The sequence below is a fragment of the Nothoprocta perdicaria genome, unplaced genomic scaffold (assembly GCF_003342845.1).
Source record: "Nothoprocta perdicaria isolate Ctin4 unplaced genomic scaffold, notPer1 scaffold_5, whole genome shotgun sequence".
NCBI lineage: Eukaryota > Metazoa > Chordata > Aves > Tinamiformes > Tinamidae > Nothoprocta > Nothoprocta perdicaria.
In genome coordinates, this window is record NW_020455754.1 from 10,320,631 (window position 1) to 10,392,719 (window position 72,089).

At 41.8% G+C, this 72,089-nt stretch overlaps 2 protein-coding genes across 6 annotated transcripts; one reads left to right on the forward strand and one right to left on the reverse strand.

Annotated features, from left to right (window-relative positions):
- The first annotated feature begins 13,749 nt into the window (after nucleotides 1-13,749).
- On the forward strand, nucleotides 13,750-14,839 carry SMIM32 (small integral membrane protein 32). The gene has a single exon (XM_026047624.1). The coding sequence runs from the start codon at nucleotides 13,827-13,829 to the stop codon at nucleotides 14,262-14,264; it is 438 nt and encodes a 145-aa protein (XP_025903409.1). The 5' UTR covers nucleotides 13,750-13,826; the 3' UTR covers nucleotides 14,265-14,839.
- Nucleotides 14,840-21,857: 7,018 nt separating this feature from the next.
- SMAD5 (SMAD family member 5) lies at nucleotides 21,858-48,908 on the reverse strand. 5 transcript variants are annotated; one of them, XM_026047409.1, is made up of 8 exons: nucleotides 40,802-40,900; nucleotides 38,291-38,484; nucleotides 32,107-32,680; nucleotides 30,680-30,931; nucleotides 30,411-30,530; nucleotides 29,587-29,808; nucleotides 26,742-26,998; nucleotides 21,858-25,752 (listed from the first exon to the last, which is right to left on the reverse strand). In XM_026047409.1, exons 3-8 carry the CDS (start codon nucleotides 32,507-32,509, stop codon nucleotides 25,609-25,611), a joined length of 1,398 nt encoding a protein of 465 aa, XP_025903194.1. In that variant the 5' UTR covers nucleotides 32,510-32,680; nucleotides 38,291-38,484; nucleotides 40,802-40,900; the 3' UTR covers nucleotides 21,858-25,608. The 5 variants fall into 5 exon arrangements, with proteins under 5 accessions (XP_025903194.1, XP_025903196.1, XP_025903192.1 ...); XM_026047407.1 differs by having other exon boundaries at nucleotides 25,601-25,752; nucleotides 38,291-38,487; nucleotides 40,802-40,901; XM_026047411.1 differs by lacking the exon at nucleotides 30,680-30,931 and having other exon boundaries at nucleotides 40,802-40,894.
- Nucleotides 48,909-72,089: the final 23,181 nt, after the last annotated feature.

Below are 72,089 nucleotides of genomic sequence, written 5' to 3' on the forward strand. Positions count from 1 at the left end.
TGTCCTCTTGGACAAACAGTCACGCTCCTTCTGATGAAATTACACACTGAATTTGTATATTCCTTATTTTTAACTATTCCATGAGAGAGGAGAAACAACAGCATGAGCCTTATCTGACCAATGACCCCAAAACATGAGAAACTTGCAACCTCTGCACAAACATACAATGAACCGAGGAAGGGTTCAGTTACTTGGCTAACAGAAATATTTACCCAGCCTCAGGGAAAATAGTCAGCTGAAGATCTGCAGATTTTTATCTAGGAGCTTCTCTGATGACAATTTAATATGGAATTTGGACTCAAAAGGGTAACTGAACTTCAGCAAGTTCTCCCTGAAAAGAACACTGAAAATTATGCTTCCTTCCGGCCTACAAATAATACTTATTTGTTATTTATGGTGTAACATATTCTCATCATATAGGAGATTATGCAGTTTATGCAATTATATACATAGGCCTAAAACAAATACAGACGTTGTATGAACTGCTGAGATAGTATAAGGAAAAGCTCTGAGGTTTTTGGTATCTTGGGAGAGGTTTTAACCTGCTCGCAAATGTCACATGGCAGTTAAAGTGGAACTATACTCATGCTTTTATTCAAATAGCTACTCTAAAGTTACAAAAGATAAGTACTACCTTTCAGCAGGAATAAACTTGAATACATACTAAAAATAATTCTGCATTAACTCCTGAAGCTACAGTCCTCTGGAAGGAGCAAATGGGTAYGGTGTGCCATTACATGCTTTACATAACTATAAGTCAAAAATTCAATAGAATGAAAATTGCATATCCAGAAAGTAAWTTTTCAGCATTCTGAAAGGTATTTATATGAAAACATTTTTTGAACTCTCAGATTTTTAGCTAAGCCCAAGCCCAAGCTCTTAGAGCTGAATCTGGGGAAAAAAAAGCTTTTTTCCACTCTGGTTAAATCACTGCATTATTTTAGGGGATGGACAAGTCCAAAATGCAGTTTAGGGATTAGAATATGATTCTCTCAGCCTTAGAATGCTTAGAACCAAACCCAATGAGTAGCCCTGCTGAAATCAATGAAATCAACTGCAGAACAAGAAAATATTTGGAATGAGGAAGGCAAACAGAAGCTGAACCAGTAATCTTTCCTGGTGCCAAGACCCTTTTTGAACCTTTCTGCCTGCCTTTGTTTTGTCATGTCTCACCTGCATATTTTTCCCAGCTGATTCCATGTCAAATGAACTATTTCCTTGAGCGTCTCTGTTTGGACCAAGCTGGCCCTTGATCACGCTAGGAAGAAGTTAGCAATATATCCTACTCCCTCCTGGGAATCATAGAAAAGTTGGAGCAGAAGGGGCTCTAGTTATCGTCCTTCCACTTCAGTATTTCAGTGTTACCTCATCGCCAACAGAGCAAATAGGAAGGCAAAGTTTTCAGGAGAGAACGGGTAAAAAATCCACTCCACATCTTACACTTTTTTTTTAAGGAAGGGAAGCACTGGGTTGCATTTCTTTCTCATAACTTGGAGGCAAATTTTCATTCTTGAATCCTGGATTTTCAAAAGGTGCTGTCGCTGAGATTCTTTGGACTAYTGGAATCTGCAGAGAGTAAAGTACTTGTTAAATTAAGTATAGCAGATATAGTCTTTTACTCTTCAATGATATAATGAAACTTTTTTATATAATATGCAAGAATGAGTGCTAGAAATCCAAATAAAGCAGTACTGTAAGCCAGCAAAGCATAATATGAAATGAAATCATAAGTCACAAGTAAAGAGTTTTAGATTACTGCAAAGGGTGATTCCAGATCATTAGAAACAGCAGTAAGATACGACTTTCAGTAACAGAACACTAAAACCTTGATCTTTAGGATTTTCATCGTTTTCGATTTTTTTTTAAAATAGTAGTATATATTAGAGTATTTTTACTTCCTATAAATATAGATAATAGCATCCAAACCCAGAACAGATAAATGTGGAAGAAGAACAGTTAATGTAACTCTAAGTTCTTGGGAGGATATTAAACACTGGAACAGCTCCCAGAGGGAGCTTGTAAATTAATTTGGAGTTCTCAAATCCCTATGGATGTAAGCTAGTTTTCCAACAAATTATTATGTTCAACAGCATTGCTCATAATTTGGGGAGGAATAATTTTCTGCAGAAATCACTGTGGTGGGTAGTCATTTCACCCGACCACAGGCTTTTCTAGGATAAGAACTGAAAAAATCCCCATAGAGCCAGGAAAGTAGATCCTAAAAGCTCTTCTGAGCTGTCTTCTCGAGAAGCCCATTTTCCTCACAGGTAATAGAGAAAGCATCAATAACTAATTCAGTCAGACCTTTAAAGTGAATAGAGCAAATGTCTCATTAMATGAAGTTCAGAAATATCAAGTAKGAGATGAGACTGGATGGTTCATAGACTTTTCTGGACAGAAGGAAACTGGCTTTGATCCAATCTCCTGTGTGTCACAGATGACTATACACAGCCTTGAGCAGAGCTCAAAAAGTTGTTTGTTTGATACAAATATACCATTCCTGAAAGGTCCCCATCTGTAACTAAAGTAAAACAAAACCTAAGACTTCAGCCATTTCCTTAGTATTTGTTCCATTTGTTAATTCACCAGCTCTTAAAATTTCCACCTATTTGAACAATCAGCTGTTGCTACCTTTTTTTTTTCTTTTTTAATTTTTGTTCATTTATTCTGTCAGATGAAGAAACCCTCCAGGGCACGTCATATATCCCTTGTAGGTATTGATAAGTTTAGTAGAGTCACTTCTCAAACTTCTTTTTAGTAATCTAACCAGTCAAACACTTAGACATTTTTCCAGCTTACAAAAAAATCTATAGCTTTTGATTATAATGGTCCTTGTAGCATTAAAAGGTAACCACATGTACCAAGCAATGAGCCTGACCCTTCTCACACTGGGTACTAATGGTATGGCTACATGCCATAATCAGGACCTTGAGCTGTGAGTCACACATACAGTAAGAGTTTTACATGTGAGCACTGTCACACTAAACTGGGATAAGAATTTGAATACGTGTTGGGGGGATCCAGAACAGGTTTTCCAAACAATTGAGCAATTCTCACTTTTTTTTTTAAAAAAAAGAAGAGAAATGTGGCCATAATTGTGACTTTGAAAACTGTTAGGTATTGGGGACTCCTGCAAATTAATTCTGTGGTGTAGCTCAGCAACTTCATATMGAGCTTCTATGAAAGAGCTGGAAAACATGCATGAAGAGGAGCATGCAATGAAGAACCTTTATTTTTGGGACAAGAGTCACTTGCCATCACCTTCTTTCTGTCTTCTGACATGTTTCCGCAGAGCAGCATAATTTTGTGTCTTACATAAGACAGCGCAGATAATTACCAAATGTCCCATATGTTGTAGGTCATTCCCACAGCTGTTGGTGTTTAAACTCAGCTACTGCTTCTCTAGGAGCAAGAAACCTACAAAGATTTGATGCATATAACATACTAAGCAGAGGAAAGGAGCTCCCTTTTAATAATAAAGAAAAAGAAAAGAATATAGAAAGCAGGAAGTGTTTTGAACTAGCAGAGCAAAACATTTTAATTGAGCCAAGTCAAAAATCAATCCAAACAAAAACAATATTAAAATCTCTCATGAGAGGGGAAAAAATTCCTCCAGCTCTGGCTCGGATGGGGGAACATTAAAAGAAATGCCAAAAGCAGCCCAATGCCTAGCAGAATGACTTGTCCTCTTTGCTGCCTTCCACCTTGCTGCTGCAGATCCCAAAGCAAAAGATTCCTGTGGCACCAGCAGCMTAGGATATGGGGGGAAGCAAGGAGAGGCTTTTGCAAGCAGGTCAGGGCTCAGCAGGAGAAGCACGTTGTCAAATTAAACCACGAAGCCGAGTAGCATCCAAGAGGGTGCCTTTTTTCCCTGGCAGTTATCAGTTCGCCAAGCAGAATCTGTATTTTAAGCAAAACAAGGTAATCRTAATTTATGGGTCAGCCCATTGCTCTGGCAGCAGCTTCGTGAGGGAGGAGAGCGGCTGCGCTTGCTCGTCACAAAAACATGGTGATTTGGGTAAGTAAGCTTGATTGTTCGAACAATGCTCTGCAAATGAGCACAAAAAAAAAAGATGATGTTGCAGAGCAAAGCATGAGTCATGGAGAATTACTTAATAAGAAACAGTAAGTCAACTTTGGTAGAATTTGGGTAATGTGGGTATCTCCTGGAGCTCTGCTTAGCTGTAGGAACAACGGCGATGGAAACAAGGCAGGGAACACAGCAAAGATACCCAGCAGGGAACTTTCCAAAGCAGTGAAGGTGACAACAGGTGACAAAAAACAAACCAAGCCTCGGGCACGTCTTTTTCTTATATCGCGAATAAGTCCTGAAAAAACAAGCACAGAAATGATCAAGAGGTCTGTTTTTATGATATTTTGCCCACTATTCTGTCAGAAAAGAGACGCTAATGACAGGAATGATTGAGGCTAGATTTTGACACTTTAAAGTACATAGAGTAGGTGTAGAGAAGATTACAATTATGCATACAGATGGAAAAAGTAGATCACTGGAGAACTCAACTGTGACAGTATTAAGACAGATAAAGTAATTCATCTTAGAGGAAATGATTATACATTTGAGAATTCCTCCCCCCTGCCCTCAACTGGAGTCAAAAARAGAGAATATCTGATTTTCTTGCATATGATCTACAAGATGTGTCATGTGCTTCTGATAGATTCAGAGAGGAAAAAAATAGTTTAGGGAGTGGGCGAACATTTGGATTTCTACCTGACTGACAATGTGCAAACCAGGGAATTAGCCCAGCRTCAACGAGTAGCTAATTAATTTCCACAGTAAATACCACCGACACTGTTGAAAAATGATAAGTTTCAGAAGTAATACCTTGTCCTGTATTTTAAGATATATTCAAATGAAAAATAATGTTCCTAATTCCCTATCCAAGGCTTCTACTTAGAGGATCTGGAGCTTCTGATCTTAGGAATGTTTTGGAAACAGTGTTTCTGGGGCATTGATCTAGTCTTGTTACCAAGATTCGAAAAGGATGAAAGGAAAAAAATGCATTTGGAAAGCAGCCTTCAGGAAGCTCAAAGTTATTTAAGATGCTGACTTTGAAACACAATTGGCAGTGCTATTTAGTCAGTGGGCAAGCAATTATTTATTCTATAAGGCAAAAATAGCTCAAAGACATTTCAGAAGGCAGAATACTTATGCAATATATATGTTTTGTTCTTACTGTTAATCTTTCATWATTTTATCTGAGAAAAACATGCAGATATTACAGAAACATCAGAGAACCTCACAGTCTTCTATACCATCTTCCTCGCTCTATCTCTATAAGCTCAAGAAATTAAGAGTTGATGAAATCACCAAAATAGGTGTATGTACCTAAAATCCTATTCATATCAGCAATGTACGTATTTTCTGAGAATCTGGACACGAGACACTAGATGGCTGGGCTTTTTACAGATATTTAGGCACCTACACACACAATAGRTACCCAGTTGTGTACAGCCATGTCCAAACACTTAAGATCTCTAAATAATCATTAAGAATCCCGATGCAACATCTTCATCCTACTAAAACATATTCCAGATCACTAAGGCCTCCTTCTAAAATCCTCCAGAACCCTCCAGGACCCCAGGGCTGGGTGTAGACCCAAAAACATGGCAAGGTAAAATTGAGGAAATCTGAAGGACTCAGCTGAAAAGGACACCATAGAGTTTCAGTGAAGAGCCACAAAAAATGGAAAAAAAAAAAAAAAAAAAAAAAANCTAAAGCAGAAATAAAGGCTAACAAAAGCAAAAGCATACTTTAGATTTATTCACCCTTTCTACGAGCTTAGATTTCATACACTTGTAACGCCAGTAAAAATTCCTATTAAACAAAAGTGGCATCAGGGCTTTTTTAAGCTGTATTTGCATTTTCTGACTCTGAGGTGTTCACAGAGCACTTCAGGAAAAGCATATCTCCACCTTGGAGCTACTATAAATGGTTAGATCCTGCATTTCTAGACACGGAGCTGGCACAAGCCCAGCCGCTGCCCGGGGTAGCAGCCAGCCGGGCACAGCCTCAAACAGCTTCCCAAGTGAGCGCATGATACTCTRAAATAAATCAGCCCTTCGCTTTTGGGAAGACCAGTGTGCAAAGCAGCTTCACATTCCTGAACACTCACATAAATATTGAGCATCTCAACTGAAGTCAGCCCTCGAGCCTGCCCAACAGCTTTAGGAAAGAGAGGAGAAAGTAAGAACTTTAGTTCTCCTAAATAATATGTGTTTTTAAAGCTGCTCTTGTAGGATTATAGGTTTATACTTGGTGATTTCTTTTTTCGCTTTAGATTCCTGGAAGTGCAGTGAATTAATTCACAGCAAAATATAAAGGGGGATTATCGGGTGGAACATTCAGAGAGTTTTAAAATTAAACAAAGAAGTCACAGGGGAAACTATATTAGCTCTAATTCATATTTTTGTCTCAAAGGCAATCAACAAAATTTTATAACTTGAATCATCTGAAGAATGAGTTCCAAAACTTCATTAGTCATTTTTACTCAGTTTTAAATATGCATTCCAGGAAAGATTAAAAAGCAAAACAAAACCCACATATTTTAAAGGGACAGTTCCTCCTACATCTGTCAAAGTTGCTCTAATGTAAAAAAGTTCAATTAAAGTGATTATATGGTAGAGGTAATCAGATAAATTTGATGAGTATTCATAATTAATGGCTGGCTTGATATAGCCTGAGGAAAAAACTTATTTGGGAATGATCACAACCTTCCTCTTTACACAACCTATTTACAGATTTAGCAATAGGTTAACTGATAGCAAGGACTGATAATTCCACTATTAACTGAGGTTAATACTCTGCAGGTTGCAGTTCACTGTTCTCTACCTGTACTAACTAATTATTATATAGCATGAATGTTATTAAAATTATTATTCAGTACTGTACTGCTTTTTTCAGAGTCATGAGTTCAAAACTAATTAAAACACAATTGAACTTTATTTCCCTATACTCCTTATACATAGGAAAATGTTCCTTATTACTAAGGAACATTACATACTGAATAATAACAAGTTATTGTATAGTCTCAAAAAGAAATATCATTGACAGCTCTGCTTTCATCTTCATGTTTAAATGTCAGGTGATGTTTTATTCTGCTAAGTGACAAGTACTTATTTATTATTCTACATTAGTGGCAAATATTTCAAAGAGCTGAGAGTTGAGGTATTTCTCCTAGCTTTATATTTCACGCAGCTTTCCTCTTTTTGGCCACTATTATGGATTTGAATAAGCTAATATTATTATCCTAACTAATACTAGCCATTGAGCTTTTGCAAACCATTTCCATGAAGTTACGACGATGAAATTGAACCCGATTTAATTTGCTCCGTGAAAGCGCAATTGTTCCAGATGCAATGAGACTTTAGGACTATTACAGTAATCCCTGTCACATGCCCACGGATTTTCTCTCTGCCCAAGCTCATTCAGTGAATATCATTTTGCACCATCTCCACTAAGGATATCTTGCACCTTCTTCTAGGCCACGGYGAGCAAATACCAAAATGCTGCAAAATCATGAGGGCTTCACCCAGGAGCCCCATCCTGGTGAGCACCATCCCTACACCAGCTCTCAGAGCTCTGCAACGACACCCAGCACGTAGTGCRTGGGATGGGGACCTGCCAAGCGAGCCCGTTTGCCAACTGCAGGCATCTCCCTTGACTCGTCGTGGCATCTCCGGCTGTGGGAGCTAGAGAGGCAAAGCCAGTGAGATATCAAAGCTAATCAAGACAGTGAAGCATCAGATCTTGCAATGGTTCACTTGGGCTAATGGGAAACTGGGAAAGCAAGAGGCGTTTCCTTTCYAGCAGGTCCCTTTTCCCATCTCCGCTTGGCCCCTGGGTTTTCCTCCCTCTTGTAGCTTTTAAATAATAATAACAGAAAGAATCTAAGCCAAAGTTTGCTTTGAAACATAGAAACAAGTGGACTGTTCTGCTTTTTTTTTAAATAAGGGACATTACACATCTGGAGCAGTATAAAAATTCTGATTCAAGCCTTGACCTCCTCCAGTCAGGGACATTGCCTAAATGTGGAGCATTGATATCACGTATCAAGTCCTCTCCAGAACTGAGAATCTGCCACAAAAGAGCGAGTAATCTGGCAGAAACACTTGACATACAGAGCCAGGAACCATTCCCCTCAACTCTGCGTCTGGTTGGAAGGGAAATAATCTTCTATGAACAGCTCAAATAAAACTCACCTCTCCTGTTGTTTGACTTTCAGAGACAACCCTACCCAAGTATCCCCAAATATTCRAAGTCTAGGAGAATGCAGGACACCCATCACCTCCTCCTAGCTGCTAGACAGGACAGCAGAGTCCACCCCAGCACAGGGACGAGGAGGCACAGCTCTTCTTTCCCAAACCAGGGAGATCAAAGCATTCCCATCATTGCCCCATCCCTGATCCCATTAAATCTGCCCCATAAGAGACTAGAACAGTGTTAAAAGTGACATATACAACACCATAATTTTGCAGTTTCCTTGCAGGACTCAGGTCATGTAGACATTCATTTGCCTAAGGGGAATTTCTTGTATTTCAGATCAGCTTTACTGCAGTAATTGAAACTACAGTCCTTTTCTTGTATTTCTGCAGGACTTTCTAGAGAGGGAAAAAGGAAAGGGTTGTTTTTCTTCAYGAAGAATATTGTTTAAAAAAAAATTAATGAAAAAAATCAATTTGTTCTGTCATCCTATGGGTGACTGACTTTAGTCTGGGAACTCAAGAGACAAGCTCAGCTCACCAAAGCCTCCTTAGAAGAGCCACATCCTCTGTCTTTAGCTGCCCGCCTTCTTTTACAGATGCTCTTTGAGTTTTACACAAGGCTTCTCTCTCTCCTTAACACTGACAAGAGTTAAGAAATAATCAGCAAATTTGATTACTTGAGTCATATTGTTATGAATAATGAATCAGATATTAGAAAAAAGGAATAGTTTTATCAAGCAGGGACAGCATACAAACAACTAAGCAAAAGAGCTCTTTCCTGGCCCGCTGAGAAACATTTTGTTCCTTTTCTTACACTTTTTTTTCAGTCATAGATGAAAATACTCCTTAAAGTGGCAGCTATCCACAGAGAGCACACGGCATCTTTCTGAAATAATATTTACCTAAAACGCTGACATTTATGCCCTCCCTGGAAAAGGCTGCGCGCTGCTCTCTGCTCAGGTCTGCTGCTAGATACACACGAGTTTCCAAGCCTGCCCTGTTTATGTGAACGCTCTTGCTCCGAGCTAGCTTTGCCAGCGGCCTCGGCTCGCACCGGGACTGCTAATAAATAACCGCCCCGGGGCAATAGATTTGCTCTGCTAGTGTGTGCAGGGAGGGAGGAATGCAGGCAGCAAACCTTCGTGCTTCCCAGTGGAAAGAATTCCCTGCTCRGCTTGCGTTACAGTAACGGTGACGTGGCAGCAGGCACCAAGGCTTAACTGCCCAGGAAGTTTTGGAATATATTAAGATTTTAGATCCATTGTTCAGGGTGAGGCTGCATTGCTTTCATGCTGTTTTAGATACTTCTTCATTCTATTTTTCTAGATACTGCTTCATTCTATTTTTAAGCTAACACCAGGCCACCGTGTAGCCTTCAGGTTCTGATCCTCCTGACACCATCCCTGCAGGGCAAGGAAGATCTAGTTCATATTCCAAATATATTAAGTTAACCTGTCTCACACAACGTTATCCAAAACCTGTCCAAAACCCTTCCATCTATGTCCATCAGATTATCTAGGTGCAATTACTCATCCTCCTCAGTTGGTACAGATTCTCCTCAAAATGCACATCCAAGACAGGTGTTAAAACACAGAGCAAAAAGCAATAACCGGAGGAGCTAGAGGAGCGTGAACCAGCCCTAGGGAAGAAAACGAGCATCGCACTGGAGAGAAAGGACCAATGCAGCCGCATGCTCCCACGTCCAAGGAGGCCAGGAGCAGCCTGTGTGCGTCTGAGCTGACAGAYACTGTGGGATGGGAGGCCGATGAAGGCTGGGATGCAGCGGGAAAACTGTTTGGGCCTTTTCCCCACATGTGCCTGAGTCAGGAGCAGCCCAGAAAGCTGACCTCGACCACAGGATGTTTATCAAGGGACCTTTTTTCCCAAAGGARCTTGAAGCAAGCTCATCCTGCTGAATCCCCTGGCTGCTCACAATCCAGAGGAATCAGAAACATTTGGACAGAGTAACTGTCCTGCCCAGGAGAAATTTCTGCCCCAGCAACACCCTCAGAACCTCCCTCACGCATGAGATGCCCAGATCACTTGGACACTTCTGTCCGCCTCTCCTTCAGCTGCTCAGGCCTCCCGAAAGTTAGTGCTAGAACCTGACTTTAAATATTGCATGCAAGCCCTCATAAACAAAAGATTTTCAGGCTTCTCTGTTCTCAGGTCACCTTCTTCAGGCATCCAGATCCCCCATCGAAGCCCCAAAACACCTGGCTCTCTGCTTAGGGATCCAGCACTTAGGTTTAAGGTTCGAGATTCAAACACCTGAATCTCAATATCTATCACGCACTTGGCAATGAGTGTTTTCTTTAGAGTGATTTAAAGAGAAATACTTCCTGCATTTTAATTTTCTTTCCTGTATAAAGTTTTTACACAGCGCTGGAAAAAATCAGAGCACGTGGGTTGCAGCATTTCAGTCCGCTAACAGCAAAAAACCCCCGTCTGCCTCTTACTCCTAAGAGCAGAAGACTCGTAACACAGATTGCAAATAGTTATGTTACTGGGAACGATAATGTTTCTTTCTGCTTTCGTTTCCCTTGGGTGATATTTATTGTGGTAGGGGTTGTGTAAGCACATAAAAGAGAGATCATGTATTATTTATCAGCTTGGAGATGGGAAAAGACCCCAGCCTTCCACGGGGGGACCAAATCCAAAGCAGTTCTTATCTGCTAAAAATCTCATCCTGTCTGTTTGTGGCTTGGGGGAAAGCTGGTTAAAGCAAATGAGAAGCAGCAGCAGGAGCCGGGCAGGGGCCAAGAACTTCCCCTTCCAGCCCATCACACCCTGGAGGGGACGGTCCTGATCCGGCCTCAATGCGCCCCCCAAACCTCAAACAGCAAAAMTTTACTCTTAAGAACCCCAGCAGTGTTAGAGGCTCCACAATTGTCCCTGCAACATCATTTCCAGGGCACATAGGAAAAACCTAGTAAAACACGTCATTAAAGGCTAAAAACCTCCAAAAAACAAAATCAACCCTAGGCTCTCATACACACACACACAAAAACAGCACAGCTACTGAGAAATAAATTAATGAGGAAAAATTACAAGCAACTTAGGACTTTAAATAATTTTCTAATTTAAGGAAAGCAACAAGAAAAGATCGGCTTTTATTTTTGTAATTAAGGTATTATTTATGGCAAATTAACCTTTTTGAGATTCAGCCKGCATCTCGTGCTGTGGAAAACTCATCTGCTTTACTCACAGGGCTTCTCATGAGGCTCCCCAGCAGATGCAGCCAGAGCTCCATGCRCTCCCGAGCCTCTGCAGGAAGCACCAAGGATTCACCCCATGGTGGCCAGACCATGGCAGTCAGCAGCGGTTCCCCGGCCAAACTGGGGTATCCACAAGGTGGAAAATAAACCTTCCTAGCAAATGAGACCCTGTTTGGTGGGAGAAAGGGGGAAAAGCCACTGGCTCTGGGTGTGCTGCAGCCCTGGTGCTGTGGAGTGGACAAGGGCCACCAAGGAGTCACCCGGCAAAGGCTTTTTCATGCTTGCTCCTGGGCACTAATGCAGCTTAGGGCAGAAACCATTGCTGTGCCAGGAGAAAAATAAATGCATCTCAGTTTTCCCTGCAAAGGACATTTATGCACATCCCGTGGGGTATTTTTCCATTTGCAGAGCAGTTAGTCATAACTTAGAAAGGCCGGGAAAGAGAAAGCTGAAGATGGGACAGTCTTGGGAAGACACCAGGGACCTGCAGGACTCACAAAACTCTCCCTCTGATTTTATGGAGATGTCATTGACAAATCACCTGCAGGCTGGGCAGCCTCCTCATGCCTCCAGTGCTCACCAGCCCCGTTGCCAGCTCCTCGTCCTGCTGGTCCCTGCCTCCCAGATAGCCCATCCCAAGCATTATACGTAGATCAAGAAGGAAACCCCGTCTCCAAGAGCAGCACAGGTGGAAGAATAACCGGAAAAGAGAGGAGGAAAATAAATAAAGATTAATAACAACAGCCAAAGCCTCCCTGTGAAAGGGAAGGGCTCATCTCAGGTTAGGATGTAACACACACACAATGGCTCTGCCAAAGACCCTCCAAAGCTGCCGAGTGAGGAGATTTAGGCACATGATAACTTTTAAGTGTCTTAATAGACTTACTGACGGCAAAAGGGGTTTAATTCAGGTACTTAAAGCTTAGCAGAAGATTAAGAACATGCTTGAACAGGGCCTCAGGGGAGGCTGAGATTTTCTATTTTATTTACAACTGATTTGACCCTATGATTTTTTTTTCTCCTTTTCATTTGATATCCCAGGGCTGAGACATTATGTTAATTGAAACGATGACCCATCCAGGACCGCTGGCTACAACATCTCGTCACAAGCAGCTTTGCTGCTCGCTTGGATCCCTGTGCAGGGAATGTGGAAAGCGTTTTGTGGGGAAAATGTGGAAAGCGCTCCGTGCTTCCTCCCATCAAGTTACCCCGTGATCATCGTCGCTTTCTTCCTCCTCCCCAGCCCTGTCCCTGCCCCCTTCCCCTTTTCAAGTGGCAATGTGTTAAACTAAAGTATAAGCCGCGCTTATCTGATGCGCGGGAGCTGGGGAGAGGGAGCTGGCTATCTGCCAGCAGCTAACAGCAGCATAAAAGCAATTTGATGAAGAAGAATTAACATGCTAATTATCAGACTGGAGAGGGTTCTGGGGACCATACAGAAGATAAAAAGAAGACGTTTTCTGTTTGTGCTGGGGCGACCTATTTCAATAGTAAAGATTTAAGGAAGAGAGGAAGCTTTCGATGCCATATTCTCCCACTCCGTCCCGTTCTCCGGCACCCTCCCGCTCTGCAGACCTCGAGCCGCAGCCCGCAGCACTCCCTGGGGCTTGGCAGAGCATCTTCTCCCTTCAGCATCCCGGCACTGCCGGGTCTCAGGGCTCGGGAAACGGGCAGCACCGGAGCACAACTCTGCCCTGCTCGGCGCGGGAGGAGAACGTCCCGTTGGACACAATGACGTGAATCCCGCGGGCAGGGGAGGCTGCACGGGAGAAAATCCCCCTCCAACTTCAGCTGCTTTTTCTCTTTTGATTTCCTACACAAAGTGACCTCGGGCACATTTTTTTTTTTTCTTTTTAATTATTTTTCCCCCCCCACAAGGAGCTTCTGAAAAGCCAGAGCAGAAGCCAAGGCTCTCGCTGCTGGGTGCACCGGGCRCTGCAAACCGGGAGTCAGCTCCGCTCCGCGCGGCGCCGGGATGACATCGGGAAGTGAGGAAACCTGACCAGAATTCAGCGGGATGCCAAAGCGGCAGCTTTTTCTTTCCACRGATCTCCTTTAACCCAGGATTTGGGTGCATCCCACTTTTGGAAAAAACCCTCTGGGAACCGGCGGTGCTTCCCCTGCATGGAGAGCGTGGCCGGAGCACTCGCTCCTCTCCGCTGATTTACAGCCCGGAGCAGCGCTGGGAGGAAGGCACCGGGAGGGCTCTTCATCCTCACCCTCCGCGACCGGCAYGGGAGCTGGAAGAACCAGTGCCAGAGCACCAGGTACCTGTACCGCTTTCTTTATGGYTCCTATTTGCAAAGGAATGCTGTAAATATGAGCCCAGAAGATTTAAGAGCAACTTACCGAGCCGGGCAAGGGAATTAATTGCCTTTTACTCCTATGCAAAACGCGGCCGGGTTCCAGCCTGTGGCAAGCAGGAATGTTCCCTCCCTGCACCGAAGGCTGACCGTGTTTGCTCCGCTCTACTTCTGCGGCGGAGGGCGTTTGAGCAGGATCATGTATAGTGGGCTGCTAAACTCCACCGGTGCCACCGAAGCGCATCTGCTCATGCAGACCGATAGCCCCTGCCTGGGCAGCACCCAGAGACCCGTGAGCTCCTCCGCTCTGTACATGTCCACGGCCAGGGCGCTGAAGGACGGGGAGATAAACAAGCCTGACCTGGTGACTTACATCGTCCTGTTCTTCTTTCTGCTCTTGACTGTGATCCTCATTGTGCTCTTCATAAACTGCCAGCTGAAAAACTCTTTTTTTGCCACTCTTCCTTACGACAGATCGCTCAGAGAGGCGCGGAGCCCCTGGAAGACACAGACTGTGTGACACTGGGGACAGAGACAGTGGCATAGGGGCTTTGCCCCGAAACACAACAGTAGCATGAACCAGAAACCCTGTGCAATAAGATGTTACTTCCCTATGTCAGTGAGTGGATTCGATCCTTTTTAATAACTCTTAGCCTAAAAAATACATATATATGAAAAAATACATATAACCTTAAAAAAAAAAAAAGCTGTATGCAAATCCAAATGGCTGTAAATAGAGAGCTCTATTATGAAGAGATCAAGCTCTATGAAATTCGTACATAGTTTCATGCCAAAAAAGCACCCCACGGTTGCAGATAGCAGCAAGCTCCGTTAACTCTATATGTATGCAAATGTCATCACCGAGCCATTCAGTGCCCGCGCACGCACATTTGCATCAGCAACAGCCTTTGATTTGTGCATCTGGTGGAACTTGTGCCCATGCTTATGAAACCATAACGTCTACCAGAGAAAACACGGTCTATTTACCCAACGGCTCCACACTGAGAATATTAGTTTACTTTCCAGGCCCATTTCTCTCCACTGCTGCTGAAAACGTGTGGTAATGTAACGGGAGCCGTGCCTGGTAGAGAGAGAGAAATAAAAATGTTTATTTAGACTCTTGACTGTTATTCTGTTAAGGGCATTTTTCATGTTTTATTGCATTTTTCAATCAGGTTTTAAGTTACCAGCTATGTGAATCATTAAATACTTAAGGAACTCGTTTTCTACTTTCTTAAGCTATAAAGGAAATTGTTCACCAAGGCGGCAAATCAAAACGAGCAGGATGCGGAGAAGGAAGGAGAAAAAWTAAACATCATTAGAAGTATGTAAACTAATGGAAGGGGAGCACAAAGTGCCCCAAGYTTAACACAAAACTAGGTTAAAAAAAAAAGCTACAAAAAAAGAAAAAAAAACTAGAGCTGCTTTAACCAAGAGTATTATTTCCATGCCTTGCTCTTCGTACAAACTTGGACCAATTAGACCAAGCTGCATGGATTGGACAGTACTTGGATTTTTTTCTCAGCTTTGATCATTGCTGACAAAACACAGTTTTAGATTAATTAGCAATAAGGTTTGGTTCCAAAAGCTATACTGAAAGGTCCTGCTTAGCCTTCAGAGCTGACCTGYTGTTTTGTAGTAGGCAGGCTTTTGAAAACCTGACTTTCCCATACCATAATTCCACATCAAACTGCCCAAATACCTGAAGCGTATCCRTGGTTCCCACCACGAGTGGGCAAAGGGTCACTTTTTCCACAGCTGCTCTCCACACAACTGTGATTTTCACACACGTATATTRGCATCCAGTCCAAAAAGCAATCCCTGCTCCAATGTATGAAGTCACAAATCTATGAACTTCATCCTAGTGAATGATGCATCAGAAGAATGGTGTTSAAGTCACAGCAGACACTGTGCACATTAATCCAGTCTTAATATGCAAAGTACGGCAGAAATGTTGCGTGTAAACATGCATATATTTGCTGGTTTTATTAATCCAGATGAAACACATTTACAGTTGAACCAGATGCATAGATGGGCTTGCACCCAAACACACACACACACACACACACAAAACCTGTACAATGGAACCCTCTTTGCAAGCTCTTTTACATGAAAAACTTGCATAATTGATACACTTTCATGTTATCATCTTGGTTACCATTATTTGTTATGCTCAAATATGTTAAGATACTATTATAGGTATCCTTAATAGGTAGTCCATTTTTAAAAATTCTCATCCAACCGCACTGCATCCAAAACTGCACCAAACTGCACTTAATTTGGTGCAGTTCCAAGGAATTACTGAAATGTAAAAACAGAAAATATTCAAGCTTTGTTTAGCTCAGCATATTTTGAATAAATCAGGCTTTATCAAATCAGGCAGTTTYTATTTATTTTCAAGTAATGACAGCTTGTTTTCAACTGTCAGCCGCAATGAGCTTGGTCTAAGAATTTCTACTGGCAAAAGCAGAACCTTATAAAACACATGCTGCTTTGTATTGTACTTTTACTAAAATGTTCCTTTAAGCAGTTCCGTTAGCTTTGGAACGATACTATTTTTCCCCACGTCCTATAGTTGAAGCAACAAATTACAGGAGCCTGTCATGCTTATTGTGCTAACCAATTTATTGGGAAGGCTTTTAAGCAAGTCTCATGTTGCTCACCTTGATAAAAAGATAAAAAGAAAACAAATAAAAACACTAAAATATTTCAGAAGAAAACCTTGCTGATGATGTTTTAATCAATGTATGAAACGTATGGAAAATATGAATTATACTCTATTTATCAGGCCCAAAATGTAGGCAGGGTGCTCACATTGATCAAAACATAAATAAAAAATAATCCTGACCATAAACACTGGTTCGTGCATTGCAGCTGGTCTGTTAGTGCATGATGCCGCCTGGAGGGTCCCAACTCAAACATTCCCCTTTCCCCTTGCACTCTGCAAGCTGGATACTTGCTCCCTCCAAAGCACCTGGAGCAAACCCCACTTTCCATCAGCCTTTCCCTCGGAGATATCCAGAGTCTTGCTGGAGCCCCTGGCTTCTCCTCGATGCAGACCCAAGGTCAGTTGGGTCAACCATGGACAGGTTGAAGACCAGAAACCCAGACATGGTGCTGGGAGCACCAACACGGCTGGGTTCAGAGGCTCTTTAGAAGGACGAGTAGCCTCCAAAAAAGCCTTTTTCCTCCAAAAGAAAAAAAAAAAAAATCCAATAAAAAATGATGTTTCCCACTACTAGGGTGAAAGGGCCATGGCCATTGCAACCAACACCTGTAAGGAGAGAAAGAGGCATCCTGGGGACCGTCAAGCCTGTCACAAACCACACAGCAAGACAAAACGGGAAAGAAAATGAAGAAAATAAGAAGTTAACCGTTTCATTCCTCTTTGGGATGCCCGCAGCTGGCAAGGGCACAGGGTCCACATGGAAGGGAGAAGGACCAAGCTGAGCTCTCCGGATTGTGCTCTCCACAYGGGCGTCAAGCCGCAGGGATGGATCTGCCTCTGAGGGATGCAGGAGCTCCCCGCTACCAGCATCTCACCAGAAATGAACATCTCTCACCCGTGCACCCTGCTTCCCAGCAGGAATGAGCCACACGAAGGCTCCTCTGCAGCGCGGGTTTCACTGGGGAAGAGGAGGGCGCGAAGGAGGGTCGCTCTGCAAACGTTTCCTCCTTCCTGATTTTTACCTTTCCGACAATACCACAATTTTCAGCATTTCCATGGGAAGTATCTTTTTATCCACGGAGATTATTCCCTGGGGAAAATAACTTGTGCATTCTTCAAAGCGGCACTTTTGGGCTCCTGGTAGCACATTTACCTCTACTCCGAATGGGAGATCTCCCAAGCAAGGTCCCAATCATCTCCCCACTTCAGTGCTTTAAAAGCCAAGTACACAGGACTGTAAAATTGCATCTATTAAGATCTTTGTTTTCTCCCATTCTCCGCACTTCTAAAAGCATCCTTTTCATTAAAGAAACTGAGGTTAYTAATGTTTTAGACAGGCAATGATATTAAGGACATTTTGCATGGAAAWCATGAAATATCTACAATGCACAAGGGACAAAAACACCCCCTGTACACACAAATGAGATACTAAATGGAAAAAAAAAAACCTCTCTCTGTATTTTTTTTCTTTAAAATTATACACTTTGATGAAGAAAAGAGTACATTGCTAACCAGTGTAATCAAATTACTTGTGAAGGTCAGCAAAATTTTGTTTGCAAAAAGCAGGTGTTTGGTTTTCACCCTAGAAATTTATAAGTTTCTCTGTAATCACTACAGGCAAGACAATTTTGCATAAGATAAGCAACTTCAGCACATTTTAAGTTGTTCAAAAGGACCTAAATAAAAAAATACCAAAAGTTTTTGCATCAGGAATCATCTTGAGTGTTTTTGTAACACCTACCTCTACTGAATCTTCACCCCGGGCTACGAATTCCAGGGAGCCCTGCAGGACAAGCACTATCAGCCACCCTGTTACTGGGGTTTTAACATCAACCTGCTCATGAGCATCGCCCAGCAGCAGCCCCATCAGTAACCACTGCACCTGGGTGCAAACGGGACATACACTGTGGCTGAGAGCTCCTTCTCAGCCAACTTTAGAGGAGCAGATAGTCAATTGAGGATGAATTAGGGTAGCACTGAAATAAAACTCTATAGCTTATCCAGCATATTCCATGCAGAACATCTCTTACCTCAAGTCTTGCTGCTGCTTTTCATGCGAGTGTTCCAGTAGAACTGAGATCAGCTAAAGGCTTCAGGATAACCAACACCTTGTGGGMTGGTCCTTCAGCACTGCTGGACACCAGAGTCCTCTCAGAGTGGTTTTAGAATATAGAATATATTCTGAATATAGAATATAGAGTTTCTGAATATAGAAGCACACGGTCAGTGTCCTGCCTGGGTAAGGGACAACACACATCAAGGCAGGCAAAGGGAGCTGCCGAATAAAGTTTCTCTTGAGTCTAAACAGGCCTTTCCTTGGGCTTGCAGGACTTAGAAGCTCTTAGAAAAGGACAAGTGACTGAAGATCTGGATGAAGCAATGAGATATGAGAGCTCTAAGGAATCAACCTTTCAGAGGATTTGGTGATGGTTTTACATTGTAGGCATTAATAATCCTCCAGAATTTAGTCTCTATTCTGACTTCAGCTGTTCTCGGAAGCGCGATAGGAAGCCTGCAGATAAATGCAAGGCAGATCTCGCAAACCTCTCGATCGAGTAGGGCACGTTTTCTAATTTAAGTGAGTTACTTGGCAGCACTTGGCAGCTTTCATCTGTTTTGCTAATAAATTCAGCAACGGTTGGAGTAGGAATTCAGAACACAGAGCTGCACTAAAGCACCTTGTCAGCTCGGTTACGCTTGCATCAAGAATGCACAGCGTGACACTTCTTTACTCAGGAGTCTTTACACGGATACCAAAACAAGAGGGAATGATTGTGTTGAATGTTACCCACTCAAAGCGCTGCTGCTGGATGACCAAAAAAAAAAAAAAAAAATCACCCGTTGGAATAAATCACTTCCTCACCAATATTAATCAAGCAGTAGGATGACATTGTAGCTAAATATGTGTAGTTATAGCTGAGGGGAAGATAAATTGCGGTGCCTCAGGGCTTTTTCGGAAATGCCTTTCATCAGACGGAAAAAGACGACAGCTTATTCTGCATCTCAAGTCGGATGATTAAGACTGCTTTAAGATTTCAAGTGAAATCAAAGTCTCCCCTGGGTGGGTTTGGGGTTGTTTTTGTTAGTTAAGCTTTAGAACATAGAAGTAAAACCACTGAATTTGGCAGGTTAAATGGAAACATTTTGGGTTAAATGGAAGCATTTCTGTGCCACAGAGCACTCACTTGATGAAAACCAGCCAGAAACGCCCAGTTATACCCACTGACTTGATATCCCAGACATCACCACCATCCTGCTGAATTCATCCACAAAGTGCATCGGATCCGAGTATTGATAGAAAAAGCATTTTTCCCAGTTTTCCTCAGATTCTTCAGAACAATAGAGGAGATAAGGAGGATTTCTAGGAATAAGGAGGATTTCTAGGAATGGTGTCAGGGAAGGCAATGTCCTCAGCTGGGTCAAGGCACCTTCCAGGTGACTGATTTCTCCAACCACAGGGTACAGGACACTCCATGTTAATCGTTTAAATGACTGTTAAATAAAATGTTAATTACTTATATGCCAATTAGATATTTTTCTCTCCAAATAGTCAAAAAGTCTAGTCAAAAACTAGTACAACTAACAAAAATCTCTTTGACCCTATACAAATATTTTGAAGTTTTAACAACTACAATTTCTTCTTTAAAACGCTAGTGAAGGCTGCTAATTAACACAAGGCCACCCAAAATTTCTGGGCCAAACCCCAAATCCCCACCCCTTCAGCTAAAATCCTGGTTAAACTGTTGCAAAAGAAATTCAAAGCAACCTAAAGAGCCCAATCCAAGGAAGACGGTTACCATATGAAGATTTCGCAGAGAACTTCTGATCTTCACYCCTCCAAAAACTTGCACTAAAAAGTTTCAGGCTCGTTGGTATTTCCAGGAGAAAACAAGCCAGCAATTGTACACTTTTTAAATGAAATATTCAGCTTTGTTGTACTTTCAAGTGATGACAAACAGATGGAGAGCCAACAAGCCACTGCAACGCTTAATTTGAGCTGCTGCTCACTTGCAAAGTCTGCAGGATCCAGGCAGTATTGTTATAGGAAATGCCTACATACTGCTAAAACATATAAGATCTAAAGGGAAAGAGTTTTAGAAAGGAGAGCAAAACATTTCCTGGTTCACGATGGAAAGAAATTGTGATTTTTTAACACATGACAATGCCCTAGGGCAGTACTTAACAGTCTGGAATGATTTATCACACTCCATGGATCCTGATCGGCCTCATCACAAAAACTTATTATACTAAGAACCATCACTTAGAAGACTGTAAGAGCTTCTTTAAATATATCTGTTCTTAAAATACTTCTGAATTGAAAACTGCTTGGAAATATATTAAGAGGACAGTAGGTGTTTGCTATATTATCCTTGAGCCACTTTCCAAAATAACACACTGAAAACAGCACAAAACAGCAGAGCTGCCTCTACCCAACTGATTAGACCCTCCTTAGTAAAGTAGTGTGGTCATATACAAAATTAAATTACATTCACAGGAGTGAAAAAAAACCTCTTTACAACATACTCCTTTTCAGATGTAATTTACTTTTGAATTCTAAATGAATTTCAGGAGATAACYGATTTCATAGTGCTCTTCCTTCGCTCGCGTTTGCTGGGAAGCGTTCACAGTGAATATACAAGATCTCTCTGGCACTACTAATCCTATCACGAGCATTAACGAAATGAAAATAACAAAATTCACTGAAATAGTCATTCTCAAAACGGAAAAAAAAAAGGAATTTTGGTAAATTCATGTGCTTCTACCATTACAAGTTTTTTAAAAGATATCTTCTTACTCCTAGGGTATCCTCTACCTATATCTTCCCCTCAAGCTTAAAACATTAGGATAACACACAGTAAGAGATGCACACCAAGAAGGTCCTAGATTTCCATTTTATCAGCGTTTTAGTTTCAATATAGCCTTCATTTCAAATAAAAAAGTAGTCAATTTTAAGTTCTATTCACAATTGCCTTAAAAAAAAAAAAAAAAAAAACACACATTAGTAAGACAGCTCCTGAAGTCCTATACACATTTTCTGTAATAGCGATTTAACCATTTGTGCCAAATTGATATTGTTAGTGGGAATCAATTTTTGCTTGGTTGTATTCTCCAAGGACAACTGAAACACACATTAATGTGTTAGTCTCTGTTCCTGTGAGCTCTGTGGATTTTGTGTGGCCAAAAAGGCTTCTTAAAAGGACTATATCACACGGATGCAGAGGAAYACGTACACAGCAAGACGTAAGCAGTGCCTTACAAGGAGAGTTCATGAGTCAGCCCTTGAACACAAGCCTGTTTGCGACACACACCGAGTTGCAGATAAAGAAAATCAGAAAATAGAATCTGTGGGTTTTCTTTTTGTTTATTGAAATATGAGCAGCAGTATGCAAAAAATATCTTTAAAAACATAACATAGCAAAACCTAGTAATTTTAAAATTAACAAAATAAAAAGATGTTTAGAGTTAAATGAAAAAAATTCATTGCTAGAGCTGTGTTTCCTACAATGTAAACAAAAGCATAAAGGTTATGCTTGCAACAAACACAGAAGCAGGTTTATGGAGCAGCACAATAAAGCAAAATTATGTTGTAATCTGATGGTTTGGTCTATTGATTTGAATTCTGAATGGGTTTCCCTCCTAAAGAAACTTCACCGCTCTAAGAAAGTGTTAGTCACAACTGTCTCTTGAAGCAAAACATTAACATTTTTTTCTTTTAAAAGCCTGTTACTAGCAACACTTTGGACAGCTAAAACAATATCTTGAAAAAGAAGAAAAAAAAAAGAAGTCAAAAAAGTCAAACTACAGAAAATCTTGACACATCTTAATGTTTCCCTAAGCTCGCCCAAGAGTAGAAAACGTTTACATGGTAATATTTGGGGGTGCTGGAGAAGAGAACTTCAGGCAAAAAAAATCCAAAAGAATTACAATAATTAAAGCCATAATGTATACTGAATTATGACCTGTGGGCYGTTTCATTGTTATTTTGATTAGTGGGATGTTCTGTTAGACATCTCTCATCTGTCATACTAGAAAGTTTTCTTTTGGTCCTGTAGATACTATAACCCAATGTCATCCCTTTACGTACAACTGCTTCACACCTAATACACTTAAATGAATGTAATATGCAAGGCGCTGGATTGGCTGCCAGGAAGACTGAAGTCCTCCAAAGAGGAAAATTCAAGCTACTATGTGACTATTTTAGTGACTTATAAAGCAAGCCCAGAGAGAAGTTYACTCAGCCCATGTCTGTCCTAGGCATTTTGCTGATACGGTCAGAGCTGTTAGTTTAAGAGCTGTGGTTGGTGCAAAATAGAGAAATGCCTCAATGGGAAAAATTCACCTACACTACAAAAGCCAAACAATTTTCACTGAAGGAGACTCACTCTGAGATGGGTTGAACTGGAAAGGCTCCATCTTCCACTAAAATCCTCCTGGCTGAGCCAGTTTCTCCATCCTTCCACTTAGATCCAGAAGCAACTTGAACACTAGAACAGTGTAACAGGAGCAGCAATCTCTTATCACTATATTTAGCACATAATTAGCGTCAAAGTTCTCCTCCAACCCAGCTGTGCTCCGATATCAGGATTTCTCTTTTATCAGTAGCACTGATAATCCAAGCATGATGAATAACACCACAAACCATCAGCACACAATCTGCTAACTAGAAAGCTCTCGAGTTCTACTTAAAAGAAAAGCAGCACGTAGACAAGTCTTACTGGGACTGCCCCTGCAAATCTATCCTGACAAAAGGATAGCAGTCACAAGGATATCCCCAGCACTGCATACRTCACACTTCCAAAATATGTACATGAGCAGAAAAATGCCAGTCAGTGTAATTTAGTACTTAATGACAGCACAGAAAGTAGGTTAACTGGATAGCACTGCAGAAAGTATGGTTCAGTGCATGGGCAGCCAAGCTAACCACAAAACTAGTGCAGAGCACCAGCTCTGGCTCATGACCATCCCACCGCAGCACCCATTTTCCAATCAGTTGGCCACATCTAAACACACAAGTGAGCAGAGATGAAGCCAGGTGAAATATATTTTGGCTGAAGTAAAACCTTGTACCTACAACTGGAATCTCTCTCCTTGATGCAATGTGCCATGATATTTATAATAAAAGCTAAACAAGAAAAAAATAAAATCCTGTAGTGTCAAAAATACATATGCATTAAGTTGACAAAAGTTGGGCCAGGAGAGAAGAAATAGAAGCTGGATCCAGCTGAGCTTGCACCTTTTTCAACCAAGAGAACCATTTGTGGATTGCGGTTCTGAAGAATGAAAGATCCAAAGAGTGAGTAGCAGGCAATATTATTCCCTTTTCCTGAATATACACTTTTGTTTTTAAACACACTGAAAAAACTGCTTTAAAAACATGATATAGTAATTCCTGTACAAGAGAGCATTAGGGTTCTGATAAAGCATTACAGGTTTTCTTTATTCCTTTAAGGCATTCCATAAGAAACATTTTCATGACACGTAAACAATTTTATTCCTTTAAGGTGATGTGGCATTTAGGTACCATATGATGCACGATTCCCATGTTTGAGCAGAAGCTCTGTCACTCCAAAGAAGACACAAGAACTTGTGTAAGCAAACGATGTCTCAGGATTGCTGTAGTTAACTGCAACACACCTTTTAATGAGGGTTTGCATTTTAGAGTTTTTGGCCTCTTTCCCCCAAACACTGAACCCTTTCTGAAAAGATGTTTGGAAAAGAGGTATGACAATAAGGAGTTAAAAAATACAACAGGCCTTTTTCTGCATGCAAAGAAGTTTTGTACATAATTCACTTTTAATGCTCTTAGAATATCTCTTTCAACCTATTTTTTTTTATTATTATKTAAAGGGCATTAACTGATTTATTTTAGTGTTGAAATCCTCTACCAAGTAGCAAAACAACACAGGCAGTAGGATTCCTTATAGGTGAGACAGTAATTTCATCATCATATTAACACACTCCTTCCAATTCCCTAAAGCTGCCAATTACAGTTACGACTCTTCTGATTGAACCCTTGCCATTAAGGGCAGGTCGAGACCACTGTTTCATGTAGACTACAAAAAAAGTGATTACTTTTGGTCATTACCAACACCTCTGTATTAAATTGCACAATCTAGAAGTAAAAGCTTCTGCATTCAGTTACTAATCTGTTAAGCCACTCGCAGTCTTCAAAGAGACTCAAACTCATACTGAAAGTGAATTAAATACAGTGTAATCACAAATACTGCATAATGTCTACTGAGAGATCAAAAGGACTAACAGATTAATTCCAGACAGGTAGAATAAACAGGCAAAACACCAAAAAGGAAGAAAAAAAAAATCCTTCCAAAAAGTAGCAAGAATTGTCATTTACAAATAGTAGTGTTTATGTTAAAATAGAGATGGGTACCTAAAAAGAAATAGGCCTTGGCAACCAGATCCAAAAGGCATGAGTGTAAATTAAAGCAAGAGAGTTACTAGTCCAGAAACGTGCATGTTTACCTTGTATCAATGGCTATTTAAAATGGTGGTTAAAAGCAGTATTACAAAACTGAAGTGGGAAAAGGCTAGGATTTGCTATTCTGCATTAATACACAGTGTGTTTATGACAGCATTTTCCAATAGACAATACACGTGTTTTTCAACCACTCCAATATTTGTAAAAAGTATATTTCATGTATACACTTAAAAAAAAAATCAYATTGTTCAATCTGAGGCAAATTAGCTGTGATAAAGTCTACTTTCGCTTATGACAGATGTCAATCTTAAGATGTTTAGCAACTACCCTAAAATACAGCTTGCTAGCTGCAGCTGCACATGTTCAGTTTTATAAACATTAAAAAAACCCAAAACTATGATATGTATTTATTTTCCAAAATCAGTCTTCATAATWCTTGTCCCTACAGTTCAAAAAGAAAAAATATTTCCAGTTAAGACATATGCCTCTAAGTTCTACTTGATAAAGGGGAAAAGTGTTCTGAATTTTTCAATAGACTGTTTTTTTTTCCCTTAGGGCTCCACTGTCACTTAAGCATCACAAGAACAAATTGAAATGTAAAATCGATCAGCTATACACAATGGAATTGGTCACAAAGGGATTAAAAAAAAGTTAAACTGTAAGATCCATTCTCCATATAGCTCACAGTATCCACACTGGAAGTTTCTCTAGAATTAGAATAAGTTCACTAAAAATAAGGTTGAAGATAGTATCTCAGCACTATGAAACAGATGAGATGGGGTTAAGAGGAGAACCCATTTGTGTAAGTACTTTATCCAGCCACTGCAGGGGCCCATGAAGATGAATTTCTATCCAGCACGGGGTGCTCGTGACATCTTGTCGGTGATACTCAGCTCCCCAACCCTACAGAGGAAAAAAAAAAAAATGAATAAAACATTACCAATCAAGTGCAGAACATACTGCCTTTCTAAAATAACTGTACAATTCAGAAGTTATATTCTAAGATCCTTGTTCAAAGATAATTCATGATCAACCAACAGTTCTCATGGGTAAAAAAAATACAGGGTTTGAGGCTGCATTCCAAAGTCTGGATCGAGATCCCTGTGCTACAGGTTTGGAAGGACTACACGTGATCCTATGGAATGGGCTGCTGTCTCTGGAGCGACTCCTGGCTACAGCTACATCACATCCTCCTCCTTGCTTCCCACTCTTCACAGACTGCACAGTATTTTTACCGTAAGTGCCAATATAAACCATTTTAAGCTCCTTGATAAACGTCTTATCCTGTGGTTGGACAGGATTTAACTAGTTGAGGCTTGGCTGAATGTGTAGGCACCACCACAGCATATACAAAAAAAGGCAGGGTGAGGAGAACAGCAAACAATGTATGTGTGTATAACATAATCCAGCCAACTTGAAGGAGGAACATGGAGCCCTACCATCTTATTTAACGCAGGGCAAATGACAATTACAGAAGTTTTTTCAGTACAGAATGATCTGCACAAATATCCATTAGATTACTGCAGTGGAACAAAGTTTTCCTAACCCATTTTATTTTATCCTTGAATATATCATCATCCAGATTTCACTAAAAAGCATAGTAATTAAGTATACATAATACATAAAAAACACTAAAGTGGCTACAATAATGAAGTCTCGGTCTTGAATATTGAAGCAATAAAACACGCAGCCACCTTTCAACACAGCAAGCCTGTGCTTCTCCYTCCCGTCAATTTATTTCTCCCCTCTCCAAATTAACCATTTTCCAACATATTTAAAAATTGATTGTACCACCTCAAAATAGCTTTGCTACAGTCACAGTTCTAGTGTAAATCCTGTTGAGCAGCTCAAAGCACACACTACATTTAAATAGCCCAAAATAATGTGTTTACCTTTACAAAACTCATTCGAATGGTGCACATCTTGGTGAGCTCATACACGGCTTCAAACCCATGGTTGACAGACTGAGCTAGCAGCTGAGCAAACTCCTGATTGTTAAAAATTTTTAGACTGCAGCCACTAGGAATCTTGCACACGGTTGTGGGATGAAAGCCATGGTGGTAGTTGCAGTTCCTGCTCTGTACAAATATGCTGCTGTCGCTTAAACACTCAGCATAGACTTCTCCACCAACGTAGTAGAGATGAACCCCTTAAAAACAAAGTTAACGTGGTTTCAAGTTACTTTTTGAGAAAAAAAACAGCACTTAATACAACCCCCTTTGAACTCAAGGGACAAGCAAGCAGATTTTCCATTTGAAAAACTGTTTAGGAAAAGGATTTTTTTGGCTCTCTAAGCCCACAGCATGAAATACTTCCTCATTTCAAAAGCTCGKAGGCTTCGTTACAAATCAGCCACTAGATGTCCTTCTCCCATTGACTACAGAAGAAAATGGGGAGAAAAAAAGGCTTTTCTTCTTCACCGTGTCAACAGCTATTTCAAGATACTTTCCTAAATAAGTTCTGGACATTTTATAACTTCCACTTTTATAAAACCAGGGGCTTCTGCTTACAGAAATTTGGATTAACAATAAGAAAATCTGGACTAGAGACAACTATAGATACAAATGAGAAAGTACATCTACTGTCCGCTTAGATTTTCATTATATCCTATCAAAAAAAGGGAGGAAAGAAAAAAAAGAGGAAAGTCTAATTATCTGTAGAATTTAAACACCCTCAGGCTTCACAAATCTTAAAATCAAGAGATTCCTTAGATTCATCAGATCCACAAAGTAAACAATTCCTCTATATATGATCTGAAATTTATAGCACTGCCTTTCACACTCTAATAGCTGAACAACTAACTGAAAAAAAAAAAATTCTAAGAGACACTGATATTTTTGGTGCCCCAAGCCAGATTTCCCTGCCACTTGGAGATTCCTGCCTTCCTTCTCCCCAGTCTTCCTTTTTCCCAACATCCACAGTTAAACAGGCTGTTATGGGCACATTGGCATGTTTGGAAAGTCTTCCTTGGAATAGCCTCAGCATCCACTATCCTGTGCCTTGCCAGGTGAGGCTGCAGCAAGTCAACAGATGAAAGTTACTCTTTCAGATAGCAAAAACGCTGAGACTTGGATCCAGGTGGGAGTATGGAAGGATGAGATTTACTCAGAGGAATCACTGCCTGGTCAACTACACACAATTCGAGATCTTGKGTGGGCAAGAATATTTCCACCACAAAAATCTTACTTATTTAAAAGGCCTGAGACCATCACTTACTGGCCAATAYTTCCTTTGCATAAAGACCAAGTGAGATCTTTGAAGAAGATGATGAACAGAACAGTGTACTGTTCTAGGAAAAGAACAGGATACTTAAAAAAATAATGCAAATACATCCACCAGAAATCACTTGCGGCTTAGTGCTTCTACACAAAAAGTTTAGCAAATACAACCAGGTCATTTTAAAGGAGAAAAAAAAAAAAAAAAAAAAAACAGGAACAGGTAAAAAAGCCATAAATTAATAGTATTTTATCCTTGGTTAATATCCTGCCTTGTATGTTCTCTGATCTGTGGCCATAAAGCAGATTTTAATTATAATGTCAAGTATTAGCGGTGCAGACATTGTCAAGCTGAAGATTTAGTTGCAATYGTTACCACCTACTCCATGATCTTAGATCTTTGTCATATTTCTGACCTTGGACAACTAAGATGCCTCTGCTCATGCCACTGCAAGTGGCACCAAAACACAAGACCCTTGTGATCCCTCTTTTCCTCTCACCCCTCAAAATCATTTTTTTTCTTAAATTAACTTTTCTCTGATAATAGAAATGGAGGGCCAGGCTTCTAACAGATAGTAAYAAATCAGTCATTTTCAAATTCTCTGCAAAATTCCTATGTTTATAGTGGCTTCTAGTTAGTAATTAGAAGATGGATAAGGGACAGGAAGGATCCCGAGATGTACTAAAAGCTGACAGTGGCTTGCAGAAAAAAAATCAAGACCAATTGAACTTAACTATTTCACATGCTAAAAAGGCCTCTGGACAACATATATAACAGAAAAGGGATTCTCTTCTCAAGACTTGACTGGATAAGCACATAAGAAAGGATAAAATCATAAAAAGAATAGTACATTTCAAGATAATCCAAGCCCATTCCGGGAGCAAAACTGAAAACTGTGCATCTGTACGTGCTATCAGCCAAGCAGYACGGGAAAACTTGTAGATCTTGCAAAACCTGCTGTCCTCAGGAATCCCTCCCACACACATACACACCCCAAGGATTCATCCAGACAAATGAGCCCTCACAGTTTTGCATTAGCACTTCAAAGTCCTGCTCCCAATACATGCAAGACTTTTGAACATGCTAGAGAACAGCAGTGTAATATCCTGCATGAATCAAAAAAAAAAAAGTGGTTATGAGGAATTTTCTTTAAGAAGTAGATCTAACACGAAACTTCAGAAGTCCTGTGATAACTTTCTTGGTGCTGAAGCAGAGTGTTCCATACACAGAGTATCATTACCCATAACAAACAAGTTCATATRATGGGATAACTCAGTAAGGAAAAGGCAATATTTAATCTTTTAAATTAGTGCCAAACAAAAACATATGCAATTCTTAAACTAATTTGAGAGTCAAACCATGCTCACGTAAGTCGTCTTCAGATAGTGGATAGGCGGGCAATTTAATGCAGATTACTTCAACTTGCTTGTTGCAACAATAACCATTCTCAGAAAAAAAATCCTTGTTTTTGCATCTACTACACTTAGCTTTGTAATTACACATAAAACAATTAAGTTTTACCTTTTCCAATATGTCGTCTAGTGTTTTCAATTGTYGAGTTGCGATTAACGTTTGAGAGCAAACCTAGGCAGAACCTGTTTTTATTATTAGAGGGATCTGTAAACCCATCTACTAAGACACTTGTAGAAGATGCATGAAAAGCCTCCCCAACACGGTTATTTAATTCGTAGTACACAATTGAACACCAGTGTTTGGGTTCTTCATAGGCAACAGGCTGGACATCTGAAAATAAGCAAAATGGAAATTTCAGTTTATATAAATGTTAAAAAAAATCAATCTAGAATTGTAAAGCAAGCCCTACAAAATATCAATGAATAATTAGTAGCTTAGTCAACATGTTATTTGATGGGCAAGAACAATCAGTACTGATTAAAATCTTGACAATTTTAACTTTCACGCATTTTAGCTGTTACCTTTTTATAGCCATTTTCCTATTTTAAACCTGATGTTAAATTAAAAAGTTATATAAACAAAAATAGATGAAAAAKGATGACTATAGGTTAATCCTTTTTTTCTGATTTCAATTCCAATATATAAAACAATTTCAAGAATATGAAAATGTAGCAGTAAAAGACTCAATAATTCTGAGAAATGAAAAAAAAAGTCAATTTGTCACAAGCAGTACTACGCAATACTTTCAAAGCTGAAATAACCAAAAGCCAAATAAATAAGCAAAGCAAGTTCGGTTTTTCAGTTTCTTTGGTTTGCTTCCACAGTTCAGCACATTTTGCACCATTTGAAGTTCAATTGATACACCATTCAATTGATGTTGCCATGAGCATTAATAACTCAAAACTAATTTTACACAGTTCTCTCCAACCTACCTCTGGTAGATATATTCGGCATGATTTGAGGGATCATGCTATTGCTTGTATCCATGGACTGAGAATTATCCTGCCCCATCTGATCATCAGGGGGCATATACGCAGGAGGTGGAGTATCAGCTACAAATGAGAAGAAAAAATTGTCACAAATTCATGAAGTCACAATAAATTTTAGTATTACAGTAAAATCCTTTTTTTTGTTGGTTTTTTTTTTGTTTTGTTTTGTTTTTTTTTTTTTTAAAACAACTCCATGCTTAGGCCGTACTTACCTGGTAGCTGAAATGGACTAGATGGTCCAGAACTAGCTGGGGAACTTGGATAAGTGCTGCTGGCTGGAGAAGGTGGATAGGGACTGTTTGGCGAAATGGAAAATGGAGTGTTGTTGGGTTGCTGGAAGGAATCTGGAAATGTCGCATTATGTGGCATATGTGGTTCGTTGTGGCTTAGGTTCCTGAACTGAACAAGTAGGCTGTGCTGTGGATTGAATTCACTATGTCTAGGCACTAACACTGGAGGTAGAACTAAAATAGGAAAAAAAAAAAAAAAAGGAAATTTAGATTAAATATAGAGATAGCAGAAACAGGATACAAATGTGTTACTTCCGCTCACCATAACAATTTCAATATTAATAGGAATTGGAATAGGAGGGAAGAGAGTAGGGGATCCGACTGTCTTCCCTCTCTCCTGTTTTATTTCTCCTTTATTCTTTTAAATTATACTTCATAGAAAACTAAAMCTGAACTCTTGCAAGAGCAGAAATAAACCCACATTTAACACAACTGGAAGCAATCCAGTGTTTAGCCTTTTTTTTTGTTTGTTTTCAAACACAGTGCACATGTAGAGTGCACACAAGTACTGATTCAGAAGCATAAAACCTGGTGTAAATTATCAAATCAATGCAAAGGAAAGCCAGAGTCAATATTGCTAAACATAACAGTCAAACTAGATCTTTATATAGTACTTCACTGTGCTGCTATATGAGATTTACACTGCAAATATACAGCTATTGCCAAGCTGAAGTTTTTATTTTTAAATTCAAATAATGTGAAATACAAAATTCAAGTCGAGCACATCCTATAGCCATTTTGGGGAACCACAGCAACAGCTTTTCRCTACACTTGCCAAGCAATAAAGTTCTCTCCCACCCATAACCACGATCCTCCTGGCCCCCCGTGGCAAGGCCGCCTGAGCAGCAGAGTCGCTCCCTGGCATTTTGGTACGTGATTTGCTGAGCACTCCTAGTTCTGCCCAACTCTGCTGGCCTCATTACGAGAAGTCAGGCAAGGAGCTTTCTTCCTTGATTCATGTCACTAACAAATTAAATAGCAAATCCTTGATGAACGCTAGCAACCTTCTCGGAAGGCCTGAGGTTGATGAACAAGTTTCTCAAAGAAACTGAAGTCTTCCGACTACTGCTTTCCTATTTTATGCTAAATGAGAATTTTGCCTCTAACTTAAGTGGGAAGTAGGCCTAAATGAACCGGTGGAAAAATACGATTTATCAGAAAAATAGCTGTATACAGAATGTATGACCTCCTCCCTAAACCCACAAGAAAACCACACTTTGACATTATTCCTCCAAACAGAGTCATACACTGAATTTAATTCACTACGTGGTACCGGGGGAGGAGGAAGTGAAGAAGACGTGGCTCCTGGAGAATCTGTTGAGCTTTTAGACAGTCGTATGCAAACATACCTGGGCTTTCCACCCTCTTATAGTGGTACGGATTGATGCAGACTTCCTTCTGCTTAGATCCAAAAGGAAATTCACAAATATCCAATGGCTTCAGCTCATGATGGCTTTGTAGATCAGGCCAACGCCAAACACGACAGTAAATTACATGGGGAAGGCCTTTTCGGTGAGAAACCTGAAGTCGCCCATCTAAAGAACGGGGGATAGTAACACACTTGCTGGGCTGTCCGGGGCTGCTCAAGGCTTTCTCCAATTCTTCCATAGCACCTTTTTTCTTTTTCAGTTTTTTTACCAAAGCGTCAACAGCTTTTTCTGCCCATTTTTCCTCTTCATCTCCCTGCTTCCAGCCCAACAGGCGCTTTACAGCTGGGCTAGTAAAGGAGAACAAACTGGCCATTGACGTCATTTGACACAAGTCTTCTAAAGGTTTGTTGGGCTTTTTTCTTTTTCTTTTTCCTTTTTTTGCAAATAAATGTCAGTGTATACAAAAGCAGTTATTGCAATCGTATTATTCCTTAGAGGCTAAGGGTCGCGATGAAGTCTTCACATCGAAAGAGATGATTCTTCCAATTTAGTTCTATTAAAAAAAGAGTTAGCATGTGATTAGCAAATAAGAACAATAAAAACAAAGAAAAAAATACTAAATTCTTCCTCCCAGGAGAAATGGAGATAACACAGAGCTCCCAGTTGTTCTATTATCGATTAGCAGGAAAAAGAGAGTGAAGGACCAAAGCAACAGCATTGTTCTGTTAAGAGTTATCAAAAAAAAATCATAAAATCACATGCATCATAATATAATTGACGGAGAATGAAGCCAGGTTTTAGATAAATGAAATACAAGTATGTTTCCAACAGGTAAACTATTGTTCACTGAAGATTTAAACTGGCCATCAAGAACTACAGAGAATACAAGGTGGAATCAGGACTTTCACAGGAAGCAGCCTACAGAAACATTCAACATCAAAAAGCATCTACATGTTTGAGGTCTAATCAAGTACCCTATTATTTTTAAAGAGTATACAAAAATAGGAAGAAACTGTAGATGGCTAAAAAGAAAGTCCAAAACACACCAACCTCCCCAGAGCAACCTCCCTCCAGCCATTCAGAAAGGGGGTCAATCTTTTCAGTCACCACTATTTTTATGTTGAACTTCCTTGTGTCTTCTAAGAGGACTATCTGAAGCACTGGATATTTTTAGCCTTTGGCAAAAAAAAAAAAAATTGTTTTCCTCTCCTCAGAAAAGAAGGGGGTGGGGGGAGGCATGGCAGAGTAAGTACTAGAAGTGAGACCTCTATTACAAACTGCATTAGAAATGACAGCCTGAACAAAACAATCCTGTGCAACTCATACCCTGCTCATGAATGGTGATTTTTTTTTAACTACTTACAAATCCTAGTGCAAACCTGTTGTTTTTTTTCCCCCTCAAATTAAAAGTAACGATGACAAGAGGAAATGATGTGCTGTGGCAACGAACTGATAAGAACTTATAAAATCCCTTGTGAATACTAAATAAGCAAGTATAGACAATGAGCAGCTGGCAAAATGCAAGAGCAGAGCTAGGAGAAAGGATGTCAACAACAAAAGATGCTTCCTTTCTTGCTACAGAGACTGCCAAATAACATTGTCTCTCAGCTTTTGATAAACGGTGGTGAATCAGCACACCTAACATACCTTAGGACGTTAACTCTGCACAAGGGAAAAAGAAAGAATTGAAGATTTCAGTCCCCCTGGTTCTCCTGCATCACTTTTCATCAAGGGGATCTTTTTTCCCCCCTCTTATCTCTGATTAACTAAAAGATATCACCCAATAAAGCATTTTTAAATCTTTAGACATGTTTAGAAAAACACATTTAGATCCATGGCTGAGTGCTTTCCTAACCAATTTAATATTTCCTAACCAATTTTTTTCATAATCAATTTAATATCCCCAAAATAGCTTTCAGGGTGCAAAAYGATTTCAGGACTCTTTTCTTTCATGAAAAGAAAAATGAACAGAAATACTGGTTAAACATCTTCTAAATTGTCATAAAAAAAATACAAAGAAGACATGGACAGAGATCTCTTAGTAAGCACTTATAAGACTATTGGAGATAAAAAATAAAACATTTGAGGGATATAACAATAAAAAAAAAAAAAAACCATCACCAGCTTTCTTAAGTAGAACATGCCTGCACCTTACGTGTAAATAGTTTCCTAAAACAATTATACATATGAAATCCTTTGCATCCTTCAAAGTAACAGGAAATACATAAAGRGCTGGCTAAGAATACAGGCTAATTTTCTTTTATTGAGGATAAAAGTTTAGTCTTCTGAAAAGTAAAAGCTGTTTATAGTCACAATTAACCTACTTTCAGGCCTTGGGACACTCAATAGCTACAGGATTTCAGTGGTTGCTCACACTCCTAAAAAAGGAAATGAACCCACCTAGAATCTCAGAACAGGGAGAAGACAATTAAATTTTCCACTTCTCACATTTGCTKTCACAAAATCTTAAGTAAGGGCAAAAACATTCTGCTAAATAATTTTCAAGAGAGAGTGTGTCTTTTTTAAACTAGAACAAAAAGAGGAGAAACGCACAAGAAATATTTACAATGGATAATGATAGCACATACATACACTAGAAATTCCCATAGTTATGTAAAGCTCAAGAGAGATGAAAATAGACCCTCATGAGGCTTCCATGACTTTTCCAGGGCGGTGTATTTTTCATGGTTATAGAGAGCAAGGGAAAGCAAATCTACTACAAACTACCAATAAGCTTTTAGCAGCACAAATGACACTGAACTTTTCATTACAGGCCTTTGACAAGGCAAWGTAGTGACAGTTTACTGTTTCTCTTAAGAAAAAAAAAAGGTATAATTTAAAAGGTTCGTGTACTATTTGCAGACCGACTATTTGCAGCTTTCTTTTGCAGCTGCAAATGGTCCTCAAGCACTACGTTTAGGCATTTACAGAAATTAAACATCTTCCACAGTTTTAAAATTTTTGAATGAAATGCATTGACCATCTTGTATATTTATATAAATATAAATAATACTATAAAAATAATATAAAAATATGCCATATGTATGTTTTACATAATTTCAGCATCTAAATATTGAAAGATTTGTATGTATCATGAAACATTCTGAATAGCTTCAACAGCCCTTCTAAATTTAGAGACATCTTCTGAGGCTTTAAGTGCACACCTGATGAGTTGAGACTGAAGCATAAGAATATGTCACAATAATGTACAAGAGTAGAAATAAATGTTTAAGAGCTGCTTTTCATTCAGATCATTGCACCTCTCTGGAAGCAGAAGGTAAGAACTTTCACGGGGCAAAAAGCTCGCCTGAATTTTCTTAAGAGACAGATGGTCTGATAGTCATCATGCTCTTTATTTCAATGACTTCTCATCAGAGCTACAAGAAAACATAAGCTGAAAAACATATTACACTTTTAAAAGAGATTAGTTACAAATGTTCTTTATAAAATGAGTGTAATTCATTGAATTACACTGGTTAACAGTATTTTGGAGGATGACCATAAGAGGAAGTAATCTCTGCATCTAAACTAGACTTTGGGGTTGACATAACTTGAAGTTCTTGCTAACGATTACAGCATGTGGAAGAAAGCAAGTTGTGTGAACAAGCCCATTTTGAACCCTTTCTYAATACCTCTTCAACCCAGCTACACATAACCAGCCTTGTTTAACAGCAAAACTCATAAATTAAAATTCATTTACTGGGAGAGTGGGTAGGGGGATAGAAATAGATGTTTTTCATCCAYCACTGTAAACATTAAACATTTCAATTCATTTTTGATTCTTGGGGTATATTAACCTACTGTATGCAATTGGCAAATCCAGCAGATTTAACTTGGTTCCATATCTAAAAGGGCCCGGAGGAACTCTGGCCAGAACAAATCAATATGAGATTACATAAGGTGGATTTATTTTGATAAGATATCCTTTTTATACAACATGTTCTACCACTGAAGCTCTGAGTTTCCTATCAGCAAAACTCCAAACCTAAAGTGCAGTTACCTCATGCAGCATGATAATGAACATTTTTCAGAAGCATAAGAACAAAAGTGGTAACAACTACCTGATCCTCCCCCTTTCCCACTGTCAACACTAAGCTTGTATTTCAAATGAACATGCACTACCCTTTTCCTGCTTAATTCACTGGCTTGCAAACGAAGAGAGCTTCCGGTAGCATCGTACCCAGTCTGAAGCAAGGAACAGCACTGCTCGTGATTAGAAGCTGCTTCGAGACTCAGTTTCATAACATAAACAAACCACCCTTATAACTATCTACACAATTGGGAGTTCATTAGAATTGCTTCAGACTTGCCAGTTGAGAACTGTGTGTTGCTGTCAGCACTTGTGCCTAGCTTTATTGCCCTTTAAAAAGTAGAAATGCTGAAGTATGCTCTATACGTACATTAACAGGTTATAGACTGAACACAGAAAGCTTAGAAATGCAGTTAGAGTGTACTATAGTATATTTTACAATATTTGATTATCAAAAGGTTTTTTTTTTTTTACTACAACTTCACTTTACCTGGTTTTATGAAACCTTTTCTTTATAAATCTCTTGATAGAAACTGTGCACAGTAGGTTTTTTCCTAATCATTGCCTCAATTCCATTAAAATATATATATATTCACTGAACACTACCTACATACACACTCTTTTCCATGTTATGCTGTAGTCTAGCACCTGTACCCATCCAATGGCATTTATTAGTCTTTTCTTCAAGACAAAAGTAGGAGATGCACTAGCAGCACAGCTTTTCCACGCACAAATAAATAAAAATACCATCCTTCTCACACCAGCATTGACAGCCTTGAGGGACATCCTACTCATGAAGGAACAATTATTTGCTTCCCACTTCCCCTTACAGTGGTATGAAAACAGATCTGCTGCTGGACACTAACTAGGAATTACGGGCAGTTTCATCAAAACAGGACTTGGATATGTAACTGTACATCCAGTTGATGGAAACCTGTAGTAACTGCTTTTATATTAGCACTGAATTTCTTTATATTGTCTTAGAAACATGCTTGAAGCAAAGTATTTTGTCACTGTGAGTCTATACATGCAAAGGATAACTGAAAAGATAGTACAACATCTTCAAAAATTTTACCATGACTGCTGTTCAAACAACAAAAAGTATGAAAAACTTCATACCCTGTTTTCCTTCAAAATGCTTGTTCTTTTTACTTCCATATCTGTACATCATCTAAAACAGTTAAAGAAAATTAAATACATAACTCTTATCTGAGAAGTATTTAACCAGCACTCTCTTGAAAGAAATATGACAATAACTCTGAGTCCACACATAACAAGCAAGTAAGGCATGGAAGAATTGTTATCACAAAAGCTCCAACTCAGTTGGCCACAGAAGTTTAATGATGCAAAAGCAATGCTGCTGTTTTTTCTTAAAGAGTCTTTGCATCAGTCAAGGAAAAACAAAACACCCACAAGTAGTAATTATTTCTGTCATGAAAGAAGTCCCAGACAGAAGTTCACTGATAGTGCTCCAGCGCATTTCATTTCAAGGGCATCCTCACCTCCAACTTCTGCCAAGAGAAGCTGAGCAAAAAATGCAACCAAAGAACAAATAGTTTTGAATTTGTTCTGCATCACGACAAAACTCATTTTCTCTGAGATGGGACACGGAAAGAGAGGGAAGAAAACAAAACAAAAAACAACCCTCCCAAACCCTAAAAAAAAAGCTCCCATCTATTTCTTCCACTTAAAACACAGAAATCCCATGTTCATAAGCCCCTGGTCTCTTCAGGCCTTCATTACTGAGTAATCAGCTTTTTAAGAAGCTCTCAAACCCTACAAATTCCATCCAAACACTAAAATGTCTCCTATAAATGTTCAGTTAGAACCGTGTGTTTTCCTCACACTTTCTAACTCTCTCTTGAAACCAAACTGGTAAGCATAACCTGAAAACAGAAACTGTACAGACTTTCATAAAGCTTTAAAGAAGAATAAAAAGAAAGTAAAAGAAAGTGAACTGCATTAAAACTGTGACAAGTCTATAAAAACTACAGGGTTTGGAGGGAACACTGACAATAGTAATTCACTAAGCTTTCCCCCTCCCTCCACCCCTTGCACAGAATGAATGAAAGGCAAAGTATTCTAAATTTGTCAGTTTGTGACATGCGCTGACCCAGAATTCAGAGACACTACCTCATAGTTGGAGGATCAGTAGCAGCTACTCTGACAAAGCTCCTCTGTCAAGGATGACAGTCCTGGCAGGCTCAACCTTGGTGGTAGGTCAGTGGGGATGCAGACTTGGCAGGCGACGTCCTGCACCTTGCCAAGCCACCCTGGTCAAGCGCTCCGAGGTGCCAGCCAAACTTTTCTACGTGGTCACAGGAAAGCTGCTGAGAAGGTTTCCAGAGAGCAACTTACATCGCAACTAATGATAACAGCAAAAGTCGTAAATTACTGTTCAACTGGCTTTTAAYGAGTTCTTCAACGCTAACCATGAAATGCCTCAAGTGGTCTCGGTTTGCCCAAGAAAACTTTGAATTCGGAAAACAAGCTGCTCTCCTCCTTTCAATAAACTGAACTTGATGCCATTAGAGTTATATAAAAGTATTTTGAAATGAAACATCAGCACATGAAGAATTATTTTGAKGAAGCTATCACAAACATGAAGAAAAACCTGCATTTCCATCAACATGAAACATCAAGCTGGTGGGCAAGGAAAAAAACGGGGACTTGCATAAAACTGCCACAGAAGCAGCCCTTCTGCTGTAATTCAGCCAAAGGAAACAAAACAAAAGACTTCTCGGATTTTCCTTCGGACAACTGTGAAGAAAATATGSAGAACATCCCCTTGCAATTAAAAAGAGTTCTCTGGAATATTTAAGATACCAACATAACTTGCAAACACAACTCAAGTAAGTGGTAATGCACACTACATTTAATAAAGTGTTTGCACTCTTTCACATGAGAGGGAATTCCATTCAACYCTGATTATACTCTATTATTATTATATGAAAATTTAAAAAGGACATCTACTCAAGTTGTAAGATTAAGAATCTGACTGACAGAAGTATGGGATTCACAGCAGTGACTCCTTCAGGTTTGATTACATATTAAAATCCTAAACAAACTAAAAATCTGCATAGCTGCATGGAGCATCATACCTCTTTGTTGGGATTTTGCCATCAGGAGAAGAAAAGCACAGGGGGAGTTTCTCTCTGCTTTCCCATCTCTCCCTTCCATCATAGTTTATCTCAGGGGCTTTCACCAAGAAAGAAAAAGGACAATTCCTCCCTTACCAGAGTGCCCTTATTTCAAGGAGAAATGTCTGTTTGACAAAGACAGGTATCTCAATAACCAAATGTGGTTTTGTTTTTCCTAAAGTAACTGGCTTGGAACACTTTGCAGCAATTTCCAGGCCAGGTGAACGCAATCCTACCATCAGAAGTAAGAGTAAGCCACTATCAAACGGGAAGGATTAAGACAKTCAATCCAGCAGCACCCTACGCAGACACGCTCTCAGAAATTACAACATGCCAATTATGAAACATCTTCAATTAAGTTATTTGCTGCTTCCACTAACTTTCACTGCCAGCAGATGCCAACTTTGTGAAGCTTTTGAAAAGCATGTGCACGTAACTGGGAAGTGTTTGCACCGTTTCCCTGCCCCATCTCTTCAATCAAATCACAGAATCCTTCAGAAAGTCAGAGGAATCTTCACTAAACGTAAACTGCGTAAGTTTTGTGCAGAACAATACTCACTTCAGTATTTCAAAGCCACGCTTTGAAGATAAGTTATCTGAAGTCCATAAAGGAATGAAAACCAGGAAGAGCCTTCACCTCTAAGCAGCACACATTACAAAGGTAATTTCCCCAGAGGAAAACACAACTTTTAGTCTAATGCAAAACTTGACAGTTATTCCTCACAGCCTTTTTTTGTTGAGGTAGACAGCCCAGGTTACTTGCTAAATAAGATCTCCATGTTTGTACAGATTCCACCTAAAGATCCAACAACTAATAAGCCTTGGGAAACCAGTCCTTCCCCACCTCATCTTACACAGAAACACATTCAGTGGATGAACTTAGCAATCCCACCAGGAACTGCTCCCCAGCTGGAGGAGCACATGGATCACTTGATTCCCAGTCTTGTGCTTTAACCGCAAGACCACATTTCCTCCCTTAAGCCGACAACCCAGAGCAAACCTAAAACCTGCCATTCTGAGCCGGCCTCGCGCCCCATCTGCTCCCAAGGTGCTGTCAAGGCCGGAGGAGGCCGGGGAGGCCCGGACAGACGGATAAGTGGGTGTCCCGACACCACATCCCCCCAAAACTGCCTCTTTCCCAGCGACGAGGGCCTCGGAACACGCGGATTTATTTATCCCGGCTCTTCCCCGCTCCCCTGGCGCTAGGCCACGGCGAGCAGAGTCCCTCCTCGCCGTAAATAAATAAATAAATGGAAATTAAGAAGGGGAAAAAAGAAAATCAACAAGGGAACTCTCATTAGCATTCTGGCGGCTCCCGTGCAGTTACGTGCACGGGCTTATTTTTCACCGGGACGCTGCGTGTTTTAACATTAGGCCAATTTTAATATGAACGTCCCGGCCCGTCTCCCGCCCCCCCCCGGCCCGCCCGCGCCGCCAGGCGGGCCCCGCTGCCCGCCGAGGCCCCGCGGCCCGGCCGCGCTGTCACCGCCGGGCCGTGACTCACCTCACGCGGCCCGTGCCAGCCCCCTCGGAAGGAGAAAAAAAAAATAATGCAAAAAGGTGAAAAAAAAATAAAAATACGAAAGTTTTCGAGAAGCGCGCGGGACTTTCCCCCGAGGGGGGAAACCCCAACGGCGGCCCCGGCCTCGCGGCCCCGCTTCCCCGTCTCGCCGACCCACCCGTGGCGGCGGCGGCCGCCGAGCACCGTGCGCGGGGCTCGAGGCGCCGGCCAGGCCGCAGCCGCCCGCGCTCAACAAAACTTTATTCGCAGCCCGCGCACGGCGACAACGGCGGCGGCGCCGGCGGGGGCCAGCGCGCCGGGACCCGGATGTGCGCGGCGGGGGGCGGGGGAGGGAGCGCGCATGCGCTCTGCGCGCGGGGAGGAAGCGGACGGGGCGGGAAGCGGCGCGCTGAGGGGAGCGGGGGAGGGGAGAGGAGGGGGCGGCCGCGCCGTTCCCCTCCCGCCCGCCACAGAGCGCCCGTGTGCGCCTCGCGATGGCGAGGGCGGCTCCAGGGCGGCTTTTATGAGGGAAAATGTACCCGTCTGAAGATGGAGGAGTTGAAAAGAGCCGCCCCTGCCTTGAGGGAGCGCTGCTCGTGGGCGCCCGTGCTGTAATGGCGCCTCGCTGGCAGCGCGCCCATTGCGCTCCGCGGCCAGGAGGGGCTTTGCGCGGTGCTGGCACCGTGGCTGCGGCCGCTGGCTTGGATGTGCAGGGCCCAGGGACAGCTAATARCAGTGAAAGAGTGTGGGGTTTGGTTCCTTTACCAAAAAAAAAAAAAAAAAGTGTTAGGATTTTCATGCTAATGTGAGGCAAACTTGCACTGAGGTGCTGCTGAGTGGACACTCAATGCACAGGGATGAAAGTACAGGGCCAAAACCACCACCTTTGTGTCACAACATTGTCCAAACTTGATCAGTCATGATTACAGTACTGAGAATTGCTCATTTCACTTTTTTTTSTTTTTGAACTATGTAAATCAACTGATGCAAAGGTAAACTAAAGAAGAATTGGGTTTGAGGCCTTGAATACTGTCCCATRATTTGGCGTAAGAACGGTCTCATATTATTAGATGGTCTAAGTAGCTGCTGTTGAGAACCCCCAGTTAAAATAAATTTCAGCTAAACTTGAAGGCTGTGTGTACATTCACTGAAACCAAGAGTAACATGACCATGCAAAAACTTCCCATAATAATGAAAAACTGGAAAAAAAAAAGTCTGTTTCCCTTACAAAAGAAAAACATAATTTAGAACAATGAATGCTACGTCTAACTGGGTTGCTTTGTTATCCATGAAAGTGGTGAGCCTGCAATCAAACTGGATGGTGACAAAACTAGAACTGAGTGCCCCTCGGTTTGAAAGCAGGTGGAATTCCTCACCACAAAAGTGCTGAAAAAAGTAATTTTTACATCAGAGACAAGAATATCCACAGGAAGAAGAAAGTATTTCACACCTCAGCCCACAAAAAAAGATAAAAAAGTTTCTGTACAGACAGATCATTTCATAATCCGATGGGTGTCTTCCTCCAAAGAGGCTGGCAGTAGCCTTTTCAGACATGCCACTGAACTAAACTGAACCCTGGTCTGATGCACTATGGAAATATTTACAGAAGAGTTTCTTCCTCTGGCAAAGTTATCATGTAGGAACAGATAGACTGGGCTGAATCATCATTATATATAAGAATATATCTCTATTGTCTATGCMAGTTTGCAGCAGTTACAAATCTGGCATAGCAGTTGCACCTGGCACACCGTTTGAAAGTTCCTGTGAATTCCTGTGAAAAATTGAATTAAATCTTATTTTTGAAAAAAATATATTAGTAACAAATCTAACGGAAAGCGAATATATATAATTTGTATGTACGCAAATACATAAAATTAAGCCAAAAAGAAGCCAAACAAAATGACATGCATTTTTTATTTGTGTAAATTAAGATTGAAACAACTAGGAAAAGGAAAGCACCAAAAAGCAACGTAAAACTTGCAGAAACTTGCAAAATACCCATCATGCCAAATTGAAGTTTCAATTTCAGATGGGTTTGAACTTTGGAGAAATTTGCTCCTGGCTCATATCTCTGTGTCCTTGATTATTTTTATTGTAAACGGAAGTTTTCAACACCAGTATAGTGTGATCATATCTGTGCAGAGGTCAACTAATAGCCCAGCAATGAATCTCTGCTACCGCTTATGACAGTTCTGGAGGAGCAAGACTTCAGTGTTGTTTAGTCAAAGAATGGAGCTAACACCCTTTGGGGATTCCTGTGTGTCTCTGCACCAGCAATTGTTTTATTTTGGCCAGGGAGACTGAAATAATGGGACCAAAAAAAAAAAAAAAGACCTGTTGGTCCTTTTCCAAATCTTTTGTGTTGCTTAATTAATAAACCAAGTGACAAACAACAAATTGGCAGCAGGCATTTTAGGTGTTGTTCATGTGCCAGCCGTCATGTCTCTTACGAAACAAAATGTTCTCTTATGGAGGAGTTACAAAACAGTTGCGTGTGGTCAAAAGGSATTGTGGTAGCAGGGGGCTACTATGTGCTTCTTCCTACAGAGGTGGTGGAGGTCTAGTGAAGAAAGCTGAAGGTCTCCATGCAAGTAACATAGCARAAGTGTAAGCGGTATCAAGTTCTCAAGTTAGAACTACAGACAGGGTAGTTACGTCTGTTTGTAACACAGCAATCCTCAAAAAGCAGCAATCCTTAACCACACTATACAGACCGTTTTGTTGCAGGGAAATAATGAATTATTATCCACCCAATTAAAAATAGCTTTCCTCATTTTGGCCATTCTGCATACTAATTCTTTGTCTTATGTTGAGCATGCAAAGACCAAATACACAAACCAAGTCATCTCCTTCTAGTCAGTGGGATTAAAGGACAGAGCAGATGACATGTGATACCTAATGATTCAGGTCTGTGCATCCCTGAGGTCACAGTCAAATTGACACCACTTACACAACTGTCTAGTTCATGGCTTCCATCCCGTAAACCAGAGCTGCTCTCTAGTGCCTTGCCTCAGTACGTGCACTGTAATAACAAGTTCAATAAYGAGTTTGCAACCAGCAGGCTCACGTCATCCTGAACCCACTTAACAGAAAACAATCCTCATTTACCACTCGTTTACAGCAGGCCTAGATTTTTCAAAGTGTAGGCATGCAACTATGGTGATCTAAAGAAAAATAAATAGATAATCTTGAAGTTATTTCAATGTTTTAAGCATCAAATGTTCAGGTTTTGGAGGGACAAATGCAGAAATATTTTGTCCTGTCTTGATCACCTAGAATACAACTATATAGCTTGGATTCCTCTGTCCATAGTGGTAGGGCAGTCAAGAAAGAAAATCTCCTAAACCTATGGCTGAAGTTTATGTTGGAGGTAGCTAGAACATTACAAACTGCTCAAAGTACAGAGCAAAGATCAGAAAAATTACCACTGTTTTCAATCGGGACTTGTATGTGTGTGTCTCAACTTACACTATTTTGATTTTCGACCCAGATTTTGAATGTGATCTTTGCATTTCTTAATGAAAATTAACTAGATTGTTTGAATTATAAGGAAATAGGCTTGAAAAAAAATTGCTTTATTATGAAACTTATGGGCTTCCTGTAATGGCATTGTTCAACTGAATTTCCTACCAACTTTCTAAATTGCTGGTAGGGCAAATTAAAAAAAAATTACCATGTTTGCACCCATGTCAAACATTTGTGAAGCCACTCTGCAACTATGTTAGGAAAACTATAGTGTGAAAGATGGCTTACACATTTAAACCAAATCCAGCTTAAAAACAGAATCGGGGGAAATGGATAGGAGAGCTCATGAAAGCTGCACTCGCACAGCTGTCAGCTGAGAAGAAATGGGGGAAGGGGGAAATGCTGAGAAAGGAATTTTCCCTGGTTTTTTGGCCATGAGAAGAGGAACATGCCATCCCTATTCGAAAAGTCTCAGGGTGGGAAAGGCTAAGGAGGGGCTAACATACTATACATACCTTTATATGTATTTTTGAGGCAGAAAAACACTTACTTTAGAGTGGAGTTCAGCAAGTGGAAAGGGAGGCTGCATTAATTCAGGCCATTTGGTCGCTTAAATAACCCAGCAATTTACAGCACGATGAGAACGAGCACAATAGATGGCAAGTGGCCGCCTCGCAACAAGGCAATACGAGTGTTACGTACATCACATCGCACGTGCAAGGAAGTGAAATCCAAATGAAAAGAAAAATAATTGTTTAGTGTCTGGAGGAAATATATTCAAGTGTTTATCTACAAGGCTGCTGTGATGATAAACGCGCTGGCTCGCAGCTTGTGGATTCTAGGAGAGTAAATAATGCGCCCTGTTATTTCGGTAGCCACTCTTTGGGATATCTCACATTGCTGGCAGCTCACACAGCAGTATAGGAAAGGGGAGAGGAATGAATAGTCATGTCCTGAAGCTGCACATCGAAGACATTAAAATGAGATTGCAGATGAGAGGAGGGAAAGGCAAGCCAAAGCAATACCTCCAAATACGCTTAAAGCTGCACACTTCTCGTAATAGTCTGGAGGAATAAGTGAGATCAAAGAATACTGATACATCTACGAAGACCTTGTAAATAAAGACATTATGTAAAGAGTTTGCCAGTTCAGCTCAACCCTATCTTTTCACACTCTAAATGTGTTTTGCTTATTTAAAGAAAAATATAAAGAGAGGGAATGGTATGTCCTGACCTGAAAGCCAACCAGAAGTGCAAAACTGAACCTAAAGGAAGCAAACGTCTAATGCACAGACAAAAAGTTAAAATTGTAGGAAAGGAAAGAGATGCTGTGGAAAAACTAAGATACATAGRAAGTGATAAATAAGGGAATTCTTTGCCTGAGAACCCTCAAAATGGTTACAAAATCCATATCAGAGTGTAAATGCTCTTCCATTATAACTGGTAGGAAGATTCTGTTCAGAGCAATAGCAGAGGAGGTATAGCAGGGATGGAAACCTTCCTGCAGAAATGGAAAGATTGTCCCAGTGGATTATTACAAAATAATACACAGAGGAAGTATTCAAAAAAAAAAAAAAAAAAAAAAGGATTGCTTTGAATATTCTGCCATATTCTGCTCTTTTTCTGCTATTTTTTCCAGAACATCTCCCAGTTTGTACTCACCTTGGCCTCAGTTCTACCTAATCATGGACTACTCTCCCTTTCATTCTGTGATTTTCAGCTGTTTCCACAGCATGAAGCTCGTATCTGCGAGCACTTTGTGAAGGGTGCCACCAAATGCTAAGGCCAGGGGGAAGCAGGCCCTGCCTCCCCTGAGCTCGTGCTAACAGGCAGATCAAAAACGTGTAGACAGCAGGCCAGATGCATCATAAAAGAGAGGAGATAGAAGAGGAAATACAGACACTGAGTAAGTCTATCATCACAGTTAACTCCCTTCCACTTATCATCACCACGTGGTCGTGAAGCATTTTTTCCTTTATGTAAAGCCTGCTCAACATTAGCCTTGAACCAAACCGTTTAATTCTCTCGCTTAGGATTTACTCATTTCCCCACCACTTGTTTAACGCCGCTTTGGCAGACCAGGACCCTCCCGGCCCCAGCCTTCAAAGCTGCTGCCTGCAAAATGCTCTTAAAGGCTCTGCATTGCCCCAGCCCCAGCGTTTCCTTGTGAGCAATGCTCAGTTTGGAGCGGGTTGGCATCTGGGTGGGACACGTTCTCCATACGGGCCAGCAGGAAGGTCTAACGTGCAGCCCCACATGGAACATACTCATCTGCTGACACGGCCATGGGTTGGAATTCCATTTCTTTTAGCCGTAGACTTAGGAYTTAACATCCACAATAACTGTGCCCTGGAAAACTTGTATTTGTGGCTCTGTGGCCAAAACCGCAGGAGAACTATTTTTATCACAGTGCAGCCCTAAATAGTGGAAGCGCTGAAAATTTAGCTCACATAATGGGCCAAATTCTTCTCCTAGTTACACCCACTCTACGGAGAAGCCAGAGAATGATAAACACAAGTACTCTGAAGCAGAGATAAAGAAGGGGGGAAATCAGGATTTTAATCTTTAAATGAAATACACACATCCTACAGCATTTCCTTTGGAAAGAAATGAAAGGAAAGACAACAAGAGCAATATGAAATACTAATGATTTGTTGCAATAATTCTTAACACTAAAGATAATTCATTCCATTAGATATCTCAGAACAATACTTATAGCCAAAATCTCTCTCCTCTGATTACTGAGATACTTTTGACCTAGACCAAGGAAAACGACACTGAATTTATGTGTTTCCCAAGTGAAGACACAGCAGACGAATATAATCTACGTGAGGATCAAATCAAGTTTAGATAGATAGCCTTATATTCCCGATTTTTCACCCGACAACAGTCTGGTAGCCTTTTAGCTCCTTAGGACTAGACAAATAAAACTGTTAGTGATGACAATACACGAAGCAGTAAAACTTTCTTGTACAAGAGCCAACAGGACCTGATTTTCTCCCGAGTGTGTTTCTGGCAAAGTCCCCAAGCTACATGACACTAAGGCCTTCACAGCTTGTGCATAAACTCCATGTCACTCTAAAGGCCCCAACTTCTTTTTTTTTCCCACCCTAATGACAAAATAATTGAGTTAAATAATTTCCTTTACAGTATCAAGATCTGYGTATACAAGCATAACAAGGTCTATGATAAAAAGAAAAGTGCTTTTGGGCACAGTTTTTGCACGTGTAGATTTTGGACAGCATGTTACAAGGTAATTGCTTCTATTAACACTAAAGGTATTTTTCACAGAAGTCCTTTTTTCTTTTTTTTAATGTTATACCACTATGAAAATGAATCATCTGCTAAAACAGGATTTAAAGCAGGGAGAAGGCAAAAGAGTGATGAAAATAAATCATTACATATTTTTTGAGCTATATAAAAATAGTCAGAAACGTTATGCCTTTTCATTCACTATGATATTGGTGATAGGATTTGTTCCACTTTTTAAGCACAGCTCCATTATATGRCGTCCGAAAAGACATAACCAGTGTGGAACTGAAAAGCGAGACAAAACATTTTCCATTTTGGTTACATTTTTGCAAATCTAACCTGAATTGAGATTGCTGTAATCGTCTAAACACTTTCTTACTTGACACAGTAAAGGAAAATAAAAAATTCACAGACCTTTTGCTCTGATTGTTCAGATGGGCCCCCCTGTCAGGCACTGTCACTAAAATAGCTCACAACCCTAACTGCAATGCACCACATCTTAGGAATTCGGGAGTCTCAAGGCAATTTTGGATACTTTTTAGAATGTGCATATTCCTTCATCTGTCATTAAGTGGGTATTAGTTTGCAACACATTTTATACTTTGGAATGTTATGCTTGGATTGGGCTAAACACGTGGAATAAAAAGTGCTCTGTGGTTTGCTTTCCCAACTGAAATATCACTCGYAAAGCTAAAGTGTTTTGTTCTTTAACTTTCATATTCTAGTCTGATCTTCTGCACAAGTTCCTTGTTTGTCTTTAGCTGTTTAGTTGTGGAGGGGGATGAGTGAAAAACTCCTCTTTACCTGCGTTATTGCAACCCTGTTAGAGAAGTTGTATGAAATTCCTGGTTTCTGAACAGCTATTARAACAAACTAACATTTCAGAACTTGAATGGAATCACAAAAGTTAACAATAGTGTCTGCTATCAAAGCCTATCCCAGAGATTCTGTTTTCACAGGCATATATATAGAGATCTCAGCCAGATTTTCCAGTTCCATCAAGAATAGCACAGCCTCCCCCCGCCATAAACCAAAGAAAACAAACAAAAAGCTCCGTAAAATCCACAAACTTTCTGCAAAGTGACGCCATTTCAGCAAATCCCTTCCCCTCTGCTCCCAAACGTACGTTAAAACTTAGCAAATTAAGTGGCGGGCAAGCAGTCACGGAAAAATAACAACAAATGATCGTGGCTTTACCTTCCAGAACTTTACTGCAGCTCCATTTTCGGACCCTTTATTTTTTCTCTAGTTCCCTTCCAAGTGATTTCTATTTCTCTCTCTTTTTCTCTCATAGTGGCGACAGAGAGGCTAGGGGAGGAGCCCTGAGCACAGTATCCCCCTGCCTGTTGGGAGAACGGAGGGATCAGATAACAAATCCAGCCAAGAAGCCGGAGCCGGGGAGCTGGGCGAGCTCTGCGTGCGTGCGCACACAGCGCAAGAATTCAAATTCCCACTTTAGAAACTTTCTGCAATACTTGTGTGTCAAGTCTATTTTTGTGGCCTTCCTTCATCCCGAAATAACGCTCTTAAAGCCAATGTGATGCAGCCATCTTTTATACTATGTATTTCAGATAATCCAGAGCAAAAGTGTTTTGCCAGTATAAATCACGTCTTTACGAGAACTGGCTGGTTCCTTTCCAGGGAATAGTTTATCATCTGGTGCATCTTCTTGTTTGCAAAATGGGAACAACAMTAATCACAGTTTATTGACTCTGTGTATTACTTTTCACAGAAAGATGATAAATATTTTCCCCTTCTGAATGTATTAAGCAAATATATATATGTGGGGGGATGCATATATGTATATTTAATGTGTTTGGATGGTATATGTAKGCACACAAACAGCCCTCAGAATGGTGTCATTTAAATACATGTACTGGCACTTCTCATGTAGAAAATACAATTATTAAAAAGGATGAATGGCCTTCATACTAGGCTTCTAGATTTGCATTTTACCACTCTGTCCATACATACATACATATATATATATAAAAATTAAAAAAAAAAAAAGCATCCATGGAAAACAGATCATGCTCTCTGTGAATATCCTGAGCTAAACACACTAAAACCTGATTATTCGTGTTGACAACAGAGCTAGCAGAGGTTTCAAAGTCCAATTAATAGGAACAGTGACAGCTGCTCACCCTAGAAGAAACACTCCTCAGAAACGCTCAGAAAATACAGCTCAGATGATTAGGTGCTTGCAGAGTTTGCCTTTGTGAAGATGACATACGCTACATGATTAGCCTAACTCTATCAAACTCTTGCTCCTAATTAAGCTTGTTTCTTCCTCATTTCCAAGCAGAGTTCCTTTTCCAGATCTACAGTTCTCTCACTATAGTGGCGCCAACAGTAAAAAAGCAATTCCTGGCATCCTTATAATGCATATGATGGAGAAAGATCCCCATGGCTTGGAGCAGGGAAATCAGACACCCCAGGTCACTGCTGGATTTCTTTGAGGGCTTCAGCCAGCATGAAAGGGAAATAAATTCCCATGGATGTAGTCGGCTTGGTTTTCCAAAACACTCTTGACAGCATCTCCCACCTTTCTCAGGGAAATTACTCTTCCAGGAAAGGATGTGATGCTCTCCTAACAATATGTAACTAGTCCAGAGTAAGGGAAGCAAAGAGTAGTTGCAGGTTACTTTCCATAGCAGAGGGAAGTGGAATTTCACAGGCAGGAGTGCTTAGGTCGGTGCTGCTCAACATATTCCCAAGAGATTTGGAGAAGGAAGCAAATGCTCAGCTCACAAAATCTGTGCCTAGCTGAGCACAAGTGGAACAGAAAAAATAGGAAAATGTTTAAAGGAGGTTGTTCTTCACACAAAGTGTARTATGGGGTGCAGATCTCTGCCACAAAATACTGTGGATCCTAAAAGTGTACTTAAGTTCAAAACTCAGAAGCAGTGGCAGGGCAAATTCATGCAAGAAAAACCCACTCAAGGCCACTAGGACTCCAACCTCTGMTTCCAGAAATCCCTAAGTTGCAAAGTGTTATAAGAATATTCTGTGAAATTACTGTTTTCTGGACAGGATACTGAGCTAGACAGACCTTTGATCAGGCCCAGTAGGGCYGTATTTGAGCTCTCCACATGCTCTTGAAAACCACATCTCATTCTCTAGCTAAAGCCTTACTGCAGTCATGWAGTATTGTCAAAAATGTCAACATTTCTGATCTATATTTGTGCAATATTGCATGGTAGTCCAGTTCTGCCTCTCCACTATTCTGTAAATATTGGTACATGTTTATAAATTACACATGCAAACCCATATGCTAATAGGAATAAGACCGTTCATGGTCACAGCAACAATGAAATCGCTTCTCTTTGCTCTTGCACTCTTGCTTTCTCAGTATGTTTCAGGAGCAAAACTTCCAAAAAGTCAATAATGAGTTTACACTGTGTAACCCCAAAATGTCCTAATTACTCCAATCTGCATTAAGAAACCATTATTAAGAACTTCACATTAAAGGCAATTTAAATAGAAGCTTCATTTTAGTGAAGCTTCAGCGTGCTGGTGCTCAGCTAGGCAACGCTTATATTCCAATGCAGATATTAATAGAACTAACCATAAAACATCTTTTCCTCCACAATTTTGTATCATTACGTACAGTGAAGATTCCCTGAAACATGCACCAGGTCTTTCTCTCTTCCAGCGACRGCAAAGCCACAGCATAAAGAGAAAGTTCCTTTATGATCAGGGAAGCCACCTTCACTCAAAGCCGCGTTTTCCTCCTCTTCTGTTTTCTGTGAAGGGAAAATTGTAGCAGGGAAAGATGTCATTCACTTTGAAAAAAAAATTACTATTTTTACTGTTAAAACGGTAACATAGAAAGAACATCTAATTGAAAAGTCATTTCCAAAACTTATGTTTTGATATTGGCGAAATGGGACATCATGCTTGGACTTTTCCATTTTCCCTCTTCCCTAAACTTCTAGTAAAACCACCTTTATTTTACAAGTTGCTTTAACAAATTTATATGTTTCAACGGGACAGAATTATGTCAAAGCTTCTTTGGTCCCGATCAAAGGGACAGCAAAATTCTGCATAGATACTTAATTATTACACATTCAAAGAGAAGAGCATTTTCATCCCTATTTTTAGGCACAAAAAAGTTAAGTTCAGCTGCAAAAGTCACGTGTCTGAAATCAGTCCAATATATCAGTGACAATTTAGGAATCTGAAATTGCTTATTTGCCTCCCAGTTTYGAATTCCAGACACCAGCCTGATGGTGCACGCAGAGGCTCCCAAGAATAAAAGCAGAGCAGCTGTAGTTACATTGAATGTAATTGTACATTGAAATACATTGAGTTTTTGGTAGAAAAAGTAGGTGTTTTCATTCTAGATTACCGAGGATGTGTTTCTGAGAAAGCCACACAATTCAACTTGAAATAAGCTCTTTCCTGCCTTTCTTTTACATAACTCATCACACCCACATTTTCATATGCGTGTTCATGTTTCAAATCTGCACTGCCAATTTATTGTCTAAGCAGCACCTTGATCTTCATTCTGTGCCACAAATTTCTGAGAAAAGATGACTTTGGTGCTCGTTTTTATTGGCAGGACAGCAGGGCCCSTTGATAGGAGGCTACAGGCCTCAATTTTAGCAAAACACTGAAATGTGCTTACATTTAAGCGTGAGAATAATCTCCTTTGGGCTCAGCAGAGCGTTTATGGCTCTGCYTTACTTTAAGCACACGCTTAAATTCAATTAACTTCATTTTAATCATGGGCTTAAGTGCTTTGCTCTCTCGGGATAATAAGGCCACTGGCATTTCATTTAGCTTGCTGGGCTTGTTTGAAGGAAATCTCCTGCTCTCAAGCTCAAACTGACGAACATGCAAATAACAGCTACCTTTTTTGCCTAAAGACAGTAAATGATAAACCAAGTAGCTTTCCAGTCCATGAGGGGAAACACCTAGGCAGAGAATAGATTTTCATTTCCCTGATACTATCATATTAATTATCTGCTAGTGAAATACTGCCTTGCAAACAGGGATTGTGCCATCTTTGATCTACGTTCTGCACCTTAGCAAAGGCAGCCACGATGATTATTTCTCATTAAAATGAAGAGCATTTGCTAGACAAAAGCAGGTATTTTTGAGACGTTGTGGGCCATCGCTACAAATTGGCACATCTCTCTCATTCCACTGGAATTAGACTAATTTTACACATCGGAGTAAATCTCAGGCTTTCCATGTCATGTATAAACTTGACTCGAGAGGTGGTATATCAGGAGGAGAAATCCTAATATGCAAGTGTTTCATAGACGGGAAGCKTGGAGGCCTGGGAAGGCTGGATCGTAGCTGGTATTGTGAATACTCCATGTTCGGGTAGTTTGAAGGACTGATGGTTTATGAGAAGAACAGAACAGGTTGTAAGTAGAGCCAAAAAGCAGTTTTCTTATCATGGTACTTCTAATTATCACTTTTTCCCCAATGAATTAGCAAAATACACTTTAAGTCTTAGAATCTTCAGGAAAAAATACCTTCAAACTCTATTAACATTTGCTAGAGAAGTAGTCATATTAAAAAGAAGTTAAAGCATAACTGAAAATTTGACATAAATTAACTTATACCACTGGCTAGAATATTTCTGATGAGAATTGAGATCCAACATAAATTAATGCCAATTTCACCCAAATCCAGTTTTAAAGGAAATAAATGTTATGTTGTAATAGTTACTTCAGTTTGTCTGACAGAGAAGATATTCAGAACTTGCTACCACCTTCAGAGTTTCTGAACTCAGACCAAAAACAAGCCCAGTAAAATTAGCATTTCTGTCTTCTATACAATTACAGCTAGAAATAACGATATTAATGAAAGCTTGGCATTAAAAAAAAGGGGGGGRAAAAAAGCATCCAATGCATACTTCCGCTTTTATCTTGTGAACTACTTCAATTATTTTCAAATACAGGAAAAAATATTCTTAGCGGAAGAAGAACAATGCTGAACGGATATTAGGAGAACTTTAGACAGGAAACCTGGTACCTTCAGAACCAAGGGTGGAGAAAACGTTTTGCAAGATTCACGACCAGCCTGGAGAGCTGAGAAACGGCCAGCAGCTGCTCCTCCATGGAAAAGCGGGAAGGCACCTGTGGATGTGGTGAGGACACCGGGGGTGCCAGCACCTGAACTGCCACGTGGGGCCGTCATGAAGAAAACAGCTGCTTGGAGGAAGCAAAGGCATCTGTGAGAAGTCCTTAAAAATATTCCCGGTGGGGTAAACTGAGYAGCTTCTCTTGGCATTGCATGTTCCCATGTTGCAGCCTGGGAGAGGTGGAAAAGCCTTTTTTTTTCTGCTTTCTGGGCCTTTTTTTTGTTGCAGGGCAATATTGCCCCATGAACGGTAATGGAGAGGRATCACTGGAAGCTTGCGGTGGTCACGTCGTGCTCTCAAAATGCAGAATATTCCTACTGCTGTTACTAACCTCAGAATTTGTAGGCAACAAAAGTGCTGAATCAAACAGCTTTCCCWGGTGCTGCCCTTCAGCTGACTGACAAATAACCTTCCTCTGAACAAAAACGGTCCTTGGTCCTCCTTATAACTGGTTGCCTCCTCTTGCCTCTTTTCTTTCCTTTTCACTAAGTTGTAATGAAAAGAGCATAAGGCCATATATATATAAATATATATATGTAAATATATAAGCATATTTCTTAGTCCTTTTTTTCTGGAAAAGAAAATGTCCAGGGACAGAATGATTTCAGGGTGCTCAAATTCCTGACATGGAAGCCCTTGTGATGAGCTAAAAACTAACCCAGTTGTTTCCACCAGTTTTACAGCGCTCTAACCATTGCTTCCCATTGGATGGTTGCAAATCTGCATTGGTTTTAAGTGAGAACAAAGTTAAACCAGCCCAGCTCCTAAGTGCAGAAGGGCTTTTGGACCTCTATAAAAGATCCCTTCCTTGTTGCAAATGATAATAATTCAGGAGGATCCTTCCTGGATCCCTTGCATTTGAACATCAAACGTCACCTAAAGCTTCAGAAGTGCTTTCTATCTCCACTGCAAATCGGAGGAGAAAATCAGTAAGAGTTAATAGCTTCTTTGGAGCAAATCATCATTTACAGCTGATTCACCTTTAATTTGTACCTGTGCAACCACCCTGAGTTCATCAGGCTCAATGAATTCAGTAAAATTTAATGGACAGTATTATATATTAAAAGCCAAATCATCCTTTTTTTATGTTATTATTGTTATTTTTGATGCAGGCAGAGGTCTTTCTGCTTTTTTCACTACTAGGGACTAATGAGTGTCAGCAGAATCCAGCAGTATGTGARTACACTGTTCCAGTGCTCCAATTTTGTGTATCTGACAGTAAAAAATAATAGATTAAAAGAGTGCATGGCAAGTGTCTTTCATGTAGTTTTTCTACTGAAAACGAAAAGCTGAATGGTGCTTTTCATAACCCAAAGGACTGAAAACTGCCTCCTTCCCCCAAGGTCTTTTTTTTTAATTATTATTATTTTTAATTTGGCCTTTAAAATCCTTTATGGTGGTAGAGAACAAACCCACCCTTAGCGTGTGTGGATGCTCTGCTTGCAGCTTCCCTTCCGTTCCACGGGGCACAATGCGGTCCCCCGGCCGGTGCACGGCTGGGGGAGAATCATCCATTTTTATCACTTTCCTTTCGGTTATTGTTTCCTTCCTTGGCCGCAGCTATTTCCCACCGTGCCACTGCTTGCTGCTGCCTCCTTCCTCAGCCCAGCGAGGGGCACGCCGGGCATTTTGTCAGGCGTTTTTATGTTCTGGTAGGCATGAAAACACCCAGTAGGGATTCCATTATGTTTTTAGCAGTTGTGGTGAAGGGTGAAATAACTTCACAGCCTGTCACAGGAGCGATGCAGCATGAATAGTTCCTTCCTTATGTACGTATTTTTAAACATTCCTAAACGTGTTTTGTGACAAGCTGGTTTCAATGTATGAAGCTGTTCAGAGGAGGAAGAGCTGTTTTAATTTTCATATCATCATGAAAGATCATGTGCACCAAACAGGCATATCCCTGTATTAAGCCATCCAGCTTTTTCTAGGGATCTGAGGCTGGAGAGCCAAATGTAGGCAGAGTTTTCAACCTTCCTTCAGTGTTTTCCTGCCCTTGTTTGCAGAAATTGGGGTTGTTTTCACCTGGGCATTGACTGCATCTCAAACTTGGGCAATTTTGTCTCCTTCGTGATTTCTCTGGACACCAAATCCACCAGGTGGATGAGTAAAGGGCAAATCAAGGCCAAACCCACATTTCTGTCCTCATTGCTCCCATTTTACAGACACTCCTGGCCTTCAAAGTCTTGTCAGCAAGTCCTGCTTTTCCCATACCAGAAAGTGACATTTTTTGCCTTTTTGTGTGACTAGAACACACCTCATGACCACATTCACCTGAATGACCCTACCAAGGCTCTGGCTAATGACTGTTTCCAGCGGATCCACTTTCCTGAAACTCAGACCCCGAACCACCAAGGTAAGTTACTGATGGAAGGACCTTATGCACCCACAAGGCAAATAAGTTGAAGTCATTTAAACTCTACAATGTCTTCTAAGTCCAATCATGTTCCAGAGACTTACTGAAACTTTTGGGGGGGTTACTCTGACAAGTACATCAGTAATGTCTGGTGAACATCTGGCCCTCTGGGATGAGCCAAATCCAACGACTGAGATAGGACATGCCCTGTCTAGTATTGCAGCAGTAGTACAGCTTTTCTAGCACTGGCTTTCCTCCCCTCTGCGCATCATAAAATTTCCCAATAACCTTTCCATTTTTTTAACCTACTCCCCAGCTTCCCATCTTGAAAGCAGACTAATTTCTAGCCTCTTAGCCGCCAAACCTTGGAGCAATAACTTGGCGATGCAGGAGGAGGCCCAGCCGAGGTATCTGCTGCAGCTTCGCCCTCCGGCCCGCTCAGGGCCAGCTCCACACGTGCTGCCCAGGGCCGGGCTGCGGATGAGGTCGCGGCTCCAGGCGATGCTAATCTTCCTTCCGAGCCGTTTCCTCCCTGCCGGCCTCCAGGAAGCGGGTCCTACAGCAGCTTTATGCCTGGAACAAAGGSCGGCCCCGGCCCAGCATGGCCAACGGAGAGGAAAGGAGGTGACTGCTCGCGCGGCCGCCTCACTTCCCGCTGACAGCCCGGCGGGGACGTGGCTGCCCTGCTGGGCGCGCTCACTTTGATGCCGGGCACGGGGCTCCCGGGGCCTGCTGCCCTCCTCCACACCCGGAGAGTTGCGCCCCTTCCATGTCACCCGGGCGCGTGGCCACGGCAAGCTGCAAACGCCACCTCCTGTTCCTAAAGGAAGAGGCATGGGAGAGAAACACTCAAATCAGACAATTACCCGTTCAAAAGATGGCAGKGAAGTGGGATTTGGGCAACTCCTACGACGACTGGAAGCATCACACCCTCCCTCCAAATCTCTCTATTCCTGCGATGCTTTACAGATCCCAAAGATGTAAATCCTAAAGATGAAATTTATTAAAACCCTCACAACTTGACCTGGGTTGGAAATATTTTTTTTCACCATTTGCTAATATATACCCTAAGGACAATACCACAGTATTTTCCAACTGATCCAGCAATAAATAAATAAATAAATAAATTCAGAACAGATTTAAATAGAGGAATATATAGATTCAGCAGTGTACCTATGTAAACTTACTGAGACCAGATTTTTACTGCTATTAACTGAAAAGCAGGTTGTGAAGTGGACTCTTAGAGGAGAAGCAGCCAAGAAGAGGCGAGGGACGTCAACACAGTCTGGACAGAGGAGGGAGGCAGCCTGAGGTTCACTTGAGGGACTGCCACGAAGACTGACATTCCTCATGCCAAATAGGCAGCAACTAAATCACCATAAATAGATCCCAAACATCTAATACTACCCRCATATGTGTTATGCTGGTTACATGCGCCCTTACTAGACTAAGCAAGGTACTTGAATAGCCATTGCTTTGGAAGAGCAGGTGCCAYGTGCTCTTTTTTACCATCTCTGGTCAGAAGAAGGAAGGAGAGAAGCTAAGTACACTTGTGGCTGCGAACCAGAGGCCTTATGCACTTATTGAAGTCAACAGAAAGGTTTCCCTTGATGGCAGCCAGCATCAGGATGGGCCCCAGCAGTTTCACTGAGTGCCACCAATGTTCTCCTGTTGTCAGCTGGAGCATTGCTGGGTGAATTTCAGATGCCCAGGTCACAGCAAGGGTAAAAGGGCAGCCTGCAAAACACAAGGCTGCAGGTTTTCAGGCCGGGTCTAAACAAGGACCAAGCCRCAGCACATTGCACAGCAGCCTTGGGCTGTGCTAAATTAACGCCATCTGCTCCTGGCCTTCCTCCCCTTGCCTCCTCCCACCTCCTCCCTCAGGGGGCATCTGACAGTGGAGAATAGCTGGAGTACAGTCGCAAGGAATCACGCCTCTTCCTGTCCCCAACACACCCTTTACACCCTTTGTTTCTCACCAAGTGTCATGGGTGGAGTAGGAGCCCAGTGTGTTGGCTCCAAACCAGCTGGCAGCATCTGGCTGCTCGCGGCCCCTTTCTTTTCTCCCATGCAGCTTGCAGGTCTTGAAGAGCCTTAGCCCAGCTCTGCAAGCTCAAGGGTTTATTAGTATCATCATCATTATTATTATTATTATTATTATTGCTATTATTTATTTTCACCCAGGGATTGAGTCGTTTTCAGTGACATCAGAGCCTGAAAGCTTGCAAACTTTTCAAACACAAAGAATCACAAAAATCCCATGAAATCTCTCCTTCCCTCGTGGTTGCACCCTTCACTGATGAGTCTTTGAGCAGAAAGCTCCTTTTTCTCCTAGAGTTCAAAAGGTAAGAACCATTTCTCACCACCAGTGTTTATGAAAGGCAATTGAAAGTAAAGATCCTAATTACATTTGGCATTTCTAATAGTCACTCTTCCACTAAACAAATGACATCATTTGTGGCATTGGCAGTAAAAGAGCCCACTGTAAGAGACCGTAAACAAGAGTCCATCCAGCTTTAACAAAAGGAAGGGGAAGGGGGTTGAATCCTGTTAAATGACCATGATGTTCAGGCCTTTTTTTTCAAGTATTATACATCTCTTGATAACCGCAACATATTTTTGAAATGAGAGGAMATAAAACATGCTCAGAAACTGAGTTTTTCAGAAAACATAAGGAAATCCCTGTGCTCAGCAACGCACGACCCGTGGGCTCTGTGCTGGGCCACTCCTCTCTTTTCTGGATCCAAATTCTGCCAACGTTACAGATCTGGGAAGCTGGACTGAACTTCCTTCTAATTACTTGAATGCTATATTTGACATTTCCATGGGATGCACTTTCCCAAACAGGAGTTACGTTTACAATTCCTCTTAAAAAAGTTGCACATCGGTGTTTTTTTCCTAGTACAATACTGTACTCTTTGACCTTCACTTGAGGGTGTCACAGGTCACAGCTCCGCAGAACGGGAGAAGCGTTTGTTGTACTTAAATATATAGAGCTCCTTCTAGAGTGGAGCAAAGAGGTGATTTCCCAGCGTGTAGGAACTGCASAGTTTTAGAGTGAAGAGCAAAAGAGCAATGCATCAGCCTGACCTTGCAACAGAAAGAGAATGCAGGATTGATGAATTCAAACAGGGCTAAGGGAAAAGAGAACAATTTTCCCCTGCTTAAAAAAATAAAATAAAATAGAACAAAATAAAAATCTCAGAGTGCAATACCTCAGTCTCAGTTTGCATGACCAAATGAGAAGTGGTGGATCCTACCGCTGTGCTCAGGTATTAATTCAATAACAGTTCAGAGCAAAGAGCTTGGTCGACACATAAYGGGTTCTTTGGCCGTCTCCTTTCTGTGTAGTGATCCTGCTCAACTCTGCTTAGTTTGTGATATTTGAGGTCATCCCAGCATGGAACAGTGGGAACCCAGACCATTAATTGTAACAGGATGCGGTTAGAGGCTTTTTGATATCCACAGGCCTGTAACCGTAACCTGTATTCAGCTATTTTCAGCCCTTAAAGCAAAGAGAAGTAGCATTTGCATTCAGATTGCCTTCAGTGCATAGATATATTGTGCGATAAAAGTACAGTGTTAGGGGAATATCTATCTATTCCATGTCAAATATMTATATTTTTTTCTGCCTGGAACTAGAGTGACCTTTGTTGGATCTGTTTTTAGGCAACTGAACTCACCACTTCAGAAAGGCAACAGCTCCTTTGGACTGGGAGCTGAGCTGAGACCTAAATAATTTCACACCTCTCGGTCTTTGAAATCTGCTTCATAATTATTCTTCTGGTAGATTCCTTAACTTAAGGATCGGACTTTTTACTTGGCGGTTAGGGCATGCAGGCTTGACCCAAACATACAGAAATATCTCCTCACCTATAAAGCGAGATAAGCTCATAATGTTCCATTCTCTTATTAATCTAGATGCGAGATACTGCCAGTGAATCACCCCCGCTATCAGCCTGCAAACCCTTCCAGGGCGGCGTGGCCTCCTTTGTAGGAACAGCCTCCTCGTCCAGTGTGAAAGGGGCCATTTATGCCTAATAATGATAATAACCGGCCGTTGGAGACCAGGGAAAGCAAGGAAAATAAAACATGAGAGAAGTTTACAGGAAAGGACGGTCAGCGTTGCCAGGAGGGTGAGAAGGTCAAACATCTGGTGCTCCATCCCGCTCCGGATTTCGGGCAGGAATGCGCGGCCGCAGGAGGTGGGACGAGAAGCCCCCGGTGCTGCCAAGGGCCATCGCGGCTGCGGGGACATCTGCCTTTGCCTGCGTGTCCCCAGTGACACCAGGCTTCGTTTCTTGTGCGGGGTCAGAGCACAGACCTGGCACCTTCGGCATAGTCCAACTCCCAGCAACCAAACAGAATCTGAGCAAAAGGAGAAAAATACTCCCTGGAAAAAAAGATTTGGAGCTTAGGCTGTGTGAAAGACAACAAATGAAGTGCTTATAAAAGCCCTCAGAAATTGCATTGAGTTAATTCTTGATAGCCATAGCAAATATTGTAAATAAAACGGGAATCAGATTGACCTCCGTGCCCTAACTCAGTGGTCCCAGACTTTCTGGGCATGGAGCACAGGTATCTCAATAAGGAGCGTATGTTTCTGGGAAACCAGCTGCAAACTACCCTGTGATTCAGAGGTCCTGCTTTAAGGAGCCACAGACATTGCTGCTTTATCCTGTGCTGGCAAAGGAGCTGCGGGATCAGGGTTTCAGCTCAGCGGCGCAGTTAAATCCCCATTGCTGATAGAGCAAACCTGGCTTGGAGGCCACCACAGCATTTGTGCTTCAGCTACGCCTTTGCCACCCACTCATCTCRTTGCAAAAGAGCAGAAGAACGTCCTGAAATTGCAAGTTTTAAAACAGCAGGTCGCTCCGGGATGCACGGAGCTTGCCGAATGCTCCTGGGCCAAGGCTCCCACAACCAGACCTCTGCACATGTGTTTAATAAACGCAATAAAAAAACACACGGACCCATTGTGGGTCTCGTTTGTATTTAGTGGCAGGCCTTGCAAATAGGAATTACCGTGCAGTGTCCTAGCTTCTTCCTGCTGCGAAAACAATGGGATGAAAAGCTCATTTTATCAGCTGTTGTTTGGCCTCAAATCATTGAACTATATAAAGTGTAGGGACATGTGAGCTACACAGCACCTACAAAGTACCTACAAACCCTATGGTTTCCTAAAACTCAAACTTGAGTTTATCTTGTGAGAGCAGCCCACAAGAAAAGCAGCGTTTTATTAGCAAATCCTGTAAGAGCCCCCAGTGCTTTCCCTTTGATGCTGCAATTTCACCATTCCCAGCCTTTATTGTAAGTTAGCTCAAATATTCACTGTTCAGTTTACATTCATACCCATCTATTTTTAACAAAAAATAAACCCAAACGTGCACTGAAGCAGTAGAGTGTTTCTCTTGAGTATCATAAGACTGCTTGATCACATCTTTTCCTGGCACTTACTTCATGGGTTTATGAATTATTTTCTTACGCAGGGTACATACTTGATAGCTTAACGGCTGAAAGCAATTGTTCTCGAAATATGGATGGAGTTGTCATGGCAATACATTGCTAGGAAGATTAAGGCATGCTTAAATTAAGGCATGCGTTGGATTCTCCGTTGTTTTAGCTACTCTTTCATTGCCATGTTTGGAGAACATCATATCTAGTGAAATCCTCCAAGGCATCTTATTGGATTACCCGTCAAGTGGTGACTAACCACGGCTTGAGTCACCAATTTGCCATCCTTGGGTTTAAGCCAGTCATGTGCAACATACGTAGGCAGGCACTTTTCCGGCAGGCAGGACAGCAATTGGGCTCCTACACTGTTTTGCAATGCTAGAAATTCTTTCCAGCTTCTTTGAGCTAAATCTTGAAGAGACTAATGCTCCCCGGAACATTTGGCTCAAATCACAAGRAGATTGTCAAAAGCACAGAAGAGTCCAAACAATAACGGAAGCTGAGTTTGAGGGCTTGGTTTTTAAAGGGTTTAAAAACAGTTAAAGGGTTTAAAAACATTTAGAGCAATAGATAGGGCCTTAAGAGATTTTCAAAAATACTTCTTGGAAGTGTCACCCCCCAGGGATGCCTCCCACACACCCTACCCAGCACTTTGTTCAGAGGAAGTCACCATAGCGATTCTTATCAGGAATTCTGATGTAGATATTTAGCTAAGTATATCAGCATTTCTCGCGTACTGATAGCATTTGTGATTGCTATTGAACGAGATCGGCTGACACTAATTAACTATCCAGCTGCGAACATATGTGAACTCTCCCCAAGGGTGTTTTCACGCAGAGGTTGTGTGGATGGGTGGAAGAGGAGAAGCATCGTTTCTCCCAGGCTGGCTCCCCATAACCAACCCGCTTGAACCATCTCAGTAGTCCACCAAAAACCCAGTCCATGCCTCTCCACTGACACAGAGCAGTAGGAAACACACACTGAAACCTCATTTTTGAGAAAATTCACACCAGAAAGGAACATTATTGTCAGTCCCATAGAGTGTCCCATATCCATGCTGGTATTTGAAACACGACAAACAGTCGTGCATGGACATTTCAGAAAAAAAAAAGCATGAAACAGAAGGCCAGTCTATGAACACATGTCAACACAATTTTCAGGATTACCTAACTGGAACAGAAGCCTGTACACCTTGTTTCTGAAGCTCCTGTTGCTGCGGACAGAGCAACCCCCCCRCAATAATCATTTGTGAAGAAAACTCTTGTCAAACCCACTGATGCAGAGCAAGAACAACCCACTGCAGCTGCAGCCGACGCTTTCCCTGTAAATCAAGCAAATAAATATTCAGTGCCCTGTACGTGCTCCGCAGCTTGCAGCAACGGCGACCCCGAGCACATGGGAAAAGGATCAAAACAAAAATCACGTGATGATCCTTAACAGAAACCACGTTATCCAGAAGGGACAAACACACATGGCCTTCAGATTCCTTTAAAACAATAACGAGGGCTGCACCGTGGCCGGAACGAGGAGAAGCAGCTGCTGCCCAGGGCATGTCCAGCCCACACAGCGTGCGGAGCAAACCCGAGCGCTCTTGCACGCGCAGAGCGTGTTGCAAGCTCATTTCCACAGAGCTTAGGAGAACCCAGCATGAGGAGGTTCCCTGGGACCATTCACCCTTTCATGCACCTTCTGAAGACCAGAGCCAGCTACCCAAAAGATACCTGGATTAATGTCAAGAGCTACTGAAAACGCACTGCAGGTTTTCCTCTTAAGAGACGTTATTAGCCACACTAAGGACTAGAGAGTTTTGGTTYGTGTTCTTCATCAGAAGAGATTCATACCAGACCCTGAAATACAGAGAAAAAGAATCCACCACACGTGTCTTTTCACTCCTCTCGAGCTGCATTCAAGATAACCTACCAACACAGTTMTCTCTGCAATCCAGGAAGACCATCTCTAGTTTTTAATGGGTATCCAATCCACTACTTTGGCTAGAAAGCCAGATGAGCCATCCTTTTGGGATGGTGGAAGGATCCAGATGACCCACACAGATCTCTGTGACACTATTTTCCATATTCTATAAACAACATGCAGAGAGTTTTAGATGCATCCAAGAACGATTGACCTTGTTTGAAGTACAAATCTAAACATAGAGAAGTTAGTAGTATCATTTGTAAGGACTAGTACATTTATTTTATTTTTTAAGATAGCCTGTTCCCATTTCATAGTAACATGTGGAAAATCTGCACTATTTTTACAGCTGCTTTAGAACCAATACTCAGTTTATGGCTCAGCCCTGTGACTCTTGCTCAGCAGTGACACATATTTTGGGTGTCCGCGTGAGCTGAGCATCTCAGAGGGAAAATGTTCTTCCCAGGAGAGCTCCTAGAGGAAGGAATGGAGTTTCATATGTGTGTGTAAATGGGTGGACACRTTTCCCAGTTTACAGATGGGAGAGAAAGAAACTCTAGTGCTCAACCACAGCTGGGTTGGAAGGAAGGGGCTCACGCAGACCAGTGGTGCTGACAGCCACAGAAGCTCCCGAAGCAGCAGCTCCAGCAGCAGAATTCCCCCTTTTCTCGCATGTGCGGAATGAGCATGATTTATCTGGGAAGGAATTTGCCCTCAGCGTTGATCTCCTTAAAAGAGCCAGTGACTAAAATAGCAGCAGGCTGCTAGAAAAGGAACCAGCTGCCACGTGCAGCCACTTGCGCCTCTTTTTCCCCCCTGTCCCCAAAACAGGGAATTCTCTTCCTAGTGATCGTGTTGTTATCCAGTAGGTAGCAACAGTGTGGCTGAATGGGGAAGTGGCCACTGGGGCTTTCAGGGGGGATGTGATGATGCCAAAGGAGCATCGTGGTTGCTTGATTGGGTTGGGTCTTTCCCAATTGCTAGAAGGACCCCATAGAACAGAGGCTCTTTTGTAGGTTTGGTGGCCAAAGAGACCACAGCCGAGCATTGGGTGGATCTTGGCTTCACTTTAGTGGGCAGAAATGGAGCAGATTTACAGGGACAAGGCTGGCCTGAGCTGGGGAGGTTGATATCTCTCCTAATCTGCTACAGGTATTATCTGTTGTAATTCACGCTTCCCATCAGAAGCCCAGTTGCGGCTGGCTTCGCATCTCCATACAACGCAACGGAAGATGCCAGCTCTCCCTCACTCAAAAAATCTCCTTGTCTCCAACATCTCCAGAGCTAGGCAGAGTTCTGCCCGTAACACATGAGCTCTCTGTAACAGAGAAGCACTATCAGCCCAAAGCACTTGTCTGGACTCTCYGTGGCCTCAGCTCACCTTGAGTTGCTCACGGGCAGCTGGAGGTTGAATCGGTCGCCTTGCCCCAACCCCAACGTTTCATAGAGGTGCTTGTGGGCACAGGAAGGGAAACAGGCCAGTTCCCTCCAATATCTCCCACCTCACAGTTTAGGAGCATATTTTTTTCCTCAAGTCTTTTTACTGGTTTTCCTAGTCACAAAAAATTCTTTGGTTTAGGCTTTCACTTAAAAAAAAAAAAAATCCATTCAGAAGTTTAATGAACCTTTAAAGAAATCACTGCATAGCSTGCCAAATTAACCTGCCAAAACAGCATTGCTGAGCGCCTGGAAATTCACGATGAGGAAATGCAAGTTTAATGCACCTTGTTTAATGTACACTATTCAGAGGCATCYGCAGGTGCATTGCTCTTAAGCACAGGAGATGCTAATGGAAGGCACTGTGCCGTCGTTAAGCTTGTGCCCTTTCCAGAACCGAAGAAAAACAGTCAGAAAGAGAAACACTTTCCTCTCTTCCCAGAGCCCTGCAGAGGCAGCGAGTGGATTTCAATTGCTCCAGCACGGCTGAAATATCTGCTCTGAGTGACCGAGAGTCCCTGATGCGGCCCGTTGCAGAAGAGCAGGCTGGTTTTGTTGCCCAAATGTCAACAGAAGGCAAAAATGGGGCAAAAAAAAGTAAATTCAGGAAAAATCCTGTACATCACTAGYATATAAGAGGGCATCATAAGCAGCAATTGGAAATATAGTAGAAGCCAAGAAGTCCCAGAGCCCACATCCTCACTGATGTAATGGATGTAACTCGTTTTTCAGGACTGGGGTGAGGAGATTTGGACATCCCCAATGTGGGGGGGTTGTCCTGGAGCGTGTCTGGCCTGTTCTCTGCTCCGTTCCACTTTCAWACACCTGAGACCCACACTGACATCCTGAAGACCTTTTCTCCCCAGCTCTCTTTCTCAGGAAGCACCTAAAAACCTCACTTAAAACTTCACCAAGCACTTAATTAATCTTGTGCAAGAAGAAACCAAAAGCCACATCTTTTGCTCCCCAAGAGCGTGCTTTGGCCACCAAACTCCATGTCCCCCAAAGCTACAAGTGCACAGACAGAACTGGTGATTCAGGGGTACCAGAGCCTGATGTTCCTGCACAGTAGCTGCCTCCTCCGCTCCAGCAGGGTGAAAGCAGACAGGATTCTGCTCTTTGCTTCCAAAACTGCTCCATCTGATGGCGAGTTCATGTAAAACATGCCCCTGTATAAAACAGAGTAGTAGTTAGAGCAGATGTCTACAAGGAGCTGCAAAGCTCCGTTCTCCTCCCAGAGCCCAGCTCATCCCGCAGCAYCACAGCAGGGATCGCAGCAGTTTCTGCCAAGGAGAGCAGGTTGAAGCAGTAACACTAATTCCCTCGTTTCAGTAGACTTCCTTTCAGGATGCTGAAGAAGGGGATCCCTGTGATGCTCTGCATCTGCATCGCTTGGTATTCATATCCCTTGGTCTCCATGGCTCTTTGCTTCCACTTGGGAATTTGCAGAGCCTCTGCAGCACAGAGAGGAAAAGCAGGGTGCTGAAGGGCTGAGATCAGGGATCTCAGAAATCAGGGATCCCAGGGATCAGGGATCTCAGAGATCAGGGATCCAGCCTGAGCAATTGCTGGAAACAACATTGGATTGCTCCTGCTTACTAAAAGCAGTCTTTTTTTTTTTTTTTTTTTTCCATTGTCATTTAAACTGTTTCCTGAGGAAATTTCACCGGTGCRCTGGCAGGCATTGATTTCAGGCAGAAAATATCCCAGCAGGAAACGTGGAAAGGAAAGATGTGCCGTAATTATCTCCCTGCCGCGTTTGCAACGCTGCGAAAGAAAAGGTATCGACTCGCACGTGCGCTAAAGCTGCAACGTGAAGTAACATTGTAATTAATGCAATTAATGCAATTAATTTGGGACGGAAACCCCGTTTTTGGGCAGCCTCTAGAAATGACACATGTCCTGGCAAAAAGGAAACAGAAGCTCAACAGAAGGGTCCTGAAAAGGTCTGAAAGAAGCTGCTTCACCCTGGCACAACAGTAGACATTGATTTCATACAACTTCTCTGAAACTACCTCATTTTTAGCCAGTTTAGGATACTCACCCCCCTCCTTTAGTTGAACAGGGTTTAGTCCAGCGTGATTTTTTTTTTTCTGCTTCAACACTTACATAGTGTAGGAAATGTTTTAGAATAATAACTATTTCCAGAAAACGCAAATTTAATTCCAATTCATTTTTTTAAAATGATTTTGCAGAAGTAGCACGAAATAGGTAGTTTTTCATCTCCTTYCTGTACAATTTAAAGCCTAATTTGACTTTGCAGCATTTATCCAGATACAAACACTGCATCTGCTTATGAAAGGCGAAACACACTTATTGCCTTAAATTTCTCCTCGGAATTATCTGTCKCTAGCTGGRAAAAAGCAAACAAACAAAACCTTGCTGTGGGCACAAATGCAAAATTTGGGCACAACTTCCCAGCTACGTTTTTATGCATCTGATCCGTGGGCTGGGCTGCGCGGCCCCACGAGCAGCTATTTATACCCAGGGAACAATAGGCGACCTTGGCCCAGGGCCGCAGGGACACCCGCGCTCCCATTGTCCTGTGCCCAGCGAGCTTTCGTTTTGGGGTGAAAGTGTCATTTGTCTCCACCTGAATTTAGGAGTTCCCAGCACGAGTTGCTATCAAGTCAATGCATTTGCAGAAAGGCTTTGGAGAAACTGGGCTTGTTTTCTCCCCAAAAGGCCATTTCGTTGCAGCAAAAACACAGCAAAAGCTGCTGGGCACGGACCCATCGCTGTGCTCTGCAGTGGTGGCTGGGCCATTAACCCCTTGCAGGCACAGCCGAGGCTTCAAACCCCGGTTGCATGTTACCCAAGCAGTTATTTCAAGCTGAACAATTTCCTACTCCCGCTTCTTATAGTGTCTTCAACTGGCGCAGGTCCCAGTGGAAAGAGGAACCTGCCAAGGAAGTAGTTTTGAGCCTCAGCGGCTCTGCTGGGGCATTTTAATTTCTCTCTAGCACGACCAGGTGAAAATAAGCTTGGACAACAACTGGATGGGAGGKTAGATCGCCTGCAAAACCCCCAGAAGAGCTGCAGGAACAACATGGAGAGGACTCCAGCAGCAAGCCCAGCCGGCCTCACCAATGTCCCRCATCACGTCACATAGCATCCGCAGGGCCAGCAAAGTGCCCAAGGAATGCTCGGAGCTGGCAGGAGCTCCCCGCATCCATTAGCAGCCTGGAGGCAGCTCGTGCTGCACAGGGTGCAGATGCTGCCAGGGCTGCGCGCAGCAACGAGCAACTTCAGGTCCTTTTTGCAAGCCTTGCTTCCACAGAGGAAGTCTGGCATTGCGTTTAGTGCTCRCTTCGTTGTTTTCCTCATCCCCAGTACCAAGGGGAGCCTCCAAGCAAGAGGTTTTTGCCAGCACTATTCAGAGTAGAGGTTCAGGGGCAGGAAGAGCCTCGCGAGCAGCAGCGCGCTCGCTGCTCACCGCGGTTCCAGGCAGCTTCCCGAGGCTCCAGCGCAGCTCCGGGCGTCCCCTCCGCTCCGGAGCGGCTCCCGCGGCCCTCGCCCGGCAGCGGAGCCGGAGCGCGGCCGCGGCGCCCGGAAGGTGGCGGTGCTGCCGGCGCCGCGGCCGCGCTCGCCCGGGCCACCTCCAGGGACCCTGCAAGCACCTCCTGCTGCAGCCCAGCCCCCGCTGCAGCCCAGCCCCCGAGCTCCCCTAACGCGCCGGGAAAACCTTTGGGAAGGAGCCCTGCGCGCTCCGGAGCGCCGGTTTCCCAGCGCTGCAGCGGGCGCTTTGGAGCGGAGCAAGGGCTGGAGTTCGGTGTCAGCCCGCGTGGCAGAGCGCGGGGAGGCCGGGGCACAGCCTTACAGCTTGACAAGACAAGCGTGGTCATAAAGAATACTTTAAAAAAATATTCAGTTTCTGTGGTTCATTCTCTTAGATCAAAGGCAATAAAACCCTGGGAAATAAGTCACAGTGAAGAGCAATAACTTTCCTCTTGAGTAGGTCCTGGAAACAGCCGGACTCATCTCTTGAGTTAATTTTTATATGTGAACATAAATATATATATTTATATAATATATACATATATAAAATCTGCAAGGCCATAATTATAGCCGTGAGAAAACCTCTTACATTTTGGATGTTGAGACCTCACTGATTTAAGGAATTTGGTGAATGCCCAGTGCATTTCTGAGGCTTGCAAGGAGTTTGGTTTTGTTGCTGTGTTGTTCTGTTGTTATAACATGATAATTCCCTCCAGCCCACCAGATCCAGCTCTGCCACTGCTCCCATGGCCATGCCTGGACCACGGTGGCGTTAATGCCTGTGGAGAGCAGGGGAGTTGTACTGAATTACCACTTGACTTCCCACCTCTATATGTGTCTTAGTTAAAACTTAGTTAAGTCTTCCTCCTGCATTCAGTTGGGTGTAATTTATCTTTCTGTGCTTTCAGGGGCACCTTTTGCCATCCCSTGCTGGTCCTCTTTCCTCTGCCCTTTTTGTCTCTGCACAGCCCTCTGGCAAATTGAACCTCCTGAAAAACGCTGACTTCCCCATCCCAAGAGGGCTGCTTGCCAGGAAGGCTGTTGCAGGAAAGTGGAAGTGCGTTGGATGAATCAAACATCAGCATGAAATTACCAGCAACGCGATGGACTGAATGACGCTTTGGAAAAGCTGCGTTATGCTTCTGATCCCCCCCTTGCATGAGCAGGGAYCAGCAGCACAGGGTGCAAGCCCCAGTGTGCTCTGATAACACAGCCAGAACATCAGATCTATTTCAGTTTAGTCTRGGGCAATTTTGAATGACCATGTGTAGCCTCTACCTTAATTTAACCCCCAGTTGCCTTGCCCTGTAGGGTAGTCATCCCTATGCACTTGGTTATTAGTAAAGTAAGTCCTAACACCCGAGAGCCTCAGGAAACGTGATAAAATTGGGACCCCAAAATCATCCTTCACCTTTTGCAAAAGCCTCTTGCTCCTTCGCATAAGCAGCAGAGCCCCAGAATGAGAAACAACACTGCACGTCAAGAACCATGAGCACCCAAATGAGGTATGGATTAATTCATGAATTGACTTTGAAGGTGTTTCATTTCTCAATACAATCTATCTGGAAGGGAGCTATCGCCTTTGCCATCTAAACAAATTGGGGCCAAAAAAACTCTCCCAAGAACACTCAGAAAAACAAGCAGGCATGGGAAGAGAGTCCTCCAGATCCAAACCCATTCCTTTTCTGCCTCACCAAACTACCTCTCAAGTCCGTTAGGGGGATTTAGGAGCATCTGGTGTGTTTTAAGAGGGGCTTGGTGAAGGCACTGGCGGTTAGAAGTACAATAATGAYAGAGAAAGCTTTAAGAAGCAATGAAAGCTTTGAAAGCGTTTCACTGAAAGCAATGAAAGAAACATCCTACCACATGTTTGAGACCGAGCGCAACAAATAAAAGCTGTAATTACCAGAAWGAAATGCTTCCGAAGCCAACAATTATCTAGTTAAAATATACAGGGCCAACCTGAGGACAAGCAGCGGGTCTGTGTCTGTGAACCAGCCCTGCGTATAAGCCAAGCAAGAAACCAGCCTAAGTTCCTACTTYAAGAGGTTCTTCTAGGCAGTACAGCCAGATGACATCTGGGGGAAAGAAAATAGATAAATTTTCATACAAAACCCCCCAGAACAACCTCCTCTGGAGGCAGGAGAGGTGGGTTCAGCTGGCCACCTACCATAGCTCAGGCAAATATGCTGTGCATTAGGCCCTGTCCAAAGTCACTGATTTCATTACACTCCTACACTGCTCGGCACGGAGGGCCCACTGTAATCCTAGAACTTGTTCAACACCCACCTTTTCATGGAGTAGAGCCAGAGATCAGGATTAAATCAGAGGTAAAGCTTCATGCTATTGGCAATTGCACGTAGATWTGCACACTGTCACCTCAGACTAGCCTTTGAGACACGTCTCGGTGCCCTTGCTCTTCTGATTTCTTTGTATCGGTGGGGAAAAGTGCATTTATAAAAGATGAGGGAGTAGATTTTATGATTTCTGAGGTYAGGAGGAAAACTACACAAGCATATGCTTGTGTGATGCTACCTGTAGAAAMGTAGCTGAGCGACAGCTGTTGTTCTTTCCCCAAGTGTAATTTTCAGTTTTTCAAAATTTAATTTGGCTAATTGCATAAATTCACTTATAATGATAAGATCAGAATTCAGATATAGCCCAGGAAATTTTCTTTTATTTATGATTTTTACCTATTTCTTTCACTTCTTGGCCCAAAAGAAAGGGGTCAAGACTTCTTGACTTTTCTTATCAGTCTTCCATGTTTATTATTAATTTTGTTCTGTAAATTAAACTCCAGACGTCTTTCCTGTAAAACCAAGCCAGAATTTACAATGGCACCAGAGCTAAAGCAATAACTCTTGCAGAAACTAAGTAGATTTCATTACTGTCAGCATGCTTTTCACATCAGAGGAAAAGGTTGGGCACTTCAAGTGTCATATAAAAGGTGGGATCATTTTACTCGGAGACCAAACTGGAGTATGTGAGTCCCCTCGGTGTTTTAGCAGCAATTCCTCGAATGAGGATTTATTATTTTGTCTAGAGACAAAATACTGAAGTGAAGAGAAAGCTTTTGTTTCAGTAGGATTTGGACCAACCCAGATATGCAAAAATAAGCTTGTTTGAGTCTCATTCAGCTCATATGGAAGGTTTTGGCATCTACTTTAGCTGGAGCCGACTGTTGCTGTCGAAGACAGGTCTGCAAGGAAGTCTGCCAAAGAGAAGAAGAAGCAAACAGACCAACCAAACAGAAGTGTATCCTGTAGCCAAAGGGCTAAATTTCTTCTCAATTCTCAAGTCACCTTGGGCAGCCCTTGGGAATCCTTCCAAGAGCTTTGGGGTGTTTCTCCTGAGGCACTTCTCTTTAAATTCTCTCCTGTCAGCACCTTATTCATTTAAGTTAAGGGGAAAAATAATTAAAGTAATATAGAGAAGAAATCCAGCATACAACAAATGTAGGCACCAGTGGGGAATAGAGAAATACATCTTTTTGCCTGCTGCAACAGTAGAGACACTTTCAGATTGCAGTCATTAGGGCAGATAGGGAAATCCAGGATGACTCATTAAGGCTAAAAGCCCATGAATAAAAAAAGTAGATGCATTTCTTGCAGTAAGAACCTACTTTCTTTTTGGTCTCGTCCTGCTACTGAACATTTTCCTGCCATCTTCACATATTTTGTTAATTCCTTCCTACAGCAGCGCTTAGCCAGAATGAAGTCCCATCACGACTTCCTCCATAGCTGAAGCCCATGTGATAGGAATCCATGGAGGATCACCACACCTCTAGTTGGTTTCCTGGCAGAACAGAGAGAAAATGAA

Bases quoted from the DNA above. Each gene is read 5' to 3' on its own strand.
- SMIM32 (XM_026047624.1), top strand. From the start codon at position 13,827: ATGCAAAACGCGGCCGGGTTCCAGCCTGTGGCAAGCAGGAATGTTCCC.